Source organism: Chenopodium quinoa, unplaced genomic scaffold, assembly GCF_001683475.1.
Source record: "Chenopodium quinoa cultivar QQ74 unplaced genomic scaffold, ASM168347v1, whole genome shotgun sequence".
Lineage (NCBI taxonomy): Eukaryota > Viridiplantae > Streptophyta > Magnoliopsida > Caryophyllales > Amaranthaceae > Chenopodium > Chenopodium quinoa.
The window spans coordinates 2,375,954-2,448,042 of NW_018744501.1; the positions used below are offsets into that span (position 1 = coordinate 2,375,954).

The window sequence follows — 72,089 nt, forward strand, 5'->3', positions numbered from 1 at the left end:
GTTATTTCCAGTGAACCTAGGTGAAATGGTGGTGGTGGTTAGGGTTTTTAGGAAAAAAGACCAAAAAAAAAAATTACAAAAAAACCTAAAATCAAAACTTACCGGCGGCGACCTAGCGGTGGGGCGGTGGTGGCGGCGACCGTGTTCTTCCTCCCTCTTCCTCTTTCTCCTTCTCCCTTTCTCTCTCTTCTTCTTTCTCTTCCTGTGTCGCCTTCTCTCTCTTCCTCTCGTGTTTTTTTTCCTTCTGTGTTCTGTAAAGCCAATCGTTTTTTTTTTCCGCAGTTTCCGATGGAAATTAATCCCTCGGAAATCACAGGTTCCGAGGGAAAAATCCGTCGGAACCTGTGATTTCCGAGGGAATAATTTCCATCGGAAGCCACTTCGAGGGAATATTCCCTCGTAACCTACATATTCCGAGGGAATAAAATTCTGTCGGAAAGTTTCCGAGGGATTATTCCGTCGGTGAGGACAATTTCCGACGGATTGTTCCTACAAAGTCAATTTCCCTCGGAAATTTTGAATTTTCCGAGGGAATTAAATTCCGTCGGAAGCATTCCCTCGGAAATAAGCCTATTTCTAGTAGTGGAAGATGGACCGGTTTTGGTCCTTATTGGTGTGACCTCTTTCGAGGCCGCTTCAGCATTAGACCCGCCTGGGGTCTTTATTGTTTTACCGCCGGTAGTAGCCCGGGCGGTTGAAGAAGTTTTCTGCACCTTATGTGCAGGCTCCTCTACAGTTGGCCTTGGCCGGATCTGTTTTTGCAGGGAGCGAGGAGTTTTGCTCCCATCCTGAAACGAAGTCACAAACGGTCAGGTGAAGAAATAACCAAAACACAAGTACAACAAACGAAGTCAAGAAAAAGTCAGGCGGTCTAACCTTTTTAGCCGCCTGAGCGGCAAGTTTCTTCTCCAGATTCTCCTTCCGGATGTCTGAAGCTTTTTTAGCTGGTGTTTTGACGGTGGGCAACATGTTCTTTGCTTTTTCTGCAAAACACAAATCAAATACGTCTGGTCAAGATCAGAACAATATCACAAGCATTGCAATCAAAAGAAAATTGCTAGAAAATTAACCGGCTGAGACTCTTAACCTACGTCTTTTGAACATGCTGCTAAGCCCGCAGGCGGAAAAGAAGCACTCGTCCTTAAAAAATTCATGTTTGGGCACCCAGTTTTTGGGCACCCTTATTATCTCTTCGGTTCAGAGAGTGGAGGAGACTAGCTCAAAGAATCCAGAGTCCAGTATAACCTCTCCATCGTTCTCCGGTACTGGGGGCAACCGGCATTTCCGCCCTAAAAGTTCTGGTTTCCAGTTGTAGATCCGGAACTCCCTATTCTCCTCTTCAGTCGGAGCTTTAACTAGATAAAACTGGTTCTTCCAGTCCGACCATTTAGACGTCTTATCCAGCGTCATCAAGTATTGGGGATAAGTCGTCAAAGTGTACTAGGCTCTCCAGCCGCCTGAGCTTCTACTTAAATAGTGCATATGGGCAAACGCCTCCCAGCCGGGGTTGAGATCCTGCATCTCGCAGGCGGCGATATACCCGTGTATGTTCACCCAAGAATTAGGATTGAGTTGCCAGACGCCTAGGCCATATCCCCTAAGTATGGCCTTTATTGTGTTGTGTAGAGGGAAGTGGAGCCCGGCCAGGAAGGCCGCCTCATAGAACCCAAACCAGCTGTCTGCATTGGGTTAGTCGTCCTCCCATACAACCGTTCCAAATTCCGCCGGTATTGACAGCTTATAACCCCCTCCTAGCGGCCGCTTGGTGACAAAGTCCGTGAAGGAGGACTGCATAAGGGCCCTGTCCTTAGTAGACACGGCAATCATGAGAGGGTCGTTTCTACTTTGCCAAGTAGGCCTCTCCGCCTCCTCTCTATCTTCAGACGAGGTCAAGTAGCTAGTGCTACTGCTTTCAATACGACCGGCATTAGAGCCGGATGGGGAGTTGGGATCCTCGTTGACGGATCCTGGCAGCTCAGCCTCCTGAGCAGGGGAAGTCCCCTCGTTGTAAGAGCCTAAAATGCTATCGCTTGGGTTGTCGGGGATGCCCCCGGGTGAGTCTCTAGCCACCTCGTCCGAGGCTCGTCTCTTAGGAGATAACTCGTCTGAGTTCCCGCCTCTATAATTGGGGTTCATAGTTGTTCCCCTAATCCTGGCCATCGTGTCCTGCACAGACACGGAGTCGGTCGATATAGGCGTTAAAAAGGGGAAATTCCAAAGATCAGAGGCGGCAGATCCAGTTCTAGACTCAGCCGTACTAATTGACCGGCTAAGTTCACAACTATGTTCCGGGTATGGGTATAAAGGGTCCATCTACTTATGGGACTAATAAATAAAAGCACAAGTAAAAGACGCAAACAGAAATTCATGGAAAAGCTAGAAGGAATAGAGACGATACCTAAAGAAAGGGAGAATTTGTTGAAACCTCAAGAAATTTCTTGGGGATGCTTGCAAAGACACAGACGGTCTGAAAACCGGCTGAGTTCCCTTGAGTACCCTCACAAAAATCCTTTGCTTGCTCGCAACAACGCAGGCGGTCTGAAAATCGGCTGCTCTCAACTATCAAATTTCCGTCTGCTCTCAACTTTTAAATGTCGGATGCTCTCAAATTCAAGAAATTTCGCGAAGTTTTGTAAATGAGGGCTCAAGGGCGCCTTCTCCTATTTATAGGATTCGTCCCAGAAGGTGAAGAGTCGCGACCCTTCCCCTTCTTCTTTTCTCTCCTCTTCCTTCAGTTAGAATCTGAAGAGATTTAAAAAAATAAAAGAAAAAAAAAAACCGTCAGCACTCTTCACAGGCGCCACGTGGCACCTTACCACGTCAGAACCTGTGAGGGGCAAATGTTTGGGGTAAAAAATACCCCAGACACGTGGCCCAATGTCCAAGTGACACGTGGCACCCTAAATGGGGAACCAAGGCTCCCCACTATAAATAGTGGAAGGACCCTCATTAATGGGGCATTCATAAATACACACAACAATCTTGAGCAATATTAATTGCAGAATTCTCCCATTACGCGAGAAGTAATTTCACTATTTACGCACACTTTTCCTCCTGTACAAGCGGTGAAGGGCATTCTCGGAATTGTAACTCTCCCGTATGACACATCAAAAAACCCCGAAACACCCAGCATCAAGCCTTTCCATGTTCTTAAATAATCCAATCATTTTAAGTACATGTGGGCTGACCAGATCTCTTTTCTTGAGCTTGCTCTCAAGGATCTGCCTATGGGTTTCAAACCTCTCAGTTCGGGCCTGCTCTTAGAACATGTTCTGAAGTTCATAAATGATCTCAAAAGTCGTCTCCTTTCCAAAGAAGGTCTTTTAGAGATCCGGAGACATTGTGGCCAACATGATGCATTTGACATCCTGATTGGCAGCGTGCCATCAGTTTAGGGTAGCCTGAGTGACCTCCTCATCAGGAGCGTCGAGCATTTCCTCATCAAGGACATATTCCTTTTGCTCTTGCATGAGAACTATACGCAAGTTTCTTTGCCAATCAAGGAAGTTTGTCCCATTCAACTTCTCTTTATCGAGAATGGAACGGAGTGAAAACTGGTTCTTGTTGGTGTTAGTTGCAGACATGTTTCTACAATTGAAAGATTTTGCAATGAAAAACCATTCATAAAACCAATAAGTTTAAAATTTAAAGCATACATGCAAATTTTCAATCTTATTAAGCGTCTTATCCACACATTTAAAATTGCCCCTTTTAGGTGAGAATAAAACGATTCCAAGACCCTAAAAATCAAAAAGTGATTAAGCATGCTTTGGCTTGTCTTAACACTTAATATTTTAAGGTAAGCAATCTAATTGCTAATAGCTCTAAGCGACTCTTAGTTCGATAAAAAGTTGCATCTAATGCTTTCTTGACGTTTATCTCCATTGCCACGACATCTAAGGACTCCTTACAGATATCGTTGAGTTTAACCAAAACTAACATGTATATGATGCCTTGCTTTTGCAAGCGCACCAACATACCTTACTTCCCTAGGAATGTAGTAATGCCTTGCTTTGGCATAGCCCATTACTATTCTCATTAGTTCCGTAAGTGTCATTTTGGAATGACATATTTAACTCAATATTCTTTGGGACTTAGGGTTTCTATGTTAGTTGATTTAAGTGAACTAAACTAATCATTCAACATTCGAAATCCTAAACATGCATCTAACATCGCAATTATATATAAGCATAAGCATAAATATAAATGTAAAGATGCATTTGGCAACTAGCATGACCCCTTGAAACTTGAGTCTTCAAATCTTCAAGGGCCTTCGTTGCATCTTCTTGGCTTCGTCTTCTTAGAAACGCCGTCTTCAAGACATAACCACCAATTATGCAATTACTAGAAAAACTAAGAATAATCTAAATAATGTAAGTACAAAAATACTTAACGGCACGCAGTCCGTATTTAGATTTACAAAAATACAAAACGGAACGCAGTCCGTATTTACTATCCTAGTCGGGCCCCACTAGTTGTCATTTTGTAAAACCTGCATTAGAACATCTATTCCATTCATCTATTCACTAACATGAATGGCCCATGCATTTTACAAATAATTCAAGCAACAATGCAAAACACACGCAAAACTAGTTACTAACTTAGGTGGTGTTGGGTTTCGTGATGTCCAACACCACACGAAAGGAAACCCGCCCAAAATCCACACATAAATTAAAGTAACTAAGCATGTATTAAAACCTTGATCACATGATTAACAAGAAGAGAGAGAAAGAATCATTACCCTTGTAGCGTGCTTCGCTCTAACTTAGAGCTCGGACTTGAAAGCGTAGAGTCCCGCAAATGCGCGAACCTCCAACGACTAACACCCTCGCTACCGAATCGAGCCGGCCCCTTCCTTGAAGCTTAGTTTGGACTAGACCAAAAATTACTTAGAGTATTAGAACAAGGTTTTCTCTCTTTGGAGATCCCTTCAAGTTCACTAACTCAAGTGCTCTTTCCAAGGCCAAATGATTGGTATTTATAGGGATAGGAGCCCTTGAAATCCTATCTCCCATCAATGTGGGAGAGTTGGTAAAAAGGCAAAATACAATTTAATTTAATTCTAAAATCAAATTAAAATCCAAATGAATCACCAAACAACAAGCGGAAAGGGGTTAGGTGAGGACCACAAGAGGGGACAACCCTCCCCTTGCTCCCCAAACAAAACCCACAAACCAGGTTCCCCCAAGAAACGCACCACTCACGGCGCACGCCAGCTGGCGTGGCCTACCTTGGGAGCTAAGGCTACCTCGCTAGCGGCCTGGCCCCTTGGCTAAGCCTGATAGCTGGTCGCGCGTGCTGGCGGCCTCGCACAAGCCCGCATCCGTTTGCCAAGCATATGCGGGCTACTCGCTGCTAGGCGTTGCTGTTGTGTTGCGTGTGCCTAGGCATGCTAGCCCAGGTAGCCAGCGCTGGCAGCTGCTAGCGAGGCCGAGCGCACTAGCTTGCGGCTAGCCTTGCTAGCATGCTTGCTCGGCCAACAAGCCCCAGCCAGCACCTGAGTAGGGTTGCTGGGATTGCGGCCTTGCTAGCGGCTATGGCTAGCAGCCCTTTATAGCCTAGCCCTCGCTCGGCTAGGCCAACGCGAGGCTAGGGCTATATTTTAACTTGTTGTTTGGTTGATTTCTCGTCTTTTTCAATTCCTAAGATCGACTCCACTTTTAACGCTCGGTTTCAACGCTCTAAGCTCAAAATTCGATGTCTTTGTTCGTAAATACTCTATTGACTCATTTAATCCTTCTAATTAATTCGTCGATTCGGTTCGGTTACACGATTGAGTGTGACCGGAAGGGTTCAGTCAAGATTAAGCTGTAATATTAATTATGCATTAATATTACTAATCGGAAGCAGCCTCCAGATAGGCATTCCGATCACTTGACCTCACTGAATAATTAGCTTTCTAATGAATTCTGAACCCTCTATCCAAATAATACACTTGTTCGAATGGCACCATTCCTTTCAGGTAGGTAATCCAATTAACACGCCTAATTAAAACTAGTCAAAGTTGTTATCCGGTTATGTGAATTAATGCAATAATAATAGCTCAAATGATTAATGAAGCTCCCACTAAATTCCATATCCAACTAAATTAAAATTAATTAAGCCGGTTAACCCATATTTTTGTCAAATTATTTTGCAAATGCCGGGAAAACCCGAGGCCTAGCCTCGTTTTAATTAAAATAAAAAACCGGCAAAACGCAAAATTAATAGCCCCTCAAACGGCCAAGTGCCTAGCATCCAAGCCACGAAACTCGGCTTGCTAGGCACCAAGCCTTCACTGCTATGCGTGGGTGTTGCCCCGCACAGGCACAACAGCGTTAAGCCACGTGTTAGTGGCTGACAGCGTCGCATTCATGCGTTACGCTGGCCCTAGCACCGTGCTTGCAAGCACATTCGCGCTGGCCGCGTAAGCCTTGCTGCTGTGCGAGCTGCACACTGCCTAGTAGCGACATTTTCGCACCACACGCATGCCATCTCCGCACCAAGTGGTGTTGCTCGCACACACTTGCGCACTAAGCACGGTGCACTTCCTCGGCAGCCACATGTGGGTTGCGCAAGCAGCCCAGCTAGCCGAGGGTTGTGCTCGGGGCTTGGTGCCTCGATTTACGTGCTTGTGCCTCGGAATTTTATTCTGATTTTATGTGTGACAAAATAAAAAAAAAATTAAATATTATTTTTAGAACCAACATTAAGAAAAATGAAAATAAAATAAGTCCAACTTAAATAAATTCTATTTTTAGTGCACAAACCAAAATTAATTCAAGAACCATTCTTTAAATTATTTTTGGCTCAACTTGATGCTACAAAAATTGAGGGCTATTCTCACAATTAATTTAACCAACATAAATTAGTTGAATAAATAATCATTCATCCAATGAAAATTTTTATCCAACACTCACTTGTGCACATTTGAATATTGTAATCTTCCAATATAAAGAACAATAATTTTTAAGCACAAGTTTGAACATTTTAAGATTTTAATCAACTCAAAATGATTAAAACCAAAATTTATTCATTATGGATTTTAAAAAGTTAAGATCTAACCAAATAAACAATTAAAGATTAAATCTTTAACATTTTAGGGGCTTCAAAAATACATTTTCACCATAAACATTCACGCTCCAAGCAATTAATTTGCAAAAATGTGAAATTGCAAGTTTATGTGAAAATAAGAGCTAACCAAATTAAGCACCAGTTATGGCTTTATAAACATGCTTAATGTGGGTTAAAATTGCAGAAGATTAATGGTATAATCAAACACATAATCCAACAATTGCATGCCATAATTAATCAAGGTTTAAGGATTTAAAAAAATTCGTCAAAAATGAAAAACCACTTTCTGGGTGGATTTTGGCTTCTAGAAGGCCATTTTCAATCACAAAGTGGATAAAGTCTGATTTAGAATGTTGATTCCACCCAAAATTCACTATTTTTGAGTCAAAATCGGAGTTTGTAATAAAAAATTAGCATAACTATGATTTTAATCCAATTAAAAAAAAGCTCAAATCTAATTAGCATGCTAAACCAGAAATTTAAATTCATTTTAAATCACCTTAATTAATTTTTTAGTTGTTAAAATTTAATGCAAAAGGCTCTTATACCCCTGTTGGGTTTTGCGGTGTCTGACACCGCGCGGAAACAAAACCTGATAACCGGATCGCATGCATAATAATTAATTACAACATAAATAAAAGCATGCAAATAAACATAAACATAAGAAAAAAGAGAAAAAATAGAGGAAGAATGCTCACCCTTGTAGAGTACTTCACTCAACCGTTGAGCTCGGACTTTAAACCTTAAAGTTGTGCAAGTGTGAGAACCTCCAACGGCCCACACCCTCGCTACCGAACCGTAACCGGTCCCTACCCCGAAGCTTAGTCGGGGCTAGACCAAAAATAACTTAAAGTTTACGAACAAAGGTTTTATCGCTTTTGGAGATCCTAGTTCACCAACTCAAGTGAAAATCCTGATACCCTATGATGGGTATTTATAGGGAAATCTCCCCAAGAATTCCCATCATCTTTCAATGTGGGATAGTTAGTAAAAAGAAAAATAAGATTTAATTTAATTCCAAATTAAATTAAAATGCTAAAACAATCACCAAACGACAAGTGGCGCATGCAAGGAAAGCAAGGGGTTAGATGAGGACCACAAGGGGAGGACCACCTTCCCCTTGCTCCCCAAGCAACCCCAAAAACCAACCCTAACATACGCCTTATCACTACGCGCCAGCTAGTGCTCGGCCATGCGCACCAAGGCACACCAAGCTGGTGTCCTGGTGCTCAGCTGGCCTGCCAGCATGGCTGCGTGTGCGTGCGGCCTAGCAAGCATGCCGCACATGCATGAGGGCTGCTGCTGGGAGTTGCTATCCTTCAGTGAGGCCAAGCAAGCCTTGGCTAGCTGCTAGCCTTGCTGGCCTACCACACATGCATGGACTTGCTGCCGCGCCATGCATGCTAGGCCTTGCGTACTAGCAGCCAAGTGCTGGCTTGCAGCAAGGCCTGCTAGCCAAGCTATGCCTTGCGGATGGTGGCTATTGCTAGCTTAGCCCTCGCATGGCTTGGCCAATGCGAGGCTATGGTTTAGCGTTGACTTGTTGTTTGGATGATTTTTCTGTCTCGTCTTTTTCTAAATTCGACTCGATTTACGACGCTCGACTTCGACGCTCTAAGCTCGAAATTATTCGACGTCTTTGTTCGTAAAATTTCTATTGACTCATATAATTCTTCAGATTAATTCGTCGCTTTGGTTCGGTTACATGATTGGGTGTGACCTGAAGGGTTCAGTCAAGATTCAACTGTAATATTAATCATTCATTAACATTACTGATCAGAAGCGGCTTCCAGCTAGGAATTCTGATCACTTGACCTCATTGTATTATTCTAATAGAGGGTTTGGAATTAAGTAGAAAGATAAAATATACTACTATAGGAACCAATGGTATAATATCTTCATTTGGAGGTAGATTGCAAATTGTACTATGTTTACGAGTTGCATTTAAGATGGCAAATTGAATTTAAAGGTGCCCTTGAGAAGAGTACGTGTACGTGTTAAAACAAGGTATAATCAAATTATAAAGTAGTATATTTTCGAAAGGAATGGTGTCCTTCGAACAAGTGTATTATTCTGATAGAGGGTTTGGAATTAAGTAGAAAGCTAAAATATACTACTATAGGAACCAACGGTATAATATCTTCATTTGGAGGTAGATTGCAAATTGTACTATGTTTACGATTTGCATTTAAGATGGCAAATTGAATTTAAAGGTGCCCTTGAGAAGAGTACGTGTACGTGTTTAAACAAGGTATAATCAAATTATAATCAATTTTAACAGGATATGGGCAGTTCATAAATATCACGGGAAAACAACCATTATAATGCTATATTGTACTAGTAAATATGGCAATGGTAACCTTTGTGTAGTACAGTGGTGTACAAAATGTGCCACTGCTAAATTGGTTAACATGAATTTATTTAAAATGGTCTTGGCATTAAATACCAGTGCATTCAAACAAATAATTCAACTCCCTACATTAACTGGGATTGGCACCTGATGCACCAGGAGTTATACCAAGGAGTTTATTCACCTTACAGAAGTAAAATAGCCTAATTAACCATCCACATCCCTCATTTGTATTCCTTCAACTGATCAAATATATTCATTCGTTAATAACGAATACACAAGTTTGTGACTAGGCAACTTACTTGTTTGCAGCATTTTTGGCTCGTGCAGCTTTCTATTTCCCTTTTTTCGTGCATATGGGTCTCTCACATTCTTAGTCCTATGTTCCTTCTTCTTTAGTAATAGTGGATCTCTAATGATCCCTAGAGTTGATCCGTCACAACTCCCTTGAAAGGCAAAACTTAGAGTAGCTGTATTTAGGATACATGTTGAGTTTCTTAGTGTCCGACACTACGTGGAATGAAACCCTTCCAAAATCCGCACACAAATTAAAGTAACTAAAACATGCATATTAATTAATTAACAATCACATAATTAATTAACAAGGAGAGAAAAAGAAGAAAAAAGGCGATATTACCCTTGATGCGTGCTTCACTCTTTCTAAGAGCTCGTACTTGAAAGCGTAAAGCTGCGCAAATGCGCAAGCCTCCAACGGTTCTCACCCTCGAGACCCAACCCAAACGGCCCCTACCCCAAAGCTTAGTTGAGGCTAGACTAAAAGAATTTAGAGTATTAGAACTAAGGTATTCTCTTCTTGGAGATCCCTTAAAGTTCACAACTCAAGTGTCCCTTCCCAATGCCAAATGATTGGTATTTATAGGGAAGGAAGCCCTTGAATTCCAATCTCCCACCAATGTAGGAGAGTTGGTAAAATGCATTTTATCCAAATTAATTTAATTCAAAAATCAAATTGAAATGCAAGTGAATTAACAAACGACAAGTGTCAAGTGGTGAGCAAGGGTTTAGGTGAGGACCACAAGGGAGGGGACCACCCTCCACTTGCTCCCCAAGCAAACCCTCACACAAGCTCCCACACGCACAAGCTAGCACACACACATGTTGGCTGGCAGCCTGCTTTGGTTGTCAAGGAAGCCTCGCTGGCGCCTAGCACCATGGCTGGGCCTCGCCAGCTAGCCCGCATATGCCTACGCACAGCCAGCAAGCCATGCACGCTATGCGGGCTGCTGCTGCGTTGCTTATGCTTGGTAGCGCCTAGCTGCAGCTATGCTTGCTGCTGAATGCGAGGCCCAGCACGCTAGCACGCATAGTTCCCCAGCTGCTAGCTTATGTGCATGGTGCACCAGCCCTGCAAGCATGCTCGGCCAGCAAGCCTACCACGCACATGCATGCTTGGCTTGCGGCACATCCATGCATTGCGGTTGGCGCTCTATGCTAGCCTAGCCTTCGCATGGCTAGGCCAATGTGAAGCTACGGCTTAGCTTAAACTTGTCGTTTGCTTGATTTCTCGTCTCGTCAAATTCTAAATTCAACTCCACTGACGACACTCGGTTTCGACGCTCTAAGCTCGATATCCGATGTCTTTGTTCGCAATACTCTAATGACTCATTTAATCCTTTGGATTATTTCGTTGTTTCGGTTCGGTTACTCGATTGGGTGTGACCCGAAGGGTTCAATCAAGATTAAGCTGTAATATTAATTATACATTAATATTACTGATCGGAAGCAGCCTCCAGCTAGGCATTCTGATCACTTGACCTCATTGAATAATCAGCTTTCTAAAATTTTGAACCCTCTATCAAAATAATACACCTGTTCGAAGGACACCATTCATTTCAATCTCCCACTTGTCTTTCCGAACAAGTACGCTTTTAGTGTATAGCCCATTTCATATGTCACTTAATGTCTCTTCATGAACTATAAGATAACATTCTTCGTCATCGTTATTTTGTCCAAAAGTGTTTCCCGATTTCCGAGTTCGACTGTCAATAAGCAAATGATTTCTAAAATCCATTTGAGCACGGCCATGTATTTTCACAGTCTCTCTCTTTGAGAGACCTTGTAAACAACAAAGACATGTTCCCTATTGTTAATAGGGGGACATTCCCAGTTTTGTATTGTTAGCTTCCCTTACTAAGAGGACCTAGTCGCCCGAGTGTTGCCGTTATAATCCCCATTTACGGCAGACGTTTGACAACATCAAAACGGTCTAGTACTCAAACAAGAGAACTTACAATGCTCATGGTTGAGGAAAGAGGTTCCGATAGCTATAATGAGAAATATACTTATGACGATTTTAAATCTATTAAAGTATTCTCATAGGTCGATTCGGTATAGTTCCAAACAAATACCTGTGCAAATGATTTATGACAATTATATCCTTGTAGCATAAGAAACGGTGCTATAAATCGTACTACACACTAATCTCAAGTGGTCATTAGTCGTCCAAATTTTAAGTGACCTTGATTAGGAATAATTTTTTATTAAAATATTCAATGTTCACTTAATAGGTGTTTCTTTACCCAAGACATTGTCTTGATACCCTATTTTGAATATTCTCAAAATCGATTGGACTCATTATTTAATTCTAAACCACAATTAAATAGTTTGTGGAATTATTAGTAAAAAATTTATTCCACTATGAACCTTTTCAACGTTTCATCCTATGATAAATGGTTTTCCTCAAATGTTTCAAGAGTAATGCTCTTCACAAAACATTTATAGAAATCACACCCATATTTAATATGCTTGATTTCTTTCATGCAATTGTGAATGTTGTCGTTCACTTATTGCATAGGTTTAGTTATAATTACTTTACAAATCTTAGCATCTTTATTATCGAATACTTTCATAATAATGTGATAAAATTTGAGAGTGTTATGGATTATGTGATTTAGGATTTATTGTCCAAGTGATGGCTCCCACTCATTTTCATAATTTGACATCTTCAACTTGACAACCTACAATCATCAACGTTCAACAACGAACTTTCCATTGAACAACTTTCTTATTATTGCCTTTAAGGCAGCAATATTCTCAACATATATTTTAGTAGACTTCCTAATGGTGTTTTGCTTAGATTCCATTTCAAACATCTCACAATGATTTGGGATACCCTAATCACTTGTGATCATGGAAATTTACCTTAAATTTTCGCACATTAAACATGGATGTGTGTCCATGTTACCATTCTCAAGCCACGACACATTTTAGCTCGTGCTTATAAACGACTTCCTTGATAAGGATCTGATCCTTGCTAAGGATGTGTGTGCAACATCAATTCTCAAATTACATTTGTTTCCATGCATCAAGAACTCATCCCTTTTACTTATCCAAGTACTTTGGATGTTCTTGAAATCTAACGATCCATTACTTAGATTTAAATTGATTGGTATTTTATACTTCTCATGCTCTAAGCATGTAAGTTGAGTGACGACTCCATATCATAGCATACATGATGGTTTCAATTATATTGCAGAATTATTCCCAATATTATTCCATTCATGTGATCTTTTAGCTCATCCAGTTTCACCGAGTCTTGCTAAACTGTTTGCTATGTGATACGGTTGAAAGTCTCTACTAGAGTCTTTCTTGTTTGACTTAGTATTTGCCTAGCTTATACTTAGTTCAAACATTTACTTAGTTATATATATATAGGTCAAAAGCCTTTCTAAGTCTTTTATGTTAAACACGGTAAATTCCTCTACTCGTTTAAACATTTTATTAAGTCTATACAATAGATCTTAATTCCCTATATGTACTAAGTATCACCTTTCACTTGGTCCATTGTCGAAAATCCTTTCAAATCTAAGCATTTAGAATTTGATAGTCATTTCACAATGGAGTTCGTAAACTTTTTGTTGGACCTTACAAGATTGACTCTTGCTCCCACTAAACTTCTTATCCATAAGAATTTCTATGATTCTCCATAAGCCAAACCTTTTATTAACTTTATTAGAATACATGTTCCAATTCCTACATGCAATGCTTCACTTAATCCCATAATGGATTTCTTGAGCTTGTTTTCAAATCTAGCATTATTTAGATTTTCAAAACCCTTAGACTATTTCCATAGTCTCTTCCAAAATCCCATTTTTGGAAGGCGGTTTTGGTATCTATTTTGCCATATTTCACATGTGCAATTTTTCTAGAATAATCACGAAAAGACTTCAGCATTCTGATTGGTGAATAGGTTTTAATTAAAACCAAAGCCGTGAATTAATTGTATCCTTTTCAACCAATCTAGCTATGTATGCATATAGATTTCCACATTTGTCAGTTTTCTCCTTGAAAACTTATTTGCAATTAATGGATCTTTCACCTTTCATGCAAATTAATCAAGTTCCAAACATGATTTTCAAGCATGGAGTCTATTTCGAATTTTATGGTCTCTAACCATTATTCAGAATTTGGATTTGTCGTAGCTATCTTACAAGATATTATTCCGTTACCATCTAATAGTAGATAGTATGCTTGTAAGTCTTAGGTTTATTTCTAACTTAATAAAAATTTTATAGGATTCAATCCAAGCCTCTGATGAATTCTATACCTATACGGGGTAATTGCATCAAACACTGAGTTTCAAGGTGCTTTTAAAGCCCTTTTATTATGTTGATCTTACTCCAGCACTTCTAAAGTTTTGTGAGTAATGAATTATCTTTTAAGGCACTTGTAAAGTCCTTTGAGTATTCTTGATCAATCATTCTAACGAAGCCCTTCTAAAGTCTTCCGAGATTCATTCTCACGAAGCCCTTCTAAAGTCTTCCCATATTCTCAGTTCTAGTTTGTTGTTAATCTTGATGGTCATCGAGTTCATTTTCCTCCCACTTGTCATTTTGAAAATGTGTTAATTTCGAGAAAGACACCACTTAGAGCAACAAATACTATGTTCTCAATTGGGTTGTGGAAGTAATGCCCATAGTCTCACTTGAATGCTTACAAAGAGACATATATATTTTCTTTGGGTAAAAGTTCGTTGTGAAACAAACAGTTAGCTCCCACTTGAGCTATCTTAGCCTTTATGCAGCCACTGAGCTCCCACTGAGCCGGTGATCTCCCACTGTGGCTAAGAGCCTTAGACATATACTTGAAAAGACGTCAGAAACTATTTCTATCCATAACTGAATATGGCGTCCTTTCTTACTTCGACTGTTTATTTATTGTAACATTAGTCATTTGTGAAAGTCTTTTAAGAAATGGATAGGAAGGGATGTGATCCATCATCATTCGAGTCATTTCCATATGGCATCGAGGTCTCTGTCAAGACATACTATATTATTTGTGGAGCTCATTATGAAATTCCAATTTCATAACCTTGATATGATCACTCTTGGCTCAAGCAAACATCGCTCAATATAATCTAGATGTTTTGATATCTTGCCAAGTCGGTTCTATACTTCACTAAACTCTTGAGCTCCTCAAGATCCACTTTGTTCACATTTGATGAAAATAGTCATACTCATTCAAATTCTTGTGAAAATGTTGAAGTAATAAAATCCTCTTTAGCTTTTGGAGTCAATTGTCTATACCAAGCGTAATAGCTCCTTTCTTTGTCGATTTCAACGATTAAGACTTGTTTTCCTTAGAATAATTCCAAATCGATCAACTATCAAGAGTCTATCTAATAGAGCCTTGAGTACGTTCTTGTCGATGTGACATTGCTAAAGATGTTTGGAACACAAATCATGTCCATGACTTGAACTTTTTAAGTTTTTATGTTAGGGAAATGTTTTTTTTATAATCAAGCATTCTTTACTCATGGCTTAGACAACCATGCAATTCAAATGAAACCCACAACTATTGCTCTTTTACTTTGAATGCGAGCCTTTCCGTGAGTAAACAAATCGTTTGCTGATTATGGAACATAATAACCATTATTCGTTCCAGCCTTAGCTTAAAAGGTCTTTAAACAAAACAAATGATGCAACTGATGTAGCACTACTTGCTTCATTCTAAGCCTATAAGTCAATAACTTAGCTTAACTTCAATGGTTTTAGGCCACTTTCAAAGTGGAACGTTCAATCAGTATCCAATACTTGCGAAGATAACGAGTTACTAGGTTAACTATAATAACATGAACTGATGGGTAAAAAAGGAATTTTATTCCTTTTCTTTGTTCCGTATTTCCTATATTTCTTATCATACATCATCTCATAACTTTAAGAACCATTTCTTTTAAGTGTTTTGACTTTTATACTTTGTTAGGCATAATTAAGCATCTAATGCACCGTAAAACAAAGTTCCATCTTTTCCTTTAATTTGTACTTGAATTACTACATCAATGAGTTGTACTCATTAGTGTATGAAGTGAAAAGATATGTTGGTTGTCAACTATTAACAATTTGAGTCTTCAACTCAATATTTCATGTCTATCAAAACTACCTAGTATTTTGAATACATGATATCCAACCGTCCTTTCGGACTTAGTTATAAAAGTCATTTATGATAGTTGTATTTTAGAAATGCTTTTCCTTTCTTTGAGCCATCGTAAAGGATTTCCATTACCAATCATTGAAAACAATATAATTTGATTAGAATTCTACAAATATAAGTGCAAAGTATAACCATTGATCAATATAATAACATAATAAGTTTGAATTTTAAAGCATACATGCAAACTTTCAATCTTATTAAGCATCTTATCCACGCATTAAAATTTGACCCTTTAGGCGAGAATAAAACAATTCCAAGATCCCAAAAATCAAAAAGTGATTAAGCATGATTTGGCTTGTCTTAACACTTAATATTTTAAGGTAAGAAATCCAATTGCTAATAGCTCTAAGCTACTCTTGGTTCGATAAAACATCGCATCTAATGCTTTCTTGACGTTTTATCTCCATTGCCATGACATCTAAGGACTCCTTACTGATATCGTTGAGCTTAACCAAAATCAACTTGTATATCTAGTATACCTTACTTTCCTAGGGAGATATTGATGCCTTGCTTTGGCATAACCCATCACTATTCACATTAGTTCGGTAAGTGTTATCTTGGAATGGAAAATTTGGCTCAATTTTATAGGGACCCAGGGTTTCTATGTTGGTTGATTTAAGTGAACTTAATTAATCATTGCAACATTCGAAATCCTAAACATGCATCTAACATATCGTTCATATATATAAGCATTAAAATATATATCGAAAACATAAGTAAAAGATGCATTTGGCAACAAGCATGACCCCTTGATAAGTCTTCAAGTTTTCAAGGGTCTTCGTTGCATCCTCTTGACTTGTCTTCTTAAAAACGCCGTCTTTGAGATATCTCCACTAATTATGCAACTACTAGTAAGACTAGGACTAATCTAAATATTAAGGTACAAAAATACGCAACCATACGCAGACCGTATTTAGATTTACAAAAATACATAACGGAACGCAGTCCGTATTTACTATCCTAATCGGTCCCCACTAGTTGCCATTTTGCATAAAACCTATGATAAAATTTTCATTCCATTCATCCATTCACTATATGTGAATGGCCCATGCATTTTACAACGGAAAACTAGTAACAAAGCATAACACACACAAACTAGTAACTAACTTAGGTGGTTAATCCAATTAACGTGCCTAATCAAAACTAGTCAAAATTGTTAACCGATTATGTGATTAAAACGCAATAAAATTAGCTCAAGTAATTAACGAAGCTCCCACTAAATTCTGCATCCAACTTAATTAAAATTAATCCAATTAATTTAATTAAGCCGGTTTACCCAAATTTTGCCAAATTATTTTGCAAGTGCCGGAAAAACCGAGGCCTAGCCTCGTTAAAATAATTAACTAAAATAATTAAAACAGCAAAAATTGCAAAATCGTATTGCCCCTCGATGCCCGAATGCCTAGCACCAAGCAACGAAGCTTGGTTTGCTAGGCACTGAGCCACGGCTGCCTTACGTGGGTGCTGCCCCCCACAGCCACTGTTGCGCCAAGCAGCCTGTTTGTAGCTGACAACATTGCACCATGTGCGTTATGTTGGCCACAGTAGCGCGCTTGCAACGCCAGCTAGTGTAGGCCTCAAAGGCTTTGGCTGCTGTGCGGATTGACACTGCCTAGCATCCGCAGCACAACTCGCACAAGCAACTCCCCGCACCATGTGCACCAAGCTCCTGATACACACGCACCACGAGTCTCACATCGATGCACTAGCATCCCCCCCACACCTCGGCAGCCACATGTGCGCAGCCCGGCTGGCCAAGGGAGTGCTCGGGGATTGTGTGCCTCGATTTGCGTGCTCGTGCCCTCGAGATTTTATCTTGATTTTTGTGTGATATTAAAATTAATTCTAAATTAATTTGAGAACCAATAATTGAGCAAAAATGAAAATAAAACAAGTCCAACATAAATAAATTAAATTTTAGTGCACAAACCAAAATTAATTCAAGAACCATTCTTTAAATTATTTTTGGCTCAACTTGATGCTTCAAAATTGAGGGTTATTCTCACAATTAGTTTAACCAAACATAAATTAATAATGAGATTTGACAAAATTAAAGGGGTTGAAAAATAACTACAATCATCCAATGAAAAAAATTTCCAACACTAACTTGTGTAAACTTGAAAAATTACATCTGTTAATATGAAGATTAATAAATTTCAATCACAAGTTTCGTACTTTTAAGACTTTAATCAACTCAAAAATGATTAAATCCAAAAATTAGTTCAACATGGAATTTAGAATGTAAAGTTCCAACTAAATAAACAATTAAAGAGTGGATCTTTAACATTTTTAGGGACTTCAAAATTACAAATTCACCATAAACATTCACACTTGAAGCAATTAATTTGCAAAAATGTGAAATTGCAAGTTTATGTGAAAAATGAGCCAACCAAATTAAGCACCTATTATAACTTTTTAATCATGCTTAATAAGGGTTATTATTGCAGTAGATTAATGGTGTAACCATACACATAATCTAACATTAACATGCCATAATTAATCAAGGTTTAAAGATTTAAAAAATTTCGTCAAAAATGAAAAACTCCTCAAAAAACGTTTCTGGGTGGATTTTGGCTTCTGGACAGTCCATAAAGAGGGTCAAAACTGATTTAGAACATCGATTCCACCCAAAATTCACTAATTTTGGGTCGAAATCAGGATTCTATAGCCAAAATTAGTATAAATACGAGATTAAAACTAATTAAAACGAGCTTCTAATCTAATTAGAAAGCAAAACCAAAAATTTAAATCCATTTAAATCACCTTAATTAATTATTAGTTACAATAATTAAATGAGTGCGGCTCCGATACCGCTGTTGAGTTTCGTAGTGTCCGAAATTACGCGGAATGAAACCCTCTCAAAATCCGCACACAAATTAAAGTAACTAAACATGCATTTTAATTCATTAACAATCACATAATTAATTAACAAGGAGAGAGAAAGAAAAAAAAGGCGATCTTACCCTTGATGCGTGCTTCGCTCTTTCTAAGAGCTCGTACTTGAAAGTGTAAAGCTGCGCAAATGCACAAGCCTCAAACGACTCTCACCCTCGAGACCCGACCCGAACGACCTCTACAACGAAGCTTAGTCGGGGCTAGACCAAAACAACTTAGAGTATTAGAACTAAGATATTCCCTTCTTGGAGATCCCTTAAAGTTCACAACTCAAGTGTCCCTTCCCAATGCCAAATGATTAGTATTTATAGGAAGGGAGCCCTTGAATTCCAATCTCCCACCAATGTGGGAGAGTTGGTAAAATGCATTTTATCCAATTTAATTTAATTCAAAAATCAAATTGAAATGCAAGTCAATTAACAAACGACAACTGTCAAGTGGTGAGCAAGGGTTTAGGTGAGGACCACAAGGGAGGGGACAACCCTCCACTTGCTCCCCAAGCAAACCCTCACACAAGCTCCCACACGCACAAGCTGGCACACGCACATGTTGGCTGGCAGCCTGCCTTGGTTGCCAAGGCAGCCTCGCTGGCGCCTAGCACCATGGCTAGGCCTGGCCAACCAGCCCGCATATGCCTACGCACAGCCAGCATGCCAAGCACGCTATGCGGGCTGCTGCTGCGTTGCTTATGATAGGCCGCGCCTAGCTACTGCTATGCTTACTGCTGAATGCGAAGCCCAGCACGATAGCACTCTAGCACGCATAGTGCGCCAGCTGCTATCTTGCGTGCGACCAGATGCACCAGCCTTACAAACATGCTCGGCCAGCAAGCCTAGCACGCACATACATGCTTGGCTTGCAGCAAAGCCATGCATTGCGGTTGGTACCCTATGCTAGCCTAGCCTTCGCATGGCTAGGCCAATGTGAAGCTACAGCTTAGCTTAAACTTGTCATTTGCTTGATTTCTCGTCTTGTCGAATTCTAAATTCGATTCAACTTACGACGCTCGGTTTCGACGCTCTAAGCTCGATATCCGAAGTCTTTGTTCATAATACCCTAATGACTTTAATTCGTCGTTTCAGTTCGGTTACTCGATTGGGTGTGACCCGAAGGGTTCAGACAAGATTAAGCTGTAATATTAATTATGCATGAATCACTAGTAGAAAAAATGAAATAGGCACCCCCCCCCTTTAGCACCGGTTCTTGAAAACCGGTGCCAAAAGAAATGGGCGGGAGTAAAAAATTGAGAGTTGGCACCAGTTCGAACTAAAATCGGTGCCAAATCCTGTAATTAGCACCGGTTCAAACCGATGCCAACTTAAAAAATATAAAAAATAAAAAAAAATACTAGGAAAGAGAGTTGGCACCGGTTCGCCTTAAACCGGTGCCAATTATTGTAATTAGGACCGGTTTGAACCGGTGCCATTTAAAACAACAAAAGGCCGAGTTTAATTTTAATTCGTTATTTTTACATAACTCCTTCATTTCTTCTTCAATTCGTTTTTCATTCTCTCTTAGCTCGCTGAAATAAAATGCATGCCTCTCTCCTTCAATTCCTTATCTCTCATCTCTCATCTCGATCTCTTCTTCTCTCTCATCTCTGTTCTTCTTCTTTGTCGTGCTTCTCTTTCATCTGTTCTCTGATTCTCGTTCTTCTTCTTTGATCCCTCTCATCTCTGTTCTTCTCTCTCCAACCAAGCACAACAACCAAGCCGCCGCCGTCAACCACAACAAACATCGCCGCCGCCTAAAATCAAAAATTTGAGGTTAGGGTTTCTGGGTTTTAGGTTTTTCACGATTTTGGCTGGTTTTTCACGATTTCTGGGTTTTTCACGATTCTAGGTTTCTGGGTTTTGTGGGTTGAATCTGTGTAGGTGTATTTGTGCGAAATTGTTTGTTTTTAAGGGGTTTATTTGATCGATTTTTTTTCGATTTTTTGAGTTTATTTGTTCGATTGATTTTCGATTTTTTTGGGGTTTATTTGTTCTATTTATTTTTTGTTTTTTTGGTTGAATTTATCTGGGTTGAATTTTAGTGCCTTGTTTGATTTTGTGGTGGTTTTTTTGGGGTTGAATTTGAGTGATTTATCTTCTTTTGGGTTGATTTTTTATGTTGTTAGTAGCATTGTTACCTGATTTTATTGTTTTAATTTATGCAGGTTTGAAGTTTCTGATTTTTTTAATTTTCGGTTTGAAGGTCGTGAATTTGCTAAGTTTGAAGTTCAAAGTTTCTGGGTTGTAAATTGTAAAATTACAAATTCAGCAATTTTTCTGTTTTTTTTTTTAATAAATTGTAAAATAACAATTTATTTGATGAATATATCCTTGTTCGATTTTTTGTTTTGGATTGTATGCTGAAATTTTCATTGAAGGCTTAATTGCGAAGAAATTGCGAAATTTTTTTTTATTGTTTGAAGGCATAATTGGCACCGGTTAACCGGTGCCAATTGTAGTTAAAATTAAAAAAAAAAAAAAACAGTGCGGCACTTACACCAAAGCGTGTAGTTAGCACCGGTTAACCGGTGGCGAATGCCTTAGTTGGCACCGGTTAACCGGTGCCAAATGCCTTAGTTGGCACCGGTTTTGTACTGGTGCCAAATTTTCATGGATTTGGCATCCCTCAAATCCCCAACGGTTCAAAACCGGTGCCTTAGGGGGGGGGGGTTTGAACCGGTGCCCATTTATCTTATTCGCCTAGTGAATATTACTGATCGGAAACGGCCTCCAGCTAGGCATTCCAATCACTTGAACTCACTGAATAATTAGCTATCTAATAATTCCGAACCTTCTATCGAAATAATACACTTGTTCTAAGGACACCATTCTTTTGAATACCTTGTGCATGAGTAACTGGATTGGTAATACCATCAGGTACCTGGTTTTGTGCTACTGACTAATTTAAGGCGTCCGCACCAGACCTTCAACCCCCTCCGATTTTTCAGTGTCATTGTCAGGTTGTTTCTCCTGAAGTTTTTTTCTCAACCATTTCTAGTACTTCATCAACTCTTATATTCATCAATTGCAACATCTCTATCACAGTATCAACACTCTCCTAACGCACGGAAGCCTTCGAGAAAATTGGTTCGTATGATACCATAAGCTTCTGGTACTACCGCACTTCATCTGTCTTTAATGGATCATGGTAAGCAACTTTTACTCTTGTATGTTTCCTTTGAATGTCCTTCCTCCAACGTCAAAGAACATATTTCTTCGGAAAAATAGCTAGACCGTTAAGGTCATAAACGTGGAACATATGACGGCAAATAATGCCATGACACTTAAAATGTTTACATTCACAAGACGCCTCATAAGATTAAACATCATAAAGAACCCTATAGCATCTCCGAACCTTAGTCACACTTTCTTTCTTTACTCCTTTAGGCTTGATCTATACACTATCTTCATGAACAAACTCAATATTGTTCTCACAAATTTCTATTTGATCCGAGCAATGCACATACAAAGACTTGGCAAAATGACGTTACATTTCTTTGAATTTCGAATCGGTGTAGCACTTGCGGAACAACTTTTTTGTCGGGAAGTACATTGTCAAAATCCTGAGATACCGGAGTGTATTGGAGTTTGCAATTCTTTCAGATTCAGCCCGTATTTTCATAGCATTACAGTAACAAAGCACGAACTCCGACAAGGTAGTTTTCTTGTCAGCCTTTGAAAAAATGGTTGAAACTCTCCGAACATTGTGTTGTTTTCATTCCCGCCCAGAACAAATGCTTCAAATATGTTGGGATCCACATTTTCATAGGCCTTATTTTTTTTTTTACAAAACTCTAACTTAAGTACATGACAGTTGGTATTCATTAACCTACTCATACAAAGTCACAAAAGGATATTCACCAAAAGTTAGCAACTTGACAGTTTGCAAGGGATTTACACAAAACTTTGCATGCCAGGCCAGATCAATTTGACAGTTTGCAAGGGATTAAAACAAAACTTTGTATTCCATACCAGAGCAAATTGGCAATTTTTAAGAGATTCACACAAAACTTTGCATGCCAAACCAGATCAAATTGCCAGTTTGCAAGGGATTCACACAAAACTTTGCATGTCAGACCAGATCAAATTCACAGTTTGCAAGGATATTCAAAAAAGCTATTACAAAGCTATTACCAGATCAAATCCATACATCAGAGCAACAGCCCCAGACATCACAGCAACACAGAAGATCCAAATATCACAACAAACCAACTCAACAGACCAAAATTGACAGTTTGCAAGGACATCAAAGTAACTCAGTAGACCCAAATATCACAGCAAACCATACATTAGAGGATATATCAAAGAAAATAAGCAAAGCAAAAAATCAAGGCAAACCGATAAAAAACTAACCTAAAGACATACACCACCATAGCACAAAACAGGCACAAACTTTTTTTAATTATTTGATTATTTATTTAATCTATTCGCATACATTGGATTTCAGTACATTAGAAGGTGCTGTAACCAAACCTGTAAGCCAAGTATTGTCTTGCAGATTATAAAACTTTATAGTTTCTAAACACCGAGCATCAAATTCCTCTACATCTAAGGAACCATATATGATATATTCCAATTCATTTTTTATAGCATCTTACAACTCGAGCTTACCAAGGTACTTGTCGAACTTCTGAAGAATGTGCCGAATACACCACATGTGTGGCATGTTTCACGCATAGTCACATACACAGCTTTCCTAATCACAGGATCTTGATCGGTAATAATCGATATAAGAGCTTTACCCCCCCCCCAATACAATGCAGCCATGTCCTCATCACCCACTCGTAAGTCTCAACAGTCTCCCGAGAGATCAATGCACATCCAAGCAATATACTCTGGCCATGATGGTTGATCCCAATAAATACAACAAAGGGGAGGTGAAATTTGTTTGTTAGGTACGTATTGTCGAAATAAACAACATCTCCGAACTCCTCATAGGCAACTCTACTCCTAGCATCTACTCACAAAATATCCTGTGATGCACCATCCTTCCCAAACCTACAAAGGTGGAAAAAGTTCTGATTATCTGCACTCATTTTGTTAAAGTATTCAATCATACCATTTGCATCACCGTACCCTCTGTGAACTCCAACTTCTTATGCTGAGAAACTGCATTCTCCAAACCTTTCTTGGTAAATGCAAGCTCCTGAATTCCGTTACATTGTCAAGCAAAATAACTATAAATTTGGGATACCTTCACCCTAGACTTCCTTGCAACACATGTCTGATTAACCAAGTGTTTATATTTAACCATCAACTCATGCTTGCGATACATCGACACATCCTTGAACTTTCTTGGTGTGACAATGTGACCATCATGTTCCAACTTCAGCTTCCGAACCACCCAATTCCCTTCTTCGTTAACACTAGCATACAACTCTACAAGACATTTGCACTTTTTGGTTTTCCTTTTCACAAGTGTGTCCCCATCTTGCTCCAAACCTTCCCTGAGAGCATCTACTTTACGGTTCCTAGATGGTCTTCCATAGCACTCACAAGTCCACTTCGCATTCCTCTTCTCTTTACAACACTTCCCATCTCCCATATCTTTCTTCATCTTTATCCATCCAGACGCTGCCCGAACAATACCAAATTCTTTCTGCCTATCAAACCTCCAAAAATAACTATCAAGCTCATCCCAACTACCAAAAACCATGCCCACAGCAGGGGGTGGTACTTCCTCTTCCTCGCCAAAAACAGTGCTAACCATAACCCTCTTCTTTGGGGTCTTCATAAAGGAACCCCCCCCCCCCAACTTCATCCCTAACAACATCATCTTTTGGTCCAATTTCTAATCCCTCAAATTCTAATCCGTATTCTTCTGCATCGCCTTCTGACCCTCCTCTTCTGATCCCTCCTCTTCTTCCCCTTCTACATTTCCATTCACATCCTCTCCTATACCAGTTTCCTCCTCATATACATATATATCATTCTCACCGTCATTCCCATTAACATCATTAAAACCAGCCTACACAAAATATGTACCCATATCTCAATAACAAGATCATTGATAATAACCCAAGTACAGTCCATCAACAGCATCAACATTTCAGCATATAACAGGGTCATTATAACATCAATAGCATCAATTTTCACCATGTAATAGCATCATTATAACAACCTCATCAAATGTCAGCATAACAACATCAAATTTCAGCATATAACTAGGTCATCAAATAGCATCATTATACAATTAAATTGACTTCATAATCTTACAATTAAATTGGCCACAACAATTATAAACTTAAACAATCATTCTTTCAATTTTTCCACAACTACTCATAGTCTCATTTCTAAACTACAAGCCAAATCAAATATTGAATCAACAACATTCAAATTAGGTCATGTAATTTATATTACTCCCTTTCAACTCAATCACTCTTTTCCATTAACCCACATTATTAACAATTAAACCTGAAAATCCTAAAAATTAAATACAAAACAAACTTCAATCTGTATAATTACTGTAACACATATGCGACACTTACATTCTCACAATCGAATCGCAACTCCTTAGCGCAACCATGCCCTTCTTCTCCGTCGTCACCTAGTGCTTCAGCTAACTCGATGCCTAGAATGTCATCTAACCTCATTTTCATCCTCAATGTAGTTAATGTAGTATTACCAATGTCACAATTACGAAATTTTATGGTGTATATTCAACTACTAGTATGGAAGGTATTTCAATGCCCTCAGAATTTTTTTTCCATTCGCCATTGAAGAGTAAAGAGAAGAGTAAGTTACTATAAAATCTATTTTTTTTTTTTTTGGGTTGAAAGAGGTAAGTGGAATTCTCTATCAGAAAAATTTTATTTTCCCGTATTCATTTTGGTTTCCCCTGTATCTTTCTAATGCCCTTTATTTTTCCTTACCACCTGGCAGCTTGTCCCCACCACAACTTCAACTTTATTACTACATTTCCATCCTATATGCAACATTAGTAAATAGGCCCTATGCCCCAAGGGTTATGCCATCCACTTAGTCATGACTAGAGGGTCAAAATCGACCCAGCCCGAAAAAAAATCACCTGTTTTGAACTGTAACTGATCCGATTTGATCCGAGAAATTCGAGACCCAAACCAGATATGTAACAGACCTGAACTCAACTCGAATCCGAATTTCATCCGATTGAAATTACACCCAGCACAGATTTTGACGCGATCTAAACTTAACCCGAAACTAATTTGACCCGTAGAATACAAACCGAACCGGTTCTAACCCAATCTGAACTCAACCCAATCTAAAATTGACTAGACAAGTACCCGATTCACTCTGATCTGGTTTAACTCGAACTGATATTAACCCAACCTGATTTTATCCCGACATGATTTTAAACCAACCTATGATTTCAAACCAATAATAATTTTAAACCCAACCTAAGAACTCTAACTAATATCATATACAAATTGAATTAGTTTTTAGTAATATAGCAAACTACAGAGTAACAATACTCATAACCTCGTAAGATCGTACTATTGAAGAGTAATAAGAACCTTTAAAGATGACATTGTTTTGTTTCTATATCACCATATGTAGCTGTCATCTATTAATAATATGTCATTATTATTTATCGTCTCACTTGAATTCAATAATTATATTTTAATTAGGCTTAAAGATTAAAAAAAAAAAAAAAGGACACAAGAACTAATGTAATGAGAAACTAATACTCCGCAAGTGTTAATGAAACAATATGAAAAATGACACATGAATGACTTGATAGTGACTCAATAATAAGGTAATGACACTGTAATTACTTTATCTAAAAAATGACCTTATTTAAATATTGAATTTGGTCAACACAACCAAAATTCAGTCAAACACGAAAAGGATCTGAATCGGGATTGACCCAATATTGAATAAACCTTATTATCTTAACCAAACAACCAAGCGAACCGAAATCAACCAAACCGGAATCAACCCCACCCAAAGTCATTCAACCCAAAATTAACCCGGTCAAACCCATTTTTAACCCAATCAAATTTATTCGAACCGAATATGAATAGATTTGAAGTTGATCCAACCTAAACCCAACCCGACTCGACAGACCTTGACCCGAAAGTGACCCAACCTGACCTGACATTGAAACATATACTATCAATTACACAAAATCTATCCCTATATTTTTGTTAGGGAGAATGTAGTTTTAGCTTTTAGTCACGTCTTTGCTCAAACCATTAAACCTTCCACTTACAAAACTAACAAAGGTTCCATAATAAAATAAATTGTTAATAAAAACAACTCCTCTTAACTTATAAGATGCTATTTTTACTTTTTCTTTTTCCAATGTGGGACCACGCACATATAACTATATAAGTACGGGGGATTTTAAAGGGAATAATGTTATGTATATGTAAATACATAACAATAATTAGAGTATTCTAAAAATACAAGGTAGAAAGAGAAAAGAGGAGAGAGACAAGAAGAGAGAGGTCTGAGGTGGACCCTATCTATTTTTTGGTCAGATTGTCTCACGTGATTAGGGATCACATGCTGAATATTCCACTGAAAGCTTATATAATACCATTGAATCTTCAGTAGTACTATCTATACATAAATTTAGTACAACTAAATACATATATAATACCACTATATGTATATATAATATCACCGTATGTTCAGTTGTATTATATTATTATCCAATGATATCAGAATATGCATTCATTTGTACATATGTGTAATTATATAAATGCCCCTAGTTATGCATTTCTACATGCATAACATTCTTGCATTACTACTTCCCCATATAAGTACTTTGGTTTTTTAACAAATGTAAAATTTTATCATCAAAATAACCAATCAACAGATTGTTACAACATGAAATACTCTTCTGCACTTGCATCACTCACCGAAGTAACATTAAACATGGGGGCAAGGTAGAACCACCAATTCGCCAGAAACATAACATACACGAGCCAAGCACCCATCCAAACACTCAAAATAAGAGCTCACATCTCCAAACCGAAAGCATAATTAACACATTTAAACACATAAATAGAATAATAAAGGTTGCCCCTCTTTGGGTGGCTACTTCTGATCTACTGAAATATGTGAACCTAACTAAGATTTCACCGAAGAGAAATATCAGATAACTAATCTTAAACAACGCTCAGAAAGATACATAATTTACACCAGAAACTCGGCATGACTAAAAATCACCAAGCCTTTATGTCTTCATAGATAATAATTCTATTTTTCCTTCGAAAGAAGAGCTTGAAGAGAAGCAGGATCAGCGACAGGAGGCTTGCAGGAGAAGTTTTGGCATACGAGACCAACAACTTTATCCTCAGAGAAGCTACCTTTTGCCATATTTGCAATTTTTATGTTGTTAGCTTCCCAAAATTTTATCTCCTCTGGATCGCTTGGATCAATGTGGATCACCTACAAGTGTTCCACCATGGAAGAAAGCGTCACATTATGGAAGAAAATGTAGGAAGGAAATAAATGCATGGATTTGAATTTATAAATTAAGCACGTACTGTTTTGTTAAGATCATAAACTGCATGAGCAGCAGCCAACATGCGGTCAAACGCTGTTGAAGATTTATGTCCAACCAAAACCACCTGTTTTCTGGAAGGGACGGCAAGCATGTCAGCTGCACAACACATCAAAGGTACTGCCATTGGCCTATCTTTCAGTCTTATTTGGAATGTTGCCTGAAACCAGAAAGTTCACAAATTATTAATATAAAAAATAATAATAATAATAATAATAAAAAATAAAAAAAAAATAAAAAAAAATTATACATACAACACTTAAATGAAGGAGATCTTAGGTTTTTACCAGAAGCAGATCAGCATTCTTCCTGTAGCGATCAGATTGGCTGTCAGAAAAAATTGAGGCCAACCTGGCGAGGTTGATTGCTGCAACAGAATTGCCCGAAGGCTCAGCGCCATCATGATCTTCTTTAACACGCAAAAGAACAGAAGGATCTTCCCCTGGAGTGTTGAAATAGCCTCCACCTTCCTTGTCCATGAATAGCTCATCCTAAAATATTTCCAGCAATTAATAAGCAAATACAAAGAATCAATGGGTTGAACATCGGATATCTAAATTTAAGATAGAACTGAATAGTCATTTTTTGAGTTCCTTTCTCTTCCTTCTTGTTACAGATTTTTGGAAACTTGACATAAGATATACTACTTTAGCTAGTTTGCCTGAAACAACCTTAGTTAAAAAAACCAAGACGCCCCTCAAGGAATTCAGATTATTTAATTTAGAAAGAAACTAGAGCATTATTTTATAATTCAAGGCAGATTTCCTGATATAAATTTGTGACTTTTTGTTGTGTCAAAATGGCAAGGCTCATGAGCAATTTGAAGTACTTGCCTGGGTATCTTGCAACTCAGCAGCCCATTCCAGCCACCTGGTTTTGCCACCACACTCATAAAGATCTAGCAGTCCTGAAATAAGAAACGCATAGTCATCTAGAAAACCAGGGGCTTTAGCTGGCCCATTACGGAAGCTGTGTTGCAGTCTCTTTATTTCTTCATCATATAGATTCCTCCTTATGAAAGATGCTGCCTTTTCAGCCACTTCAATGTATTCACTGGGCTGAATAAGATCAATAAATTTTCAAAATCTGTAAGGTAACTTCAGAAACTAAAAACTAAAATATGCACCGATCAATTGATAACTAAGCGTACAACATTTCAAGTAGATTCCAATCTCGAGAGTAATGAAACCATCTAATATCTGAAACTAATCCCACTTGGACATACCCATGAGGCTGCTCACTACTCCATTCTCATATAATTGTGAGATAAGTAGGCAATTATACTGAGAAGAGTAAGCTAAATTGAACGCATGGAAAAGTGAACAACTCAAAACATCCTCTAGTAGCATGTCTCAACTTACACATGCAAACTTAGAGCAGCAAATATTTTTTATTTGATTTATTTTGTTGTGGTACAATTTATTTTTTTATTGTACAAATTGACGTATAATGTTTAAAATTCTCACCTGATTAACCAAAACATCGTCTCTTTCAACACTTTTTAAACTCTAGTGGATCTCTCAGTTGGATATGTAAAGATGAAGTTCTGACTACTAGGAAAGAATAACGAACTGATTACTTAGAATTTTTAGGTTCTTTAATTTCTTCTAGAAACAGTGTATGTGATTTTGAAAAAAAAAAATCGAGATATATACTTATATAAATAAAAATAGTTGAGATATTGAGAAATTTCTAGATAGGCATTTTGGCAACGTCTTTTTTAAGTATTCCATTTCTAATTGGCACTTCAATTACCTGGGATTTAGGCACAATCTTTTTAAATATTGTAAGTATATATTAGGCATAACTTTTTACAATAAATTACTTCAACTGTTTCAAAATAGAATTTCCATTTCTAATTGGCACTTCAATTACCTGGGATTACCTTCTCCCATAGGCAAAATTCCCAAGGTTAACTAGGATTTTAGCCCATACAACGTACAGGCTTATTATTGGTGTTTTTTCTTTTTGGGTTTTGTGATTTTGATTATTGAGCGTTATTTGTGTTTGGAAAGGAAAATTGGGGTAAGATACTTTGGTGCATGTAGTGTATTCAATTATTAAATTGCATTGAGAGATGAGTGGGGAAATACCAATAAATCATTATGGGGTAATGTGTAACCGAAAACATAATTATTAAAGAAATCAATTTTTTGCGAATTTAATTCAAATGAGGCTTAAAAAAAGCTGGAGGCACTAAAATTAAAGAGAGAAAAGGAAAAGGTTGAATTGAAGAGGGGAGATGAAGATGAAGTGTGCGTGAGAGATGAGTACAGTTGGTTTGGATTATTGTGGGGTATTCTGTAAAAAGAAAGTACAAGTGTAATGAAAGATTTAAGAAAGATAGTGTAGTAAAAAAATTATAAATGTAAGAAGACACATGGCACATTGGGTTGGAAAAGAGAAGATGAGAAAGTATAATAGGATGGAGGCATGTGTCTTTCCCAGTTTGAGTTTTTAAATACCAAGTATAGATATAGATGTGCCAAATCAAGAGTGACCTTATGCCATTACACTCAACAAAAAACCAAACTACATCATCAAAGCTAAAACATACCTCTAAAATATCATCAATATCATAAAGAAAGCACTAAGACCCTTCAGCTTCTTTTTTAGAGCTTGTATAACCATCGAGCAGTCACTTTCAACCACAATTTGACGCAAACCAACATCCTTCACTGCTTTTAGGCCCAATGTATCGCCTTAGCTTCCATCACAACTGTCTCCAACTTCTCCAAACACTGAACCACTATGCAAACCAACACCTGATCCTCATTGCTTTGGATCACAGCACCTACACCCAACAACCCTGTGACAATATTCACCTTGAACCACCCAATCTCGGCCCTTATGAAAGTTCCCATCACCCACACCCCCTCCTGATACAGTCTTAGCAGCTGCAACTCATGCCTCCACATCAATTTTCATTGTATAGCTCACCATCTTTTCTGGCTCAACCACGACATTCTCAATCACATACAAATTACAAGCACCCAAAATCGCCCAGCACATTGTTAGGAAGTTTTCCATATACTCCTCCAGCTCCTTGAAGCAACGCCCCAGACAAATGGCACATTTTTTTAGAAAGAGGAAAAAGGATGTAAATAGGACATTAAAATATCAAACTCCCTCCTTTGTTCCTAGCTAGACCACCAAACAGGCCATAACCACCACCAAAAGAAAAAAAATTATTAGCACTACCAGCCCATTCCTACCACCCACCACCACAACCTTATTCCCATCACCACGAGAGAGAGAGAGAGGCACTCCATCTTTTACTCAACAAATCCACCACACCGAAACTTTCAACTCTTCATCCCCCAAGCCTATGATTTAGAACTACGACCTCCACTCAATTCTGACCACCAAGAGCTATAATTTAGCGCATAGGCTGCAACTATCTTGAAACAGAGGAAGTATGAAAGAGATGCATGACAGACAAACCACCATTATAGTGTTCAAATTCAAGTGATTGAGGTATTCAGAGGTGTTTTAAGAGAAAAGTGATGGGGGGGGACCACATATTGGTTGTCAATATGTTTCCTGGTCCAAATCTTGCACTGCCCAAAAATTCACTGATCTATTAGGGCGTTGCAATATGAAGATTTTATGCTCCCAAAATGGCTCATAGAAGGATAAAAGAGTCAAACTATCTTTTATTTACTCTTTCTAGTTAAATATTATGCTTTCTACACCAGTAAAGTTGATGTCAACGGACCTGACACCATATACTTGTTCTGGGGTATGTAAATTCTTTTACTATAGTGAAGAAATAGATTCATATTATAATCAATTAGGTTCACCCAAAATGATACAGACAAGAAAGTTGAAAACTTCTCAAACCCCTTACTTATATTGGAAGAAAAGAAAAAATAGAAATTCAAAATTTCTTGGGGGTAGTATAGCCAAAATGTCAACATTTGTTCTTTAGGGATGAGTTAAATACAATTAGGTGACATCCGAAAAGCTGCAATTACAGAAATGAACAACTGAACAAGTTCATGACAACTCAAATAATAATGGAGCAACTCACAGTAGAGTGAGTAGGCAAACAAAACCGAACAAATAAAAGTGCAATCAATTAAAAAGATTTAAAGGCAAGTTTACAATTTATGGCAAGAGTTCTTACATCAGTACCAGCAACAGGGAAGTAATGTTTAAGTCCATCAGGTTCTCCCTTGAGAATTGTAGAAGCTCTTGCAAAGGATGAAATAGCGAGTCCATTCCACGACACTATCACCTGCAAGACATGCCATGTTATTCATGCAGACAGGGCAGAAGAATATATGAAGCCACAACTTGTGTCTTAGGTATGAAATTAAACACACAAAGAAAACAAAACCAAGACACCAGTTGTATCAGTACTTTTTTTTTTTTTTTTTTTTTTTTGACACACTGACACAAAGTTATTTCACAATATTTTTATTTAGAGGTTGTATCAATATCAATTTTAGCTTGTTAACCACAATACTGGGGTCGCAAGAAAATAGACAATCAAAATCATACATGCAGAGTTACAAACATGTTGATATGCACTGAATGAAGGGGCAGTAATTTTTTTAACAAGTCAGTAAGCTAGGAAGAGTCAGAGCCAAACTTAAATGGGCCTAAAACCTCATCAGGCATCCTGACTAAAAACACAAAGGAGCAGATTTTGAAGAGCTTTTTTAAAAAGGTTCAAAATACAGCTTTCAACAGTCAGAGTTCTACGAAAAAACTAGAGAAGAGTACCTTGTCATCCAGATGTGGACGTGGTCTCTTAGATCTCACATCAAAAAGTTTTTTCCTGCACATCCCCAGAATATCAAGATACTGCTCAATAGACATGCCTTGTTTCTTTGCTAGTGCTTCTGTGCTGCTCCTCTCAATAAGCACATTCTTGCCTCTGAATTCATTGTGAGGGTCACTTATTCTAGATAGATCACAGTTCCCAGTGGGCTTTATATAGTAATGTTCCTTGAATAGGGTAGCATGCTCTTTAAGGATGTCCTCAATCTGAATACATTTGACCAAAAAAATAGGTAAATCAAACTGGAACAACCATATAAGTTGTGAAGTTACATATTTAACAAGTCAATAAACAAACTCTCAAGATGAAAATATCAGAAAAAGTCAAAGGGTAAGAAATCATATATGCTATAAAAGTGTAAAATGGACACCGTAAGAGACATAAGCATCTTTTAAGTGGGAAACAGTTTAAAGATGGAGAGGGAAACTGTTCCAAACAGAAATCAAGTGTTATTGCATCACATTCTTTCAAGTCCATCAACAACATGCCTTTTTTAACAAATCCAACCTCACCTCCACCCACCTACGGTCCCCACCCCACCCCCACCCCCCCAACCACCACCTGTTAATACTTCAGCTACAGCACCTATCCATATACGTTTAATTTAACATATCAAACTTAAGAGTTCTTACTGTAAATTCCCTAGATAAATTACCTGTTACTTTCCCTACTTTTTCCATCTTAAAAAAAGCCTCTTTTTTTTTTTTTTATCACACAGATAAGGATGCCACCTATATCCCCAAACCTCACCTATTGTGAAGGCCCTTTAAAGTTTTGGGGTACAGTTGATGTTAATTTATGTCATGTATCCCTAAAAATTATTGCCACAATAAAGCCACCTTGTGAATTAATACACCCCAGAAACTCCAAAAAGGTTTTTTGCCAGCAAGTTCTAACCTAATTTCATATATAAGTGACTAACTTTGACAGGGAGCACATGCTATCAACAGTTCACTTACTTCTGCACTGGACCAAACATAGAAAGCACCTTCTTTTTTCCTAGCTGCACCCTCTGTTTCAGCACTGTCAGCATCCTCTGCGGAATAAATTTCTCCTCCTTCTCCAATCATGTCTCTCCTTAAGTAGTCAAGAACATCCCTTGCAATATCAGAATACTGGGAGTCTCTTGTGATAGCAAATGTATCAAGATAAACATTAACTAGCTGCCCTTGGTCGTACAGCATTTTCTCAAAATGAGGAACTGCAAGTGAAAACCATTATCTTACCACTGAATAATATATTAACTGCACTAGATGGTCAAGTAAACAAACAGGAAAAGCACTTCAATAGAATGCATGCTATTTTCAGAACAATACGCAATACCAATGAAATTTTTTTTGGTAATCACATCTCTCAAACTTGAACACACACACACACACCCAAAAAGAGAAAAAAAAAATATATATTGTAGATCTAACCATGCCAATACTCATCCACGCTATATCTGTGAAAGCCACCTCCAATATGGTCATGTATGCCTCCCCTAGCCATACATTGTAGGATAAAATTTACCATTTGAAAACCTTCGTCTGCTTGACCAGGTTTTCCAGTATTTTTCATCTTTTTGGAATGATAAAGCATCAGTTGGATCTCTACTGGTCTTGGGAATTTTGGAGCAGGGCCAAACCCACCATTTACTGAATCATAAGTTCCAGAAAGCTACAAATCACAATATTTCAGATGTCACTGGATAGATTTTTTTTTTTAAGCTGTTAAAATGCAGAATAACATTATGATCAAGAGAACTGACAAAATAAAAAGTTTTGGGACAAAATTTATTTTATTCTAAGCTGCAGCATTTTTTTTCAAATAAAGTTAGTAGTTAAGAGTAAGGTCAAAACACGACTCCAAATTCTTCACGTTTACATAATGTTTCCTAGCTTTTCATTAGTTTGGCCACAAACATGTAACGTTCAAATACATGAAATTGCAAAGCAAGGGCTTATATGCTTAGGGACTGCAATTAAAAACTCGTAACAACCTAGATTTGCTAATATTTTGCTAAGGACAGGCGGACAAAATGCAGATCACCTATCCATCTTTAATCAAACAAAACTATACCTGGAGATTATTGGATAAAGATTGACCAGCACAAAAGCCCTTTTTATCAATTTAAGCTTCCAATTTTAACAAAGGAGTTTCACAGTAATCCAATGAGCAACAACAATTACTGATAATTGAAACTTTTAGAACTCTTATACATGGTAAGAGGACTAGATATTTGAAGTACAGTTCCAAGCACTACTTGAACATGTCCACGCCTTCAACCTATAGACATCTATAATCCTTCTCTTTTCTAGTGGCTATCCTTGAATCCAATCAAGTTTCATCCTTGAGTCAGATGGATGGCTAGGGCCCATATTTACTACCATGAAGTCTTAACAGGTAGTTGGTACAATCATAGCTTTTCCCCTGATTCATTCTTTGAAATTGGTAGTAGATGATAAATCATCGACAATTTAATGCACAAAACCATCACTAACAAAAACTCATACCAACTAAAAGAAATAAAGCTTTACAAGTTTATCTCTTTAAATCTGAATACAGCCATTAGTAAAACCTTTGCTCAAATCATACTTAAAACTCTTTACCCAAAATAATCCTTAAATCCTTTTAACTTGTCAAGAATCCATGCTCAACAGATTAATGAGTGCATAAGACCCATGAGCATTCCAACAAACACATCTCAAAAGTTGTCCATTAGCCCACTCCAAGCTCCACCACTTTGATATTAGATAATAACCTTCATCCAAGCCCATACTTATATCTATTTAAGACCACTCGAAGCTCCAACACCTTAATACCAGCATAATAACCTTTATCCAATCCCAATAAAGAAAATGAAATGGGCCAGAAAAAGATCAACTATATAAACCCGGAACACTTCCAGCAGGCAGCAGCATTCCACAACTTAGAGAGGCACAATGTCCTAGCATAGAATTTCAAATTGAGCAATGCTTGCGCTTCACTTCCATTAATTTAAGGAAATTTTGAATTTTAACACCACAAAAAAAACACAAAAATGGTTTTTAACACTACAAAAAAAAAAAAAAAAAAAAAAAAACTTTTATTTTAACACCACAAAAATTTTAAAAAATTGGCTTTTACCACCACTTAACTGATTTAGGGATGAAATCCGTTAGTGGGACCTATAATGCCACGTGTCAGCATATTATTGGTCCAAAAAAATAAAAAATATTTAAAAAAAAAAAACAAAAACCCCTAAAACTACCCAAGCCACCCCACCCCCACCGTCAGCCCTACCGCCGGCAGCGCGCCGCCACCACTTCCTCCCCTTGACAGCCCCGTTCCCAGCCCCAGCCACCGGAAAATCCCCTCCCTCCCTTCCCCCCTCCCAAAAACCGGCAGCCCTCCCCAACGGCCACCAAAATTGGCCGCCGTTTTTCAGACCCCGTTAAAACGGCCGCAAGTGGTCGAAATCGGCTGGTTTAGGGCCGAAATGGTTGATTTCGACCATAAAACGGTCGATTTTGACCGTAGGTAGCGGTTGTGGCCGTTCGTTTTTCGATTGTTTGAAAAACGAATAGCCGTTTTTTGGGGCCGTTGGGGTCTGACGGTCGATTTTGGGGAGGGGGAAAGGGAGGGCGGTGCTTTCCTGGTGGCTGGGCTGGAAATGGGAGGGTTAGGGTGAGGATATGGTGGTGGTGGTGCGCCGCTGGCGGTGGGTCTAGGGTGGCTGGGTTAGTTTTAGGGGTTTTGGTTTTTTTTTATTTTTTTATTTTTCTTTTTTTTCTAAATTAATAATATAGCGACATGTGGCACAATGGACCCCACTTAACAAAAATTTGGACGGCAACTGCTAAGAGGTGGTAAAATCAAAATTTTTAAGCTTTAGATGGTGTTAAAATAAAAGTTTTTTTTTTTTTTGTAGTGTTAAAAACCATTTTCGTGTTTTTTGTGGTGTTAAAATTCAAAATTTCCTAAATTTAATATAAGAACAACTTATATCAAGGAACCAAGAGCTCAAAAGGATTGGAAATGGTAAAATCAAGATAATTTTTCTTGAATGGCAATTAAAAAAAGGGGAGAAAGAACATATCTGAACGACTTTTTTATCATTCCAAACTACACAAACTCGATGTCTGATTTATCCAGTATATGTTATCAAAATCATCATGACTTACATACTCATGAAGTTCAGTGAATGACATCATGTCCTTCAACACCAGAATTGTACCATACAGGAAACATAAGGATATTGCAGTGACCTCGATTTTTTGTTTAAGATAACAATTTCGCGTTCAATGACCTTGTACTCTTTCTGTTTTTGGCTAATTGTTTTATTTTTTGCACGATTTAGAGTCATATTTTGAGTACAATATTCTACTATTATATAGAAAAAGTCATCATGTAACACATTATTGGATTTGTATCAATGTGCATTTTCAAAATACCAACTTTAAATTATTTTACTTATTGACAATTAAAAATATTAGAGAAAACAGAGAAAAGACATTGAATAATAATGTTTATTTCTCTCTTTCTTATTGCATACATGCCAGATATTATAAGCTCTCCTAGTCTCATAGAAGTTGTTCTTAAATAGTATAAGTCAAGCCCAAGAATTAATCAATCAGGAGTTCTATGCTAGGAGGTATTGCCTCTTAAAGTTAGGTGGTCGCTGTGCTTAGAAGGCTAGATAAATTATGGGTACCTTCTCCTTGTATATCTTTCATTCTTGGTTTTTTTACTTATATTTAAGTCATTATGCTGGTGGCAGAGCCTGAAGTGGTATTAGGCTTCTTCTGATGGAATTTTATGAACCAGATTTCAAAGTATAAAACTTATTTATCTTCTTTAAATCCTAAATTAAGGACATGCTTTAAGTGAGAAAAGAGGATTTAAGATAATTAGAACGAAATAGTCACAAAACAGATGGCTAATTTGGTTTTGCATCGTAGTTGCTAAACTTTCTACTTATTTTATAAATTCTGAATATTGCCAGCAACGCAAGAGCACAAGCTAAATAAAAACTACATACCTGCTCTGCACACAGATCCAAGGCTTCTTGTGGTAGATTATCTGGTAGCTTATCCAAGCTAGCTTTGGTAGATAAAGCTTCTGATAATTGTTCAATAGCAAAAGATCCACTTTTCACAAGCATATCCCTTTTACTGTCCCAAGCTTCTTTAACTTTTCTGACAGAAGTGAACAACTTATGAATAATTGGATGAGGAATAACCAAGGTCAACATTTTAGATAAGAGATTTTATAAAAGATCGAAGTACAATATTTCAGAATCATTTTTATAAACTGGCTGCCACTATTCCAAAGTTTACCTAAGCACAGTTTTAAACCCAGGTCTCCCATACTTGTCATCTGGTGGGAAATATGTTCCACCCATCAGTGGCTTAAGATCAGGTGAAAGGAACACGGTCAAAGGCCACCCTCCACCACCATATAAAGCTTGAACATATGTCATATATACCTGGAAACAAGATACAGTCTTTAAGAACCACATCACACCTCCATACCAATGATACCAGATTACCAGAACAAGTAAAAGAGGTGTTTACATAGATGGTGCTAGTTAGTATTTGTCAGCAATATTACAAAAGTATGCAAGAGCTTCAATCTCAGTGTAATTGATAAGACAATGCTTTATACTCACTCCATCTCTAAAAAGGCTTCCAAATTAGAATCTTGCAACTATTCACAATTTGAAGGAATCTTCTATATTACTTACAATATATAAGAAATAACAAAGTCATGTGGAATTTTGTTTGATTTGTCACAATCAGTGTTTTAAGAATATTTATTTTTAATAAGTTTTGCTAATGCGTTATTAGAAATAATGTTAAAAAAAAGTGCGTTGCAACCTGTGTCCAGTCAAAACAGGTTAAACATTTAAAGACAAAGGGAGAAGCTCGCAGACACAAATAAATTACGAAGATTTATACTTCTATATATCATCCCTTGATTCAAAAAAATATATACTTCGTATATATTATCCCTTGATTGCTAAATTTTTTTTTTTTTTAAAGAAAAACTGCTAATGATTTATATATACTACAGTAAAGCAAACAAATCTGTCACTTGGAGAATAACCATAACGTTTTGCAATATTTATATAAAATTAGTATCTCCAAACAATTATTGTAGATCATATAAGATTATCTATAATTTATCCCACTAGAGGGTCTGAGGAGGTCAACATGCAAGCAAACTTATCACTTAAAGCTAAAGACAGAGTAATTATATCCTATAAATCTTCAGACAGTCTTACATATGCCTTAAGAAAGTTATTCATATACCTTGTCAACATCCGGCCGTTCCTCCCTGTCAACCTGTTATGAAGACAATATATCATTAAACAGAAAGAGGTGAAGGATGTCAATGCCACCAGAATAAAAGATAGCAATCTACATAAACAAAAAAACTCAAATCAACAATTATACTGACCTTAATACTAACAAACCAATCATTTAGCAGCTTTGCAACTTCTTCACTCTCAAAGGATTCAACCTCCATCACATGACACCTAAGCAGAAGAAGAAACAAATCACCATCACATGCATAGTAACAGGTCTGCACATCTTGCACTAAATTAAAAGGTAAACTGGCCGAAATCTCACCAGTGACAGGTGCTGTAACCAACTTCAGTCAACAGAAATGTCATGCCAATGATGAAACATTATCAGAAGCAACATAATATTTCATAATCCAGATGAGAAAGAAAAAAAACAATATGAATTCATGATATACATTAGTTGTCATTTGAATTAGTGGATTTACTTGATAAGAATATGGGCACATCCCTTCTTCTAGCTTCTTGAAATGCTTCGTCACCCCAGGGATACCAGTTAACCTATGATCACTTGATATAGGTTAAGCAGGAAGAATGATAGATGTTATAGTTTAAGCAGGAACGATGATAGATAATTAAACAAGCTTCAAAAACTAATGCAACTATCCCTGCTAGGCTGCTACTTTGGACATAAACTACAACTATGGAGACTTATTCGGCACAATGAAAGCTCTCTAACCCATAAATTTTGCACCCAAAACAGGTTAAAGGAAAGAGAATCCCAAACCAGATGCAATGCTGATTAAAACAAACGGAAGAATAACAGATATTTTTGGAACATAGTTGATACTTTTCATGCAATCTAAGAGGGTTTCATATCTATCTTAGGGTACATACAGAATGGGCAAGTCTAACCTAGAGGGCTAGGTGTTCATCACATAGAGACTTAGTCATTAAGATTTCAATATATGAGTTAGTCATATGACTCATATCTATCTTAGATTCTTAGCCCTCTAGCGCAGCTTGCTTGTATTCGTCATCCCTCAGATTCTAATAACTAAAATCATCCTATGCTGATTTAAGATTTCCTCATAAGGACTCAGAGCATTTTTTTTATTTTTTTGGGAAGATTAAGAACTTTATCACGCATTCTAGGCTTTCTAGCCTTAAAGCTTTAGAGTACTAGTCATCAACTATTAACACAAAACTAGATTCATATCACTCTCTTACTGACAGAAAATGTCGAATATCCTAGCTTGTATTATTTTCCCTGGTTTTCTCTTTCCTACTATAGTAACTCTAAGCTAATTAAAAAGTTGACTAAATGCACTTAGGGAAAAAAATTAAAACCACACATTTATTCCTATTTCCGGTCAAATAAGAAAGGACATTATATAATGACAATTCCCAAATAACATTCATGGAAAAAAAAAACATAGTTTGTTTTATCATTCTGAGCTTACAGCCATTTGTTTTCAGCTTTAAAATTCTCCATATCTTTGGCTTAAATTTAATTGTCATTTGCGGTAATACACCTCCTAATATTGGCAAACCTCATAATTAAGTAAAGTCACCCTATTAATGAGTAATTCGTCACGCTAATCGCAATCAAAAGTCCAGTAAAACCCCATAATACTAAGCTATTGTTTGTTTGATCTTCAGCTCGACTTATTTCAGACAAAATAAGTTCAGACAAAATCACATACAAATAAGATAATTTTAGACAAAAACAACTTAGAATTAAACAGAACCTAATGCCTATTTTATTCAAACTTATTTCCGACGAATAAAGTTCAGATAATATAAGTTTAGATAAGTTCGATAAGTTTCATTACTCTAATCCAATCCCGAGAACACAAAAAAACTATCTCAACACATATAAAAAATGATCAAATCAACGTAATCAGAAAGACGGAACATACAGGGTTATGAGCATGCTGTAGAAGATAAGGACTATGCTCCAAACCAAGACGATTAGTATGTTTATGAGAGACCCCAGAAGCAGAACTTGAAGATGAATGATCCTCCATTGAAACCACCTTGAAAAACGAAATGAGTCGTCGGAAATTAGCAATGGAGGAGAGAGAAAAAGGGGAATTTCGACCAGAGAAAGGCGGGAAATTGGGGGAATTTCGACCAGAAAAAGGCGGGAAATTGGGGGAATTTCGAAGGGAAAGAGAGCGGTGGAGAGAGAAAGAGAGGTGTCTTTGCATGGAGTTGTTGAGGGTTGAGAGAGAAGGAAGATTGTAGAGAGAAATGGAAGAAGAAGAAGATGGTAAGAGGTTTGCCATGACTTGAGTTAGCCAAGTGGAAGGTTTGTGGTTCGACTCCTGGCTCTATTTTTTTGCTTGTGGGGGTTCTGTAAAGGTTTATGTTTCGCCACGTAGTGTCGATTGTTTTATAAAGATTTTTCGTCCGTTTTTGTTTACTTGTAAGAGACGAGAGTTATAACCAGTGACTAGCCTCAGGTTGCCACTTTTGTGATTGTGCAACTGCTAATTTTTTTTTAATGATATTAACTAATTTATATGTGTTTTCAATACTTTTGTACTATAATCTAATCTATCTAATATCATATCACTAATAAATAAAGTCAGTCTCGCAGCTAGACCACGAGACAGCGACACTTGGCATTTCAGTTTTTCGCCAAGTGTCGCGCCATGTAGGCGACAAATATGTATTATTGTGATACATATGTTGCTAAGTAAACGATTCTTGGATAGATTTTTTTAAGATTAAAAATGTTGTATAGAGTTATTATCACTAAACTTCTAATACTTCATATACACAAAATTAATCATAACTTTTAATAAATATCGTATAACTCAGTTTTATTTCCATCATAAAATTCCTTTCAAAAAGTTCTTTAAAACAAGATCAATTTATAATATATTTAATTTAGTTACAAGAATAATAGAGAATCAGTAAAAATAAATTTTAATCAATAAAAACAATTTTGATTTTATAAAAATACTTTCGGTTCGGTAAAAATAATTTAAATTCAATAACAATAATTTCACGTCAATAATAACATAAATATCTATTTACAAACAAAACTACAAAAAGTACACTATTATATGATATTGTATGTCTAAATATCTTGCATTATCAAAAGAGATTATATGCCCATATTTAATATTTAAGCCAAAAGTTTATCCTAAAATTTTATCAACAATTTGGGCATCGCCCATAAAGCCGGTCTCACAGCCAGGTCACGAGATAATGACACTTGGCATTCCAGTTTTTCGCCAAGTGTCACGCCACATAGGCGACAAATAGGTATTATTGTGACACATATGATGCTAAGTAAGGGGTAGATTTTTAAAGATAAAAATGTTGTATAGAGTTTTATTATCGATATATTTCTAATATTTCATATATACAAAATTAATCATAACTTTTAATAAATATTTTTTAACTCAATTCTATTTCCATCATCAAATTCGTTTTAAAAAGTTCTTCGAAATAAGATCCATTTATAATATATTTAATCACAAACTTTTATACGTAGCTGGTCAAACCGTGTCACCAACTATTACAAAAGTCACTTCGTTAGTGCTATAGGGGTTACTTGGTCAATGTTATAGTAGTTACTCAATCAGTGTTATAGATAGGGTTTACTTGGTCAGTGTTAGAGGTTATTCAGATAGTATTACGGGGGGTACTTGGTCAGTTTTATAGGGTTACTTTGTTTGGCTAAATGGTGTGGCTAGCCGCATACAAAATGCATTGTTATTTAATTTATTTAAAAAAAATTAGAGAATCAGTAAAAATAAGTTTTAATCAGTAAAATTAATTTTAGTTTGGTAAAAATACTTTCAATTCAGTAAAAATAATTAAAGCTCAATAAAAATAATTTCAAGTCAATAATAACATAGATATCTATTTACCAACAAAACTACAAAAAGTACACTATTATATATATATAAGCCATATGATATCGTATGTCTAAATATTCTACATTATCAGAACGAATTATTTGACCATATTTAACATTCGAGTATAAATATTATCTTAAAATTTTATCAACTATTTGGGCATCGCCCGGGCACAAAACTAGTCACTAATTATTGTAACACATATGTGCTAAGTAAGCGAATTTTGGAAAGATTTTTCAAGATAAAATTGTTGTATAGAGTTTTATTTTCGATATACTTCTAATATTTCATATATACAAAATTAATCATAACTTTTAATAAAAAAAATCTAATAACTCGGTTCTATTTCCATCATAAAATTCGATTTAAAAATTTGTTTAATTTAAGATCCATTTATAATATATTTAAGATAATAGAGAATTAGTAAAAAAAATAAGTTTTAATCGGTAAAAATACTTTCAATTTAGTAAAAATAATTTAAGTATGATATCGCATGTCTAGATATCTTGTATTTATCAAAAGTGATTATATGACCGTATTTAACATTTAAGTTAAAAGGTTTATCCTAAAATTCAATAAACAACCTGAGCATCGTCCGGGGCACAAAACTAGTATATATATAAAGGGAAGTTTTTTCCTAAGTTTTTAGAGAGCCACGTAGGATTTAATTTTTTTAATGCGCCATGTAGGATTACAAATTATAGTGGTAGACAATTAAATAAGAGGTTATTAATTTCTTTTAGAATTAAATAATTCAAATGCCATGTAAGTAAAATTGATAAATGAGATTTTTAAGTTTAATTTAATTAAATATAAAATATTATCTTTTGATATTATGAATTTTATCTAAATATATAACAAATTTTAGCACATAAATAATTATTTTAAAAAAATTATTTTAAAAAATCCAAACAAATCGTGCATTGCACGGGTTTTATCTAGTATTAATTTATTTGTATGCAATAGAGGTGATTATTGAGCGAGCCAAGCGAGCCGGGCCAAAGCCAAAATATCAGCCCATTTCTCGGGTCGAGCCAAGCTTTGGGATGAAAATTATGTGCCCAAATTCGCCCAAACTAATGCCAAGTCGTGCAGGCTTTTCGGGCCGGACTAAAAAAATCAACTAAAAATGCATAAAATCACTTTCCCAAGCCCGTCCAAAAAAAATTTTAAATCAGGTCAGGCCGGAAAAATTTCCCCAAAAATTGGCCTCGCCCAGCAGGCCAAGCTCACTTTGATTGGCTCTAGTACGCAAGATTAGAGCATAAGTGACAATTACCCTAAATGGTTAAACAATGATCGTTCTTCTAAGAGGTTGAGTGTTCTTCGAACCTTATTTTTTTAATTTAGTTAGAACATGGAGTATTGTTGGTTGCATGAGTGGCGTGGCATATTGAAGAATTGAGTGGGGTGACGTGGCATGCATATTGAGGAATTGAGTATGTGTCGTGGCGTATGGAAGAATTGAGTATGTGACGTGGCGTAATGAGGGGTCTACGTGGCACATAGACATTCTTCGAGACGCGTTTTTAAAATTTTAGTATAGATTAGTATAGATTCGAGAAGGTAATAATGTAGTGTTGTCATATATCCGTTGGTACATAACATAACAAATTTGTAAATATTTTTTAACATTAACATTGGTATCACTGAAATGTGAAATGTACCATTGATAGTGGAATATTACTATAAATGGTTATAATGGTATTAAAGATTGTTACAATGGTATACTTTAAAAGTTAATATATGAACCACTCGATTGTGAAATTGTGCAATTGATAGTGTAATGGTATAATAATTGGTTATAAGGGTACTAAAATGATTACAGTGGTACAATTAAAATGTGAAAGTTAAAATGATAATATGTGGTTTCATCATCTTTATTGTTATACTAAGTTATATTAATCTATTATGCTCTTGTTATGTACCAACAGATACATAACAATACTACTATCCATGCAACTCGCTTTAAGGAAGTGTTTAGAAAAGGTAAACGAACAACTTTGTATATAATTTTTTTTACTAATTGTATGGTATAATAAGTCAAGAGAGTGAGTTAATGGTATCCACCTAAAATAAGGAGTATTTTAAATGTCCTTATTTTTTACTTACTCTTTTGAAATAATTGGTGATGTATATTGTTATGGTTGCAAGCCCAACAAGAGGACTTGAAGACGTTGAAGAATATTAGGGGTATGGTTGCTACTATTGTCGTAGATGACGATGATGATGTGGCACAATAAGAGAAAAATGGTTTGTTGGTACATGTGGATGGTAAGTTAAGTTTAAGGGAAGATTTATTAGGAAATAAACTAAACTTACCAAATACCAATGTGCTTTATTTTGGGAAATGATATAATGTATATTTTATTTATTTCTATCTTTTATGCTTTCCTAGTTAGACGAGGTTTGTAATTAGGAAACTATATAGATTTTAGGTATATAATCTAGCTAAGATTATTTAGATTTGGGGAACAAGTAAAATATCCTAATTGATATGGGTTTCTAGGTTAGCCTAAGGCCCTGTTCACTTCACCTTAAAAAATAAATACTAAGTAAAAATAATTTCAGTTCAGTAAAAATAAGTTTAGTTCAATAAATATAATTTCAGTTCAATAAAAATAAGTTCAGTCCAGTAAAGTCAATAATTATAAAGAAGAAATATAATAGGAAAACTGTAAAATAATATTAGTTCAGCAAAACTAGTTTCAGTTCAGTAAATAAATTTAAGTTCAACAAAAATTATTTCAGTTTAGTAAAAATTATTTCATTTCAACAAAAATAAGATGAAGTGAACGGGGCCTAATAAGAGGGTTAGGCTTACTAAAAAAATCAATGATGGTTTGATTGAGGAGGAAAATGATCAAGAGGACTATTGTCTTATTTTGTAGGAACTTAATAAAACAATATTTTGGTTTATTATTGTGTTTTGATATTATTATTGTTATTTACTAAATTTCCTCATAAACATTGTCTCTTTTATTTTTGTGTTTTGCTATTATTTTATTTTGTTGAGGGTGAATTCTCAAATCGTTTCATTGAAAACATCCGTTATAACATACTTCCTCCATGTCTTCTTAGTTGACACATTTTTTTAATCACGTTTGCCAATGCACAAATTCAACCATTAATATCTTTAATTATTAATAAGCAAAAAGTATAAAAAGATGATATTTTGAAACTATATATCGTCACGAATCTAATAAGATCTCACATGACTAATATTTTCATTACGTATAAATCACAAAATACGGTCAAAGGAAAGTGTATGAATAATGATAAAGTTAAAACGTATCAACTGAAAAAAAAAACAGAGGTAATATATAAAATTAGAATTCTAAAGAATGCATCGTGTACCTATTGATAGCGATAAGGCTACTAAGGTACACTGTAATACCCCAAATTCTTGATTATATTTAATCAACGATTTTTCTAGTATAAAGTTTAAATTTATAATTATTTTCAAATTTTATAAAAACAAAAATTTTAATAATTATTATTTTTATTTTCGGATAAAAAAAAATTCTGATTTCCTATTTCGCAGAAACTGGTTTTGATAAAAAAAAAATAATAATAATAAATTTTAAGCTTATCTTTTAGTAGGAACTTGTAACAAACTCAATTTGAATTGAGTTTTATCTAATCTTTTGAATAAACTTCTAGAATATTTGAACCTAAGATTTCTAATTTATAAATACCTCTTGATAATACCGTACCTTATTGAACTCACAAAGCATCTACCCAAAACCATTGTTTTCACCACCATCTTAATTTCAGAAACTCATCTCCATCTTGGTAAGCAATTGATAGTCCCTTCAATGGTGGACTTAACCTTCAATTGATAGTTCCTCCGTTGCTAGATTCTTTTAAAAAGACAAAAAAATGGACTTTGCTTCCTTATTTTATACAATTAGTGTATATATTTGTACTTACAGTGGTTTTCATAAGAATTTTGTTTTTTTTAAAAAAAAAAAAATCGGAAGAAAGGAATAGCTTTATGGGTTTGTCAGTATGATGGGAGGAGTAAGATTGTTTACTCGTAATATATATAGTCATGATTTTGGTTTAGGGATTTCTTTTGTTTTTATAAAACCGAACTTTACCAAACCTTAGTACTTCGTATGATTATACTTCGAGTATATTTTTTTTTTCTTTTCAGATTGCTAATCTAATAACAAGTGGTGTATAATATTACTAACTTAGACCCTGTTTATCTATTTATTTGTAGACGGAGGCTATTAGGTGAACGTTTCGGAGGTTACTTACCTTGAGATTTACGCGCAACTCAAGGTAATTTTCAATGTCCATCATCTTTAGAATCCCGTTAGGAAATTGTTTTAAATTATTGTGTGCCAACTATGTGCTTACGTAATTATACGTGGTGGATGTGTTATCGTATAATCTTATGGAATTATATTATATACTAGTTTTTCTATAATTGTGTACTAGTATGGTATTTTCGAAAATTTGATTATTTGGAATCGTATGAGTTTTTTTATATATAATTAAAATCGTGGGAATTGGATGATTGATTATATGTGATTGATGGTCTCCAAGGCCTATTGGGAAAATGAGTTGTAACTAGCATGTCTTGACTATGTTTTAAAAATACTGAAGTTAAAATATTGTTACTTGAGATTAAATTGATTTTGTGCAATACTCGTGTGCAATGCGATCGGACAATTTAATCTATTAATATATACATTAAATTAAGAAGGGAAATGAAACCCGAAAGGGTGAAGAACAGGTTGCCCACTAGTGGTTATGGTTGCTACTAGTTGGTTTAAATTGACGTATATTGTTGTTTAGTCTTCCTCCTAATCAATGGGTATTAGTGAGGGGTGTGCACACTAGGGACATTCTGTTTAAATTTATGGCCATTTAGGGTTACGCGCGACCCTCTGTAAAGTAGGTGGTAACAGGGACTAGTCCCGGCTTACTGGCATTCTCTTTCCCTTTCTTAACTAAAGTAATAATGTTTATGTGACAACTTGATTTTGACTTATTATAATGTCGATAAAATTGTCTTGTATAAATATTTTTCGAACCAAAATTATTATTTTACGGGATGGAGTTGGAATTACTCAGTTTATCTGATTTTGGGAGTTTCCTCTCTTTTCTTGTTTCTGATTCATTTTGCAGGTTGGTAAAAGGGCACTCGATTACGTGTGAGGAGATGTTAGAATAATCATGTAGCTAAGACAATTTAGTTAATTCTGAACTTAGTTATTTTTCTTTTATTTAATGTTTTAAATGTTTTACAGTTTGGATGTAACGACTATTTTATTCTTGTCGCCACTTAGATCACATAGTTATAAATGGTATTTTGTTATAAAATAGGGAGAAATATAAGAGAGATTGATAGAGAATATATCACTGTATTTCTATTCCATATAATGGGATATATATATATACAATATAATTAGGGTTTTCTTAAATAAAAATATAAACCCTAGTTCCATCTAGAATATTCTGGAATGATACAAGGAGTATAATGGGCATCCACACAATATTTCATAACACTCCCCCTTGGATGTCCATTATCGAAGACTGTACCTCGTTAAAACCTTATTAGGAAAAACCCTGTGGGATAAAAACCTAATGAAGGAAAAAGAGTACAACATTCTTCGCAATATGTAGAGATGCTGCCTCATTAAAAACCTTACCACGAAAACCCAACGTGGGACAAAACCATGGTCAAGGGAAAAAGAGTGCAGCGCGTATTTTCTCCCCCTGATGAATACATAACTTGGGATCTTCTAGTGTCGCAGCAATGAATCCAATATGTTGGATATCTTCTAATAAGATGGTAAAATATCATTTGTTGATCTTCGATCCTCCTAAATTGAAATTGCATCTTCAAGTCTTCATGTGGACATGTAAAGTGTCTTCATTTCACCATATATGTGTTTATCTCTAATATCACCATTCCAAATCTCTATGTAATAGTTGATTAAAAAAGTTAAACTTATGCGGTTATGACTTCTTCTGGAAGTCGTTAATAATAAATATTGGTGATCATTATTTGATTTAACATTCATTAATGATAATTTGATGACAAAACTTAATATTATTAATGTCATTCTTCAATATCATATGAATTATAATATAACATATGTAATTATGTACGCTAATCATGGTTCTTCTGGACCATGAGAAAACATTCTCGCGCATAAGTATTCCATTGATATTATTTAGATGTTTCATGATTGACATGATAGCTCTCTTATAAATACAAATAGTAAATCTTACTAACTCTCATATGCTCAAACTTCAGGCTGAGATGTCAATAATGTAGTCACATAGACTTTTCAAGAGTTTGATAATAATTGCAATATTCAAGACATAAAAATTTTTAGGGTTGGGCATTTAATACGTCATATATAAGTTCTTCAGGAACTCCTTTTACATGATTCATAACATGTTATTAAATAAGTGTCATCAATAATTTCATTACAATTATAAGCCCATTGGAATATAAACATCTCTTTCTAATTTTTCATCAAAGTTGTAAATATGTCTTACTATATTTTGAAAGAACATTCACATACACCACAACCATTGTAAGAAATTAATCTATGCAATATGATATATATAAAACATGATAACATATTAAACAAATTATATAATGAGTAATGCATCTAACTTCCTACATATGCAATAAACCATTAACCTATGACTCACGTACACATGAATATAACACTCAAAATGATGCAAGACACTGTACAACGTGGATTTAAAAATCCATATTTCATTGGACTTCGGGTCCATGATAAACTTATATCATTATCATTATGTCGACATCAAAATGTACATATATTTCTGATCCCTTACTTATTAGTCCATTCCATTATGCATATGCATATTATTCATCGGTTCCATTATGTACCGGTATCATAAAATTCCTTTAACTTACATTCCGCATGCTATTTTACTATGATATCTTAATACATTTCTCATTGGTACCATCATAACTTTTCTAACATCATAGACCATCTATTATAATAATTCAGATATTTATACCACTTTAGGATATTTCATACACTATGGTATTTATATACTATTACACTATTAGTGTCAACTGCACTATCTTGCCAAATATCATATCTATTAAACATATCTTTATTTTGGAACCGATCATATACAACCTACACTTAAGGTGTAGTGATTCAAGTACAATTGACAAGATTTTATCTCAATGTATACACATAATTGATATGACCAAAATGTATCTTCAACGCTATGCAACATGAGTCATAACTGAATACAAATCAAATCATAAATGTGCAACATATCTTGATAATATAGATACAAAAGTTGGAATATATATAACTTTTCAAACTACCATTATAGGGATCATAAATATTATTTATTTATTTTTGATTTTCCCAACTTTTGCTATTTTTTCTCCCCCTAAGTTGGTAAAATATCTCTTTTATAGGGGCGTCTAATTCTATACCAACTTAGTATATAAGTTTGCATTAAAATTCATTTCATTGGGAGGATCACAATCAAAATTTATCTCTTCTGGAGAACAATTTCGATGAAGAATCATTTATTCATTAACTTTATATTTCATGTGTTTTTATTATTAAATTTTCAATAATAATATTTTCTCTTCTGGAGATCAATGCCAATGGGGAGACATATGTTGTGCAGTTGTACGTTTTTCTTTCTTCTCCTATTTCATATGTGCTGACATATAATAGCCCCAATCAAAAGAATTGTTATACAAGCATAAATCACTTGCTCGTAATTCTAGTAGGTGATGATCTTCTGGATCTTTAAAGACTTAAATAGTGTATTTGGTGAGCTTCTAATCACTTGATAGTTGAAAATAATATATAAGTTATTTTGGTGAACTTTTGGTCAGCCATTACTCCTTTATCAGCCATTACTCCTTTATATAAAAAAAATCAAAACATATTAAATCTTGAAATTTTCATCAATACAAATTATTATAACTCACAATCCAAATATACCTCAATCTCAATGTTACTCTTGTCATTCAATTCATTTTATATATTTAACATTGAGAAAGCGTCAGCACATTATCAAATGAAACTTCAGGTTTCCATTACGGGTAATTATTATTAAATCCGGATGACCTAATTTAATTATCACATCCAATCACTTCTCTAAATTTGAACTCTGGTCAGTTTTCAACACTAGTGATCACTTTATCAAACTTACTATATGCATGGCCATGAATGTGATATTAGAGCACCAACATGTGTTTCTTTATACAATTGGCAAGACAATCAATTAATATTTTATCCAATAATTACTCATACTCTACTGGAGTTTAAACTTGTTATTTCATACTCTTCTGGAGTTTTTTTTATATATAATCATGAAACATATGAACTTTACTAAAAGTGATTTCTTCTAGAAACGTAATGATATTTACCACTTTCTCAAATTTGTCATTGTCAATAGTGACTCCTTTCCTTTTCAAAGATACTTAATTATCTTTAGAACCTATTGATTTATCACGCTTCAGGCATGTTATAGGTTCATCAACAATTGATGTTGTACTCTTAGGACATCAATTTTAAATTAGAGCATTTACAACTAGTATATGATAAATGTCATTTGTTTATATCCATCTTCAGGATTGTATCATTTCAAAATATTTAATTAACATGTGGCCACTTATAGTTGATATTTAAGTTATTGTATGTATTAAACTGACCATATATATTTTATTATTTATATGCAAGGATTACATACAATCTCCCCCTAATCCTTGCATATGGAGGTATGGAATGAATCAATCCAATAACCTTTAAAATCCTTGCAACTTTTAAGCCATAAATTCTTTTGGCAATGTCATGTATCAAGTAACGTGTTTCTTTTAGCAAAAACATGCTTATATAAAATTATACTTATAGAACACTTATCATGTACCTCATGCCCAATTACATTTATCTTAAAAAAAAAAAAACAAAACCTGGCCTCTTATATTTATGGGCATAATAAAACGTTGATTATGTATATTTTCTCACAATGTCATGTTTAATTACTTGAACTCATAACACACTTTTTGCTATATACAATACAAAATAATGCAGTAATACAATAAGATATAATGAATTGACAGTTGTATCCTAGCGGTTTAGCACTTTAAAGCAATATATATGTTATGTACTTGAAACAAAATTGCCCTTGGCTAATCAATAAAATATAAACAACCTTAATCATAAAACCAAGTATGATGTATAAGAAAGGTAATTGATCAAACAAATATAGAATTACTTTCATGATTGTAATGGAGTGCCTACTACATACTATACTCACTAAAGCCAAGTGACCAAGTGGGATTCAAGGTCAAACAATTGTCAGATACAATAAACAATCAACTTAATGCTTTGTTTGAAAGAAATTCACATGATAAATCTCAAATCTACTATAATTATAGAAAATAATAATTTGGCATTACTATTGAATCCGTAATTATATTGTTGGACATTTGGACGTACCTTTACTAGTGCAGAAGATATAATTTGCAAATTGATCACTTCAAAAAAAACCAGTTCCATATGTGCAAGTCATATGTAATTATGACTCTTATAAAGATATATTTGATAATACCTTTTATTTCTTGAGTATATACTACCAAAAAAATTAATATGATATAATAACTTGATATAATTAATTAATGTCTAGACTCCTCAAGATATTGTTACTTGATTTATCTTATAATCCATTACAAATACAACTGTTATTTAGTGAAACAAAAGTGTATACATATATATAATTCAAATAAATGATAATACTGATAAGGTTATTACTATTCAAGCCATAGACCGTTGCTTAACGATTATCTTATTAATATTGTTAACTGTTAAGCAGTATATCAATCTTGTATAGCTCCAAAGATAAGAATTCTAATTCCTAGCCTTTTGTTGAAACTGATTACATATCTACTGATTCCATGGCAAATTACCAAAACAAAAGTGAAGGCCTATATTCAATTAATATTATAAGCATGTAGAGAGTAATTACTGCTTGAAAACCGTATCAAAATTAAAACATATTCAACAAATGAAATTCATAAAACATTGAATTAACCAGTTTGATCAATACCCCACTCGCTTGAACAATATCAATCTCCAACAAAATATAAGACCCACTAATCCACTTAATTACTTGGACATTATTAATTTGCGTCATAATATGGTGTAGTCATAGACCTCATGGTGGTACATCCTAATTTGAATCATTGGTAGCTAATGAACCCAAATACTCATACTCTTTACATAAAGCAATTTGATAATGAATTAATATAAATAGTATATAATGTATGCGTACCTTTATTACTATTCAGACATCAAAAACCACCAAAATTCTTAAAATTTAAGGTAGTAAAATATCATGAGACATTATGTGAACCAACAATTATGTAACCACATACACCTGAACTTAGGATATGTAACGTTACAACACAAAACAAAGAGATAATGCGAGTTCAATAATGGAATATGGACACGAAACTTATAAACGGAACCTAAATACCAAAGCAAGAACATATAACGCATCAAATAGAAAGCCCGAATCTCCCCATCTAAATCTAGTTACCAATGAACACAAATTAATTAAACTATTAAACTAATAGAACAAATTCAATATATTTATTTAGGTGAATGAATCAATCGAATAATCCTAAAAATTAACAACATCATATAGCTCCTTCAATGAGATCTCTCATCATTCAATTACCAAAAATAAAAATCGAACAACTCAATTAGATACCAAAATACAGAACAAATAACCATATTCATCATTTCACGAAAAAATAAAATACGAAAAAAATTTGAAGAGATCATACCCATGAGAGAAGTATCGAGAAGACTGCGAGTAAACAAAACCTGATCAGTAGGATTAATAGTACCAGGCTCAATTTCACGTTGTTGAAAAGTGAGAATGCTTGAGATGCTGGTAACGAGCAAAACAAGAATGGTGCCGCCAAAAGTGGTGATGACAACAAGTCAGCTTTCGCAATGGAGTTCTTTAATTCGGATCTAAATTAAACAATTTGCGTAGAGCTTTGGTGCTGATAACGTGTTATAAAATAGGGAGAAATATAAGAGAGATTGATAGAGAATATATCACTGTATTTCTATTCCATGGGATATATATATATACAATATAATTAGGGTTTTCTTAAAAAAAAATATAAACCCTAGTTCCATCTAGAATATTCTGGAATGATACAAGGAGTATAATGGGCATCCACACAATATTTCATAACATATTTCGTTTTGCTTTGCATTTATTTTCTACGGAAAATAAGTGTAGCAGTAACACTCCCAAGGTTCGATGGTCGGTTTCAAAAGAAAAAGGGTTACTCTTATTATTTACAATGACCCGAATTTTGGGGGTGTTACATCCACCCCTTCTGTTTCTGTTACGAAAAATATGTCCTTATACAAACATTGAGCATAGAAAAAAAAAGCTAGGTTTTATGTGTATTAAACTATCAATTTTGACTATTTAGGCCCAATTCTCTTCACTTTATTTTTGCTAAAGTGAAACTATTTTCACTGTTCATAAGTTGTTTGGGATTATTAATAGTAAATGACCTAAAGTTAGGGTTAAAAAACCATTTTTTCCTAAGAATCATTAACAATGAAAAATAAAACTTTTGTCAAAATTTGAAAAACCAATTTTAATCCAACCCTTGCAGAACCCAAACAACACATTATCCATCTTAACCAAAAACAGTGCTATAACCTAATCATTGAAATCGCTAAGTTGATATTATTCACTAATATTTGATAATCAAAATGTCGGGAATTGATTTTGGCACACCCTTAATTGATATTGGCACACCTCCATGTGAGAAGAGCATAAAAATATGTGCTCTCACATAGAGTGTGCCAAAATCACCTTATAGTGTGCCAAAATCATTTCCCCAAAATGTCATAGCTTCTGTATTAATAAAACTCTTATGCCACAACTAATATCGATAGCAGGTCCTTATTCAACTATATTTACAGATTTAAACTTTTCTTAAACAAAATACAAAGCTAACTATATATCTTCTACTTAATCAAATACAAAAATTGTTCGTGCATGACACAAGGTTTTATCAAATTGGCATCATAATACAACAGATAATACTTCACATTATATACATCATTATATCATTTACTTTAAATAATATGATGACTATGATGAGACGTACCCAAAAAGCAAAAGGTTCTATTTTCACTGTACCCTTAATAATTCAAAAATGCAACAACCATTTATAAATGGAAAATTTGTCAAAAATAAGCCAATTTTTGACCGGTTAGCTCAAAATAGGTCAACCTTTTGATTAATTAAGAATAACTCGATTTTTATTTTTAAATGCGTCATCTATACTATATATTAAAAGGCGTTCCTAATCAAGGATACACGCCACGTATCTCCCCTTTCTTCCACCAAGAGAATAGTAGAATACTATATCACTCAATTACAAATATGAACGCTAAGTGTCATTTGAAAAAATATTTTTGTCAAGAATCAAACTCATTATATCATTTACTTTAAATAATATGATGACTATGATGAGACGTACCCAAAAAGCAAAAGGTTCTATTTTCACTGTACCCTTAATAATTCAAAAATGCAGCAATCATTTATAAATGGAAAATTTGTCAAAAATAAGCCAATTTTTGACCGGTTAGCTCAAAATAGGTCAACCTTTTGATTAATTAAGAATAACTCGATTTTTATTTTTAAATGCGTCATCTATACTATATATTAAAAGGCGTTCCTAATCAAGGATACACGCCACGTATCTCCCCTTTCTTCCACCAAGAGAATAGTAGAATACTATATCACTCAATTACAAATATGAACGCTAAGTGTCATTTGAAAAAATATTTTTGTCAAGAATCAAACTTGGGTCCATTGAGAAATGAATAAGAAGTCATACCAACTTTGATATCTAATAATTGTGTTAATTTATTCTTCTTAAATATAGTTAATGTAGACCATGAGAGTGTTTTCTTTGTACTTTTACATGAAAAATTATTTTCTTACACTAAATCTAAAATAGAAGTATTAAACATTATTATGTACATAAAAAATTAAAAGTAAAATTCATCCACATAAAATATAATACATGAAAAGTATAATACATTTAATATCTAACGTATCGACCCGGGGCATCGACCGGACTAAACACGGTGATCTGTTGAAAACCTGTTAAACAAGTTAATATGACACATATTGCAATTTTATTGGTCTAACATTAAAAAAAAAAAAAATCAAACTTTTTTACCTTAATTTTTTTTACTTATGTTTAAAATTAAAAAAATTCCGTCCTCGTTCAAAAAAAAAAAAAAAAAAATCTATGTCCAACTTCCATCGCACCATTCTTTTTCTTCCCCCTTAGCACCCTTTTCTCTCTCCTCCATAAATCTGCCATTAACAAAGGAGGCACTACTTTACCACTGCAACCCAACTCATAAACCCTCACCCAAAAGAAGGTCAGAAATGGTGACATAGGTTGTGGCAGCAGCCACAACGATGATGGACTTGCAATTGTTGGTCAGTTCACTGGTGATGGCTCGATGGAAATGGCGGTGGCGATTTTGGTTAGGGTCAACAACAGCAAATCTATGCCCGTCCCTGAGCCTCGGGAGAAGAGCTTTTTAGTACTTCAATCCTAATATTAAAAGGGTTCTGCATCACATTACCAACCAAATTTCATTTAATTATCATAATTATAGGCTCGAAAAATCACACACACTTGATTCAATTATCAGATTAAGCGAAGATCCTAAACTGATTGAACTAAGAATTAAATTAACGATAAACATTAGATTGTAAAATTGATAATCGTTGATTACAAAAGAAACAACTTACTTAAATTACCTTAGTTAGAAGTTTGTCAATGGAGAATAAATATTATCAGAAGGTGGCTCAATGGAGAACAATGCGCTTCGATGGAGAACGACAATCGGGTGATTCAGTGATCTCCATGTTTTAATGGTGGATGACTGCTACATTTCATGGTTGACAAATGGTGGTTGGATGGCTAAGTGACTTGGTGGTGGTGGATGGCAGATTGGCAGGTGGTAGTTCTTAGGGGTGGAGGAGGATTTTTCCCTAAAAAGAATAAAAGAAAAATATTTAAAAAAAAAAAAAAAAAAAAAAAAAAAAAAAAAAAAAAGGAAGTGACTTGTTGGACAGGTTGAAGGTCATTTGACCTATTTAAAGTTAATACCTTGTAAAAGTCGACTTATTCTTAGTTAATAAAAGGATTAATACCATTTTTTAATCCCAACTTTGACCAATTTATTTTTATTAATCCCAACTTTGGATTATTCCTCAATAATCCCAACTTTAAGGTGGGTTATCATTCTTCATACCTAAACCGGTCAACAAAAGTCAACAACCTTCTATTGTAGGTTGCTGGACACGTGTCGTCACGTGAGTGGTCCAATTTTATTTTTTTTTACTGGACCAAATTTTTTTTTAAAAAAAAAAAAACAGAAAAACCAGCTAGCCTTCACCACCACTGCCCAACCCAACCATACCTCGCCGGACTGCCGCGTCCCCGTTTTCCCTTGAACCACCACCCCCAAATTTCCAATGCAACCAGTCGCCACTAAACACCACCGCCTAGCTCCCCATCTCATCAATAACCACCAATTTCTGAAAACTTCCTTCCTTGCCCCCAAAATCCCTCTCCATCCCTTCCTCCGCCCCGTAAAACGCCCCCTTCCCTCCCCCTTCTTCGTTTTGGCTGCTCCGATTTTGAAGTAAATTGGTTTAAGGGTTTAGGTTTCAATTTGAAAGTAAATCGATTTAGCAAACCACCGCGACGCGCAGTGGGTTGAGGGTTCAAATTTCAGCGGATTTCCCCTCCCTCGCGCCGAATGAGAAGCTGTTGTTGGTTGTGCTGCTGTTGCGTGGCGTTGGGTAGTGTGGAGCTGCTTTTTTTGCGCAAATTGTGGTTGCGAGGTGGGAGTGTAAGGAGGTGGATGTGCGTATGGGGAATGGCTGAATGGGAGAGGGAATGCGGCTGTTTACCGGCGTGGGGGAGAGAGGGGTGAGGTAGTGGGGGCGGTCGACCGACCGACGTTAGTGGTTGGGTGGCCGGATCTTTTGGTTGGGGTTGAGGTTTGGTTGGGTTGAGAAACGTGAGGGGCTGGGTGGATTCTTTTTTTTTTTTATTATTATTATTAATTAATTTATTTTTATTTTGGTGAACCAATTAACATGCAACACGTGTCAAATAAATATTTTAAATTTTTTTAACCCTTTCTTCAAGTAACCGGTAATCCGGACCAAAGAAAGAAAATGCAACTTAAAGTTGAGATTATTGAGAAATAATCCAAAGTTGGGATTAATAAAAATAAATTGGTGAAAGTTGGAATTAAAAAACAGTATTAATCCTTAATAAAAAGGCTGATCTATTTTGAGCTAACCGAGCAAAAGTTGGCTTATTTTTGACAAATTTTCCTTTATAAATTCATAGTAATGCAATTACATTACATGAGCCCATTTTGATTTATTCCACTACAATCTAAAGCAAAATAATAACAAAGAACAAATTCTCAAAAAATTTCAAATTTTCAAACAAAAAATTAATCAAAAATTTTCAAACAAAAAACTAATCAAAAAACATTAAAACTAAATCCAATTATACATATTGTTTCGGGGTTTTCTGTGTCCCTTGGGAGAGTTACAACTTCGAGACTAGAACCACGCGCCTGTACCTGCAAAAGAACGGAGACTCCTGGGTTGGGAGCTCCGCCTCTGACGATCAAGTTAGTGAATAAAGGAGTTGTAATGCGGAATGTAAATAGGTGTCGGATGCTAGGACAGGTCTAGTAGGCGGTACCGAGTGGTGTGTGATTGTCTTGGGATTTGTGAAATCCGTGTGTTTTTGGTGAACAGTCTCTGTCATTAATGAGCATTTATGACAGTATTTATAACATTGGGAAGCATGCCAGGTTCTAGGGTTTTTGGCCAACCCTAGGACTAACTGGGCTTTCTTGGGATTTGGGCCCAATCTGCTACCTGTTTAGGCAAGGATTAAGGGCCACATGGCATAGCATAGGAAGTCCATGGTGGACCAGCTGAAGTGTGCCACATGGCAGGCCCTGATAAGTCCAACTGAGTGACACTTGTCAGGACCTGATTGGTCCACAAGGCGAGGTGTGATTGGTGGGAAAATCCCCCTAATCACATATTCCACCAACACTGGCAAGAAAATTATTCTTAATCCCACATGAAATCTCAAATTACTTCATAATACTTGAATAATTACTCCGATCTTCTTCTGGTTATCAACAAAAAATAATTACCCGGAATTGATCATGATAATCATGCAACAAAAATATTGAACCATGGGGTTTAGCAAGAAAATTACCCGGCACCAAAGATCGAACAAGAATTTTGTCCATTTTCCAAGAATTTGACAAAATTATTTGAAATAGAGAGAAAGGGATCAAAGAACAAAGGTGAACAAGGAACGGGCAGTAACCAACCAAAAAAGGAACCAAGGGCAATTTGGTAAATATAAACCTTCTCACTTTTATACAAATTATTATTAACTCATTAAGAGTTAAGATCAAATACGGTCCCTAAACTAACGTATTTGTAGCATTTTAGTCCCTCAACTATTAATTGAGGCAATTCTCTATTATATGTGTCATAGCATTTTCATTTATAAAATGGTTGATTGACTTGATTCATATTATGTAATTACTATTTTCATATTATTTTATAGGTACACATGCATATCGTCAATGCCTCAATGGGAGTATGCATTAAGGTCGCCAATTCATGGTTGTATCGCAATTATTAGTGATGCCAATTCATGAATGTATAGCTATTATTAGTAATATATGCATTACATATTGTATGAATTTTATAATTGAAAGGTGGATTGTTTTTTTTTTTTTTTTTTTTTTTTTTTTTTTTTGTTTACTTCATGGTCGCGTGACCAATATTACTTCTAAATGTTAAGGAGTACTAATTATCCCACTTGCTTTGAAACTCTTTTCAGTGGCGAATGTAAAATATTTAGTGTGGAGGGGCACTAAATAAAAATAAAAAATAAAATGCTTATATGAGGATTTAAACCTAAGACTTTTAGCCCAAACTCAATGCATTACTACTATAACAAAGCTAATTTAATGTTATTTATTGCATTAAAATTGTATTTAACCAATAAATTTACACCTTTACCTAAATAAAAAAATAAACAAAATTAATTTTTGGCGGGGCCAGTGCCACCCAGGCCCCTTAATAGATTCGCCACTGACTCTTTTCACGATAAAAAAAATAAAAAATAAAATAAAATAAAAAATTGATGTTTAACTTTGTATTTAAATTGCATTACATCTTGCTATTTCAGAAATTCAAAATTAATTTAACCCGTGTGTTGCACGAGCTAAAAACTAGTTATAATATCTTAACATATTATAGTTTCCTAAAACCATATATAACATAATATATCTTAACGCATAATAGTTTCCTATATTATATGAAATATCATATTACTGGATCTTTGGTGCCGGGTATTATAATATGGCATAATATCTTAACACAATATCTTACTGTATATGTGTTAAGATATTATAATATATTTTTGTTTTGAAACCGAAGATATTATTTATCTTATTCTAATTTCTAGATCAAAAGTTATGACTAAAAACAAAAATCGCAAAACTGTTGTCCCTCGCTACGCGTTTTCAAAAATCTATTTTCTTTCAAAAATCTATCTTCACCCGGTTTTAAGCCTATAAATACCACCATTATTTCTGATTTTTTAGGGAGAATTTGACAACCATACAAATATTTTATCAATCCCAAATCATTCCAAAAAACTTAGACTTAAACACGTACAATTTCCATTGTTCTTAGCTTTATTTCTAATCTTATTCAAGTAATTTAAAGTCCAAATAAAACAAGTAATATTATTGTTCCGGTTCTACCTTTTTTTACCAAGGCGTGAAGGTATAATTCCGAGGGTGATATTAATTTCTCTAACTATTTAATTTAATTCTTGTGAATTATTATTTTTGTTGATGTTACTAACAATATATTCATGATGTAGTATTCAAAGTGCATATTTGTAGTGAGTATTTAATTCTTTGTTTTATTTACTCTAATTATTTTTATTGTTTTGATTACTAGCATCATGTTTAGGATCGTATTTTTAATTATTTAGTAACATGCTAGGATTGTTTTTAATGTGTTTAATATCATGCTTAGGATCTCACTACTAACAATATTTTCATGATGATGATTATTATGATAATTATCTGTTGCTTGATTATCAATGATATATTGCTATTGTTTGATCACGCCCCCTTTTTGCAGGTTTAAAGGGAATTTGTAATTGAAATAACGCGTAATAAGATATTTAATAATTGGATTTAGGTTCAATATAATTTTAATTCAAGTGATCACCAACATAGGATTTAATTGTGCATTACTAATTAACTAACATAGATTAAACATGTTTAGAATTAATTTAATGTATGTATGTTGATCGAAAAGCACGCATAAATATTAATAAGAATCAATTAGAGGCCTATTTTAGGGCAAGTTTGATCTCTTTTGAAAGTTAAATTCGTACCATCATCCCTGAATATTCAGTCATGGTTTCAGACCACTATGGAGTTAGCAATCTTTGTGATTGTGAATGAGGTGTAACCTTCATAATCGTGGACAGATTACAAGTTTCTAAAACTTGTTGGCGACTCTCTTTCTCTAGCTTCTTTCCTAGAATCGTCGGCATACCTAAAAAACATGACACATAGTAGGGCGAGGGAAAATTCCCTACAAATATAAAAAGATTTAAATGATTTTTTTTAAACTTTTCTAATCAATGAACAGGAATAATAGTCCAAAAAAGGACCAGTTGAACTAGATACTTTTAGAATGGTGATTTATTATCTACTAAATGAGGTTTTGACCCAAGCTTTGTATGGAGAAGCATTTGGGAATACTAATTGACTTGAAGGTAGAGGTGATCAATGGACGGGCCGGGGCGAGGTAAAAAAAGTTAGCCCATTCCTCGGGCCAAGCCGGGCTAAACTTTGGGCCGGAATATTTGTGTCTAAACCCGCCCAAACTAGCCAGGTCGTGCGGGCTTTTCAAACCAATTTCGGGCTAGGCAAAAAAATTAAACTAAAATTGCATAAAATTGATTTTCCAAGCCCGCCTATTTTTTTAAAAAATTGGGCCGGATCAAACCCAACCCGATATCGGTCCAAAAAAACAGCTTAAAATCTACCCAAAATCGGGCTGGGCTTAACTTGATCAGGTCTACTTAAAGGTACGTATGAAATGGAGAGTGAGAGATGGAGATACTATTAGTGTATTGAAAGATGCTTAGTTATCTGGGGATATTGCAAATAATAGTACTCAGTTGTGTGTTCGCGTCATCATTGCACTACGTTGGACAACATAATGATCACCTATGATGAGTTGCTTCACATCGCTTTGCCCTTCCTTAGTCATTTAATCGAGTATATTGTCAATTATGCCATGATATTAGAATCCACCTCTCTTCTTATGTATTTTTCTTTCTTTTACTTATATTTTGCTTATGCATTGCTTTTTAGGCTTTTCTTAAAGTTTTCTTGGCTTTAAGTAGAATTATTGTGTTACTGTCAATCTAGAGTATGTTCACTAGATTTCCATTGTAAATTCTATTTAAAGCTCTTTAGGAAGTGATACGGGTCATTTACCACACCAAATTAATTAATTAAATACCTAACTTAAACCTCCAAAAATATTAACATAGTAAAAAGGATAAGGGTCGATCCCACGAGGAGATTAATTAACTCTATAAATTCAAGGTCAACTCGAAAAATACACATAAGAATAATATTTACACTATGTACATGAGAATTGGGGGGGTTAACTTGAACGAGCAACTAAACTAAACAAAAATTAAATAATAATCTATTAATCACAACTGACGACTTACTTAACCAATCCCATTTTAACTCTACCCAATTTAGACTGTTGATAACAATAATTTACCGACTCTGCAAAATTACTCAATTTAACGATTAGACTAACTGTAGAGACTTTAGTAACAAAGACTCCCTATCTATCTCCCTTACTTGTAACCAATTCAAAACTAAGCCGAGATTAACTTTAAACCATACTAAATTATACGAATATGATTGCAACTCATACAATTTAGAAATGGCCGCATTAAACACTAGGAGAGGTCATTAGTCCTGATTCATAACTGTTTAGAATAATTAGATTGAATTTGCTCTCTAATTTAAACCAACTCATAATCGCAGACTTGATAAAAATTAGACACTACTTCACTATATGATTCAAACTAAGCCAAACCATATAGATAGCAATAATTCACAACTGGTAACATGAAAGATAACAATCAATGTCAAATTGCAAATTTAATACTGTAATCAAGAACAAGCAAAATTCAAATACCCATTAAATCGAAAAATAACATAATCAGAAATCAATTATAATACCAATAATCAAATAAAAGTATTCCATCAAATTAGCAAAGTACTTCAAATAAACAGTATCATGGAACACTTTAAGTAAGAAGAAGACTTATGAAGTATACTCCCAAGAACACCCGAATAAACCCGACTTCGACCCCGCAATTCACCTTCATTCTTGTTCTACCTTAGATTTTGAGACTAAGCTTCCCTCCAATGGCTATCTTCTCTTCACCAATTGCCCAATTACGGACTCAGTCGAACTATCTTTCTCGTCGTATAATTTTAGCTAAGTTGTATGTTTTGAGGAGTAATTAGGGATTTTTATAACCAAAAACAACCTAGGTTTTCCGGGATTAAAGAGATAAATTTGTGAAATAAGATAGAGATTCATCTTCTCCGTATCTTGCCTTTTCGGAGGTTAATTACAATTCTTGTTGGGGATGAAACTTTGATAACGGTGGGTTTGGTTCCCTGTTTTCACGCACCTCTTTCTCCTTTTCTTCTTATCTCTTTTTTTTTCTTTTTCCTTTCTTTTTCTTTATTTTCCTTTTTATTTGATGATGATTGGGCATATGATGCCTACTTGTTGTAGTCAAATGGGCTAGCTTCTCTTTATTGTTTTACATTTGCCAAGTTTATTTTCCTTTTGCTTTCCTACCACAAACACACAACAAAAATTAAGTATCAATTATTATAAAAAAAAAACTACAAAATAAAATAATGAATAAAATAATATATAAAATAAATAAAGCGACTAATTTCATAAACTAACTAATAAAAAGCGATTATAAGACTAATATTAGAGACTAAAAATAAGGTATATTATGCACTTATCAGGAAGCAAGTGATCAATGAACTCAAAAGGCTCCTACTTGCTTTGAATCTTGTTGTTGTTTAAGCTCTTAATGCTAGTGCTTTCAGATCTCAAAGCGCCCCCCTAGAAACCCTCTAAAAGATACACTTGTCGTTGGACCTGCTTGTGAGCACTTTGATGACTTGATCGATCCTCACAAGCTCTAACCGACCCTCGCTCTCGCTTTGCTTCCCAACAGACAAGAGTGATCCTCAAGACGTCTTCTTAATAATGTTGCGACTAACCTCGTAACACTCAGACTCTTGGCTTGCATCCTCGTTGCCCCTTTTGATGAGTGTGCGCTGCATGTCCCTGAGCTAAAATATTTGGATCGTGACAGTTGGTATCAGAGCTAAGTTCATCCCAGAGACATTGGGCAAGTAAACAAAAGCTTGCTAGAAGATGGAAAATTTACAGGAAAGGTTTGCTTGGCTAGAAGGTAAGTCGAAGCAATGGTTCCTGCTTGAGGAAAGGGTCCCTAAATTCGAAGAGATTGTTATAAAACAATCCAAAGGGTTGGAGAGATGCATGGTGACAGTAGATGGATTGATGGAACAAGTCAACTGTGTGCAGGGGTTGGTTGACGAAGCACTAGACAAATGGCTACCTTAATGCGTGCCTAAAGAGGCCTCAGAGGAGTTGGAGGTGCAAAGATGCAACACCCCAATAATTCAATCTCCCTTATTGACATGTTAAATAAAATAGAAGAGAATTATTGACATGTTAAATATCCACTTCAAGAGCAAAAATCGGATTTTTCCCCAAGGTGAAAAATATCCAAGAAGTAAACACATAAGGGTGGTCGGCCACCACCACTGCCCTCACCGGTCGGCCACCGCCACCCGCAGCTACCGTGGGAAGGGTGGCAGCCAACCCCTCCCCCTGTGCGTGCGGTTTTGTGTAATATAAAAAAAATATTCTTTTGCTTTGATTTTAAATTAGCATTGATGATTGTTGGTATTAATTATATTATGATAAGTTTATGATGATTTTAATGATGTTTTATGTAAATAATTTTCAGATAATGTTTTATATTGAAAAGGCCCAAATTTGTAAAACCCTAGGTTTTGTAATTGATGATTATTGATGGGAAATTGTTGTAGTTGGTTTATAATATTTAAATTGATGTTGTAAAACTAAATTACAGCAAGTTTTAATTAATGGTTTTATATTACTAAAATTTAATATAAAGGCCATGATGAATTGAGTTTCTTGAAAATTTATTAATTACCCATTAATTGAGAGTAAAACTAAGTAATTGTAAAAAAAAAAAAAAGAAAAAAAAAATCAGCTTGTTTTAAGAGATTTAAAAGTGTTTTAAAGTATGTTTATATTGTTGGAAATTCGCTAAGAATAAGTATTAATGCCTCTTGGTATTTTTGGTTGTAGGAGAATATCAAGTGAGCGATTTTGAGTAACTGTGGCGATTTTGAGATCGTATTCGAGGTACGTACGCGTACTAGAAATTTTATATAGCGTGTAGAGGTATGCTATGATTAATTTTATTAATTCCAAGGTATATTAGTTTCATGCTAGGAATTAGTTGGAATTGTTGGATTGGATTGGTTTTGTGGAATTGAATTGATTTTGGTGATTTGTTTATGAGACATACATGATTATTTGGAATAATTTGTTGTGGGAATTGATGATAATTGAATATTGTATGTGGACCACACTTTTATTATTGGCATGATTGAGAGCGTGTTTAATTAAATTAATAGTTAAATTGAGTTGAGAATAGTGACGTGAAAATGAATTTTATTATGGTACATATAATTTTTATTGATACTTTACACATGGGAATTAAGCTATTAAGTGTCTAAGTACACGAGGATTAATTATATTTTGGTGCTTTCGTGCACTTAAGGTGTTTATTTACTATGGGATAGGATTTGTGATGTTTTTTTTTTTTTTTTTTTTTTTTTTTTTTTTTGTTAACATTTTATAATTTTCATACACAAATTGAATATAAAATATTTAAAACGATAAATTTATAATTTGTACTTCGTAGAACTTAGTAAAAAATTCTAAAGGAAAAATTGTCATGAATATTATGACCTTTGTCTAGTCTTTAAAAATAAAACAACATTTTGATTATTTCCCAATAAAACGACCTTTGACAATAATCTTCCAAAAAAAAGGATAAATGACTGGTTACCTATTTTATGGGTTAAGAAAAGACATGTGTCGTATTGTGATTGGTTAAGGTTTTTTTATTTTTTGTTTTACATTAATTTTTTTTTTAAAGATGATTTTAATAAGAAAAACCTTAATTAAAAAAAATTAAAAAAATTCCTCCAACCCCTTCCCCTGTAATCCCGTAAGACCCCATCCCCTTCCCCTTCTTCACACAACACCACAAGCCCTCCCCGTTCTTCCCACAACGCCACCCAACCACCTTTGGCCCTCCCCCCTTTCCGGCAGCACCAACAGCTAGCCCCCTCCCATTTCCAGTAGCGCCGCCGAGCTCCTTCCCTCTTCTTGTAGCTCCACCTTCTCCCTCCTTTAAACCTCTAAACACCGACAGTTTGTGGCTCGTGGAGAGGAAGGGTGGAGGTTTTCGGCGACAATGGGGCTAGGGAAGGGGTTTTGGCGACTGTGGAGGCGTTGGTAGGGGGTTTTCGGCGACAGTGGAGTTATTTGCGGGGGGTCTTCGGCGCGGTGAGGGTGGTGGTTGGGGGTTTTTGGCGACAATGGAAGCTAGGGAGAGGGTTTCCGGCGACGGTGAGTGTATTTTTTATGGGGTTTTCGTAGGGGTGGGACTTTTCAAACCGAATCGTGAAACCGCCCGTTACCAAACCGAACCATCACGGACCAATCCGTTTATAAACCGATAAATTTAAACCGAAAACTGAACTGAACCGTTCAATATCAAACCGAAACCGAATTGAACCGCTCAATGTCAACCCGTTACGGACCGTAAACCGATAACAAACCAAACTGCTCAAATCCGAACCGAAACGAAACCGAACATAATGGTTTATAAACCCGTTAATGACCCGAACCGTTTATATACCGAAACCGTTAAACCGTAAAAAAAACCCGTTTAAACCGAACCATTTGTAACCCGCTAACCGTTTAAACCGACCCGTTTATGAACCGAAACCGTTTAAACCGCAGGAAAAACTGTATAAACTGAACCGTTATAATCCGCTAACCGTCTAAACTAAACTGCCATAACCCGTTAAACCGTTAAAATCGAACTGTTTTCGAATCGTAACCTGTTTAAAACTTATCCGATTACAAACTGCTTAATTCAAATTGAATTATTTACAACCTAAATGGCTAAATACAATTAATATTAATAAATGTAGATCTAATCAAACGACTTATGTTTATACAAAGGTTTATATAACCTAGATCTAGTCCAACGACATTATTAATATCGTTTTAGATTATTTATTTATTTTAAGGATATTTTGGATTTTAACACCTGACAAAAGGCTGAAAATGGTTTTTAACACCCCCCAAAAAAAAACTTTTATTTTAACACCTCCCAAAAATATAAAAGTTGGAAGTTAACACCAGTTAACGATTTCCGTCACGGAAATTTAACGTGGGTCCCACAAATTGGCTTCAACTTCAATTTTCACCCAGCAAAACACGAAACTTCCTCTCTGAACCTTCATTTCATTGATTTTATCCATTACAGATTTTTGGTGCTCATAATTTACAGATTTACAGATTTTTGGTGCTCATAAATCAAACCATACAAAAAATAAATAAAAATTCAACACCGGTTCATCTTCTCCTTCGTTGGAGAACAAAGCGACTGAGAACTTCCATTTTTTTTTACCACCAATTCCGCCGCCCATAAAGGGCCCTGTACGGCTACTGACCAAGCCTTCGCAGCCAGCAAACATGTTAACTGGGGACCGGCCACCAAAATTAAATCAACCACCCAAGAAACCAACCTTGCCCCATCCCGTTAGCCACCCAGCTCCCTCCCCCGACCGACGACCGGCGAACCCATCCCACCCCTTTTCCCCACAAACGCAACCCAACCCTCTCCCTTTTCCCCTGCTGCCCCGACCCAAGCCACCACACCGAAACCACAATCAAAGATCTGAATCGCCGCAACCACCACCACTACCACCACTCTTCTGCAACACTTTGCTCCAAACCCTAACGAATCGACCCGCCTTAACCTTTTCGGCCACCCTAACCCCTAAACCACCACACCGTAACTTTTTTCGGCAAACTTAAATTGATTTCTAGACGAGGTTCGATGGATCTGCGATTTGCTCTGATTTCGGGAATTGATGTTGGGAATTGATTTTTTGCGGTTTGAGTGAGGAGGTGGCTGCAGGGGTTGCGATTGTGGGCTGGTATTTGGAGAGGAGCTGATTTGGTTGCGAGAACGGGGAAAGGGAAGGGGGTGGGTTCGGTTGGCAGCGTAGGGGTGGGGGAAAGGGAGGGGGGAGGGAAGGGGTGGCAGTTGAGGGGAGGGTGGGCAAGAACGAAGGAAAGAGTTTGGGATGGCAGCCATGAAGATGAAGGGAGGAAGAAGACGAAGAAAAGATGAAGGGAGGAATAAGAAGAAAAAATGGGATGGCAGCCACGAAGGTGGGTTTCGTAAAAAATTGAAAACGAAGGAGAGTTGAAGCCAATTTATGGGACCCACGTTAAATTTCCGTGACGGAAATCGTTAACTGGTGTTAACTTCCAACTTTTATATTTTTGGGAGGTGTTAAAATAAAAGTTTTTTTTTGGGGGGTGTTAAAAACCATTTTCAGCCTTTTGTCAGGTGTTAAAATCCAAAATATCCTTATTTTAATTAATATCAAATGTAACATACTAGTATTATTATATATTTATATATATACTTTAATTTAACAAAGGTAACAATAAATATAAATTTTAAAATAAATACAATAAACATTACTAAATGTAGATCTAATTAAACGACTTAGGTTTATACAACGGTTTATATCAAATAGCTCTTGCAATCATCTGGTTACATCTGAGCTTAGTGTAGAATTTGATATGGTTACTGAACATATGTAGTCTAGGCGTCTAGCACATTATCATCTTCCTCTTCCTCAGAATCATTGTACTTTAATCTCTCTTCAATGCTCATGTTTCGGGTTGAATCATATTCTCAAAAGTACAATTACAAATCTCCTAGACTATCAATACTATGGAGTTACAATTTCCAATTAGTTAATCACAATTCACATTTATACCACACCATTCAATTTAAAATTTGACTAAGTTACAATATCATTCGATTGTTAACAACTTAATAATTTGAAAATTCAAAAGACCCATTTGCCTAAGAAGAAATTAGACCAATTCGCAATAAAATCCAATATTATCGCATCATGACCAAGTTTTAACCAAACCTCAAATAAGCCCAATTTCAATCAATCCCAAATACAGGAAGAAAACAAACAATTAAAACATTATTCCATAATATACAAATTAAACCATTCTTTAGCCACAATTATTTCATAACACTACCACAAATCCAGCAGATAAATAGCATTAAAATTAGAGTAATATCAACAAGCAATTAAAAAAAGTCACCATTTTCATTGATTAAAATTCACAATACATATACCAATACATAAAGAAACTACTATCACTACTACCCAGATTAGATTTCAGATTTATCAACTGAAACATCATCAAGTTTGGGGTTGCAAAAAATGATACATGATAAGATGAAGGGTGGAGTGAGAATGTGAGTGATTTGGGAGCAGAATCTTGAAGCAGCAGCACATCACCCAAGAGCAGAGGAAATAGCAGCAACAAGCAGGAACCAGCACACGCAATAACAAATCAGCAAACTTATTAGAAGCAAGGAATAATATAAGTAGAAGGGACTCAACAGAACTAATTTTTTGTTTTTCAAAATTGCTCTCAGATTTACGTTTATCGTATCATCACTGAGCAATGGCTGTTTTAACTTAAAACTTGAAAAATGCTGCCAGCAAGTACATATACATTGAAGTCTCAACATAAATGACAAGGGCAACGATGATTCAAGAAAAATTAAAAACAGCAAGCATAAGAAATAGCAGCAACAAAACTTATCATAAATTCATAACACAAAAGGCAGCAACAATACTAAAGCAGCAACACAGCACCTCAAGCTGGCAGGAGGCATGAACCAGCTCATGCAGCCAACAATATAGGCAATAACAACTCAGCAGGGACAACAACCAAAAGGCAAAAAGCACTACCAGCAGCTTATTAACAAGTTCAAGCAACTTCAAAATTATAACTTTTGTTGTTTAAAATTGCTCTCAGATTTACATCACTGAGTAATGGTTGTTTTAACAAAAACTTGAGAAATGCTGCCAGCAAGTACCAAAATACATTTAAGTCTCAACATAAATGACAAGGGCAACGATTTTAGCTTAAGTCTTGAAAAATGCTGCCAGCAAGTCTGAAAATAAATGACAAGGGCAACGATTTTTCAAGATAAAATAAACCACAATGAGACACAAATACCAGTTATGTAGATGAAGCACTTTCGGCTTCAATCTCTTTACCAATAAGAGAGGACGTCTTCCTCAACAACCTTGATAACCACGACACCAATTTTGGGTGGTAACCAATGCCTCAACATTCTTTGGCAAAAAGTTTACCCCTATATTTGTTCAAAATACGACCACCCAAACTAAAAGAAGATTTAGAGGCCACCGATGTAATAGAATGGCCAAAACATCCCTTGCCATATTAGCTAAAAATAGGAAGAGAAGAAGCTTGAGATTCCCAATACTGAGAACGTCAAAATGTTCCCCTTGAATAAATCGTGAACGAGGTCCATTCAAATATGCCTCAAGATCAGCCAGAGGGCATCTAGTTGAATCATCACATTCGTCATCAACCTCACGCAACTGAAACAGATTTTTTTTATTAAAAGTTAAATTATGACATTACAAATAAAAATAGAAGACTGCCATTAATATTGAGTATATTGTATAACATAAATACCGTTGAAAATATTTTGAGAACTCAACGTGTGATTAGAATTTTCAGATTGAGCTGTGTAAGAAGAGGCAGGATTTCTGCAGCTTGTATTAGATGCAGTAGAATAAAATTTATAAAAGTCATAAAAAGCTTCCTTAATCATCATAATCTTTTCGTCGCATGCCTCATCATTATACAACGAGTTCAACATATGTCTCACTCGAAACAACTTATAACGAGGATCAAGAGCAATAGCAACTGAAAGAATCAAAACTATAATCCTCCCAATAACTCTCAAACTTCTCAAGCATAACTGCTGCCATGGTGCAAGTTTAGGGTCTTTAAAGGCTTGAGTAATAGCGTATTCAATTTTTAAAACACTAACAAAAATACAAATTAGCAGTGGGATATTCAGGTACCAGAAAATAACAGAGTAATATCATTAAATGGCTGAAGGAAATCACAATTTTTTGAATGGTATCCCATTCATCAGCATCAAGTCTATAAGAAATACCCAAAAACCTACTAGTTATATAGAATCAAGGCATCCTTAGCTTCTAAGGCTTTTCGGAGCATTGTATAAGTGGCATTCCAACGAGTCACAACATCGAGACATAACTTACCATTAAAAGCACAGTCTAACTCAGACAAAGCATTCTCAAATTGAGTTAATCTAGAATCAGAAGCATCAAT

The 72,089-nt window shown here is 35.4% G+C and overlaps 2 protein-coding genes and 1 long non-coding RNA gene across 5 annotated transcripts; all 3 read right to left on the reverse strand.

The window, feature by feature from the left end:
- Window positions 1-23,177: 23,177 nt before the first annotated feature.
- LOC110697887 lies at window positions 23,178-25,740 on the reverse strand. Of its 2 annotated transcripts, none has more exons than XM_021875292.1 (2): window positions 25,230-25,740; window positions 23,178-24,709 (listed from the first exon to the last, which is right to left on the reverse strand). In XM_021875292.1, the coding sequence occupies exon 2, from the start codon at window positions 24,515-24,517 to the stop codon at window positions 23,906-23,908; it is 612 nt and encodes a 203-aa protein (XP_021730984.1). In that variant the 5' UTR covers window positions 24,518-24,709; window positions 25,230-25,740; the 3' UTR covers window positions 23,178-23,905. Both variants share the same exon structure in this region, with proteins under 2 accessions (XP_021730984.1, XP_021730985.1).
- A 1,866-nt stretch (window positions 25,741-27,606) lies between these two features.
- LOC110697863 (spermatogenesis-associated protein 20-like) lies at window positions 27,607-47,268 on the reverse strand. 2 transcript variants are annotated; one of them, XM_021875275.1, is made up of 15 exons: window positions 46,886-47,268; window positions 39,780-39,852; window positions 39,620-39,641; window positions 39,447-39,525; window positions 39,299-39,331; window positions 38,324-38,472; window positions 38,026-38,182; window positions 34,442-34,682; window positions 33,983-34,224; window positions 32,966-33,229; window positions 32,364-32,474; window positions 29,068-29,292; window positions 28,522-28,725; window positions 28,218-28,394; window positions 27,607-28,119 (listed from the first exon to the last, which is right to left on the reverse strand). In XM_021875275.1, exons 1-15 carry the CDS (start codon window positions 46,904-46,906, stop codon window positions 27,928-27,930), a joined length of 2,190 nt encoding a protein of 729 aa, XP_021730967.1. In that variant the 5' UTR covers window positions 46,907-47,268; the 3' UTR covers window positions 27,607-27,927. The 2 variants fall into 2 exon arrangements, with proteins under 2 accessions (XP_021730967.1, XP_021730966.1); XM_021875274.1 differs by lacking the exon at window positions 46,886-47,268 and adding an exon at window positions 41,214-41,880.
- A 9,194-nt stretch (window positions 47,269-56,462) lies between these two features.
- LOC110697888 lies at window positions 56,463-58,025 on the reverse strand. The gene is made up of 2 exons (XR_002506601.1): window positions 57,039-58,025; window positions 56,463-56,846 (listed from the first exon to the last, which is right to left on the reverse strand). It is a non-coding gene; the product is annotated as an uncharacterized LOC110697888 (long non-coding RNA).
- Between the last annotated feature and the right edge of the window lie 14,064 nt (window positions 58,026-72,089).

Excerpts from the sequence above, each read along its gene's own strand:
- LOC110697887 (XM_021875292.1), bottom strand. The coding sequence starts at position 24,517 with ATGATGTTGTTAGGGATGAAGTTGGGGGGGGGGGGTTCCTTTATGAAG.
- LOC110697863 (XM_021875274.1), bottom strand. The coding sequence starts at position 41,582 with ATGGCAAACCTCTTACCATCTTCTTCTTCTTCCATTTCTCTCTACAAT. Across the intron at positions 39,642-39,779 it reads TGTGCCCATATTCTTATCAA|TTGGTTACAGCACCTGTCAC; the intron begins GTAAATCCACTA and ends TGTTGACTGAAG. Across the intron at positions 39,526-39,619 it reads GGTTACAGCACCTGTCACTG|GTGTCATGTGATGGAGGTTG; the intron begins GTGAGATTTCGG and ends TCTTCTGCTTAG.